The sequence below is a fragment of the Ammodytes marinus genome, assembly GCF_949987685.1.
Source record: "Ammodytes marinus genome assembly, chromosome: 11".
Classification (NCBI taxonomy): domain Eukaryota; kingdom Metazoa; phylum Chordata; class Actinopteri; order Uranoscopiformes; family Ammodytidae; genus Ammodytes; species Ammodytes marinus.
Window position 1 is genome coordinate 26,495,274 of NC_137215.1, and position 72,089 is coordinate 26,567,362.

At 41.2% G+C, this 72,089-nt stretch overlaps 2 protein-coding genes across 2 annotated transcripts; both read right to left on the reverse strand.

Moving 5' to 3' along the window:
• Positions 1 to 23,560: 23,560 nt before the first annotated feature.
• Positions 23,561 to 25,074, reverse strand: LOC307257115 (uncharacterized protein). The gene is made up of 4 exons (XM_080036252.1): positions 24,779 to 25,074; positions 24,458 to 24,617; positions 24,180 to 24,307; positions 23,561 to 24,072 (listed from the first exon to the last, which is right to left on the reverse strand). Exons 1-4 carry the CDS (start codon positions 24,878 to 24,880, stop codon positions 23,749 to 23,751), a joined length of 714 nt encoding a protein of 237 aa, XP_079892378.1. The 5' UTR covers positions 24,881 to 25,074; the 3' UTR covers positions 23,561 to 23,748.
• LOC307257911 (uncharacterized protein) lies at positions 25,063 to 27,581 on the reverse strand (the record flags this gene model as incomplete). Its single annotated transcript, XM_080037272.1, has 7 exons — positions 27,576 to 27,581; positions 27,117 to 27,219; positions 26,568 to 26,708; positions 26,236 to 26,390; positions 25,991 to 26,127; positions 25,224 to 25,325; positions 25,063 to 25,114 (listed from the first exon to the last, which is right to left on the reverse strand). The coding sequence occupies exons 2-7, from the start codon at positions 27,211 to 27,213 to the stop codon at positions 25,063 to 25,065; spliced, it is 684 nt and encodes a 227-aa protein (XP_079893398.1). The 5' UTR covers positions 27,214 to 27,219; positions 27,576 to 27,581.
• Positions 27,582 to 72,089: the final 44,508 nt, after the last annotated feature.

The window sequence follows — 72,089 nt, forward strand, 5'->3', positions numbered from 1 at the left end:
AATATTCCCAGCAATCATTCGGTGCCGCGCTGTGTGTGTGTGTGTGTGTGTGTGTGTGTGTGTGTGTGTGTGTTGTAGATGTATTTACATGACTTCTAAACATGGGGCCTATCTCTTTGAGTGTCCCATGAAGAGATCCTGCAGTGAGCCTTTAAATGAAGGATCAGAGCATACCCTTTTCTATGGGCAAACAAACACACAAGACCCACAGGCACAGACACGTGCCATATCCCCCCTCACCACCCCTCTCTCCCAATAATCCCTCTCACTTGTAATGCTCGCCATTTGCCATTCATTAAAATCAAAATGCTGCTTTGTGCCAGGACAAATTGCAAAAGCTATTCCATTCACAGCTTGAGGGAAGGCCCTGAGACTCTGCTGGGTTTCTTTGGGGGGCTTGCTGGAGCGCCAAGCAGGGCTAGCTAATGTGGCTAACAGGCTCTAAATTGGCTGGTATGGTAAAGTGGATAGGAAGGGAAAGCAGGGCTGAAGCAAGCAGGAGAATTTGAAACATTTCCCGGGTGTTTTTTTTTAAGTAACGGAATTTCATTTGACACTTTTTTTGATATTCCTTCACGATAAAATGATGGCTATTGTATGCATGTTTTCAAAGAGAAAATATCTGTGTGTATTGTGTGTAATTGTGTGTGAACAAAGTTGATAACGTTACGTGGCATAGGAGGCACTTCTTTAAAAGCATGTTAGGCTGTTGAACTTTATTACATTCACTTTCAAAACTTGATTCCAGTTCAAATGATTCAATGCAACCATCACGCACACCTTTGACTCCAAAGTCATTTTCCATCATTATTTTCATTATCATTATCATCATCATCATGGCTTAACAATTTACTGAGAATTTGCTGACTCCAGATTTCTATGGGGATATTTTGGAACTTGGAAGTTATGCAGTTCAGTTGTTGCTCAGAAAAAAAAATTCCAGTGACAGTTGCCTCAGGGTTTTCTATTGAGGTCTCGGCCTAGTATGTTTCTCTGTTGCACCTGACAATGTACCATCACCTGCTGTACACTGCTCTCTTGTTTTATACCTCCATGACTGTCATAGACGTTTTTTTTTAGTGCCTGACATCATGTAGCCTAAACCATTCACTCTTTATCCCCCCCCCAAATACAGCAATACCTCCCTGTCTGGAAGCTGGCCAATTACAATTTTCTGTTTATACCACTATTATAAGCTACTAACATATTTGTCATGTTTTTGACTAGGGATTTTTCGGACAGCAGGACTTGTGTTACATATTTTTTGCGACTGACACAGTGGCCCTCAAACGGAACCCAAAAGGAAACTGGCTGCGTTCCAATTCCCATACTCTTTCTTTTTTCTATCCTACGCACTACAGCTGATTATAAAAAAAAGTGTTGAGAAAAATTGAATGGAATTAACAACTCAATAGATCCTGCCATTGCACCAGGTGACAGGTAATTCAGTGTATATCAAAACCGAGCATCAAGTTAAAGACCTACTTCACTGGTGGAAATATGAAGCCGTATTGAACTCCGAGATCCTATCTCATCTATCTATACATGTGCAAACATTTTAGAAATCGGTTCATCCTAGCCTGAGAAAAGGCAGAAAGAGTGTTTTATGGTCTCACTGTCTAACCCTACATTTTCCCATGTGTGACATCACACATCGTAAAATGTAGGGTTAGGATTAAAAGGACAGCTTGGCCAAGGGAAGACTGAGGGAAGACTGACGGAATAAAAACCTCTTTCATTATTTTATAATAGCGATTTTATAATGATAGAACGCCAATTCCGTATGGGTGAAGTATTCCTTTAATATACAGAGATGTGGAGTTGAACCTGATTCGAGTCACTGTTTTTAGAACGTGCTACTTGACTTGACTAGACATAAATGCCTCATGCCAGTAACAGCACTGTGGGCCAGTCGATCAAGGTACATTCCAATCGCTTTTCACCTGCAGCAGCTTTCCTTTATGTTCACACATTTCCATGGTTTCTGTATGTTTGTTTTTAACCATGTGATTGTGACACTACAACTATGACAGTACTCATGTGCACTCTGAGCCCGTGTGTGTCCATGGTCTACGTGTGTGTGTGTGTGTGTGTGTGTGTGTGTGTGAGTGTGGTGCAGGTGTGGGAGAATGGGGGTGGTAATTAACAATGACATCTCCTGAGCCAGGTCTAATCAGTGCTCTCTTCTCCCTTGTATGCTATATTTATCTCTCCTCTCCATCCCTCTATCATAGTTATTATCACTTCATCTCTGTCTTTATTTACCTCCTCCACCCTCTCTCTCTCTTACAGACTCCCTTCATTTCTTCCCCACTTATTCTCTGGAAAAGACATGATTAGAAAAGGGACAATGGATCAACAGAGGCTACAGATGTTTCCACTTATGATAGCTTGTACAGACATATAGTGGCTCTCTCTCCTCTTTATTCCTTACAGAGGGGGAGATGAATGAGATTCATGGTTCAATTAGGTTGGAGAAGGCTTTGTTAAATTGGAAAATGATGTAAACACAGGTTGACAGGTGTATATTTGACTATATATGGTTATAGGTGTGAGTGTGCAGGGTTAATTAGCATTTTCCTCACACTTTTTGCAAAAGTGTGACAATTTCATCAGGTCTGCTCTGCATGTCATGGATAGTTCCCTGATGAAAACTGAAACGTGTAAAAGCATTTGATGAGGCTAAACAAATTTTTTTTTTTTTTATTATTATTGCTTGTTAACGTTAAAATGTATTAGTGTATCATTTAGTGTTCTTCACATTTACTTTAGATTTAAATCTTATTGAATAATTCTACCATTGTGAATTGGTAACACAAAATTATTTTCGAGGCTCCCGCAACCAAACGTTAGACTAGAATATGTTTGTAAACTAAACTGTGGGCTCCTGCAGCTGTAAACGACAAAAGTGAAACAGTAACGTTAAAGGTAGCTTTTTTTTTTTAAACTTCAAACAGTGTTCCAGGGATCCAATTTTTTCCTGCAAGGAAGGTTTGTTTATTCAGTTATGATAATACAAAATTGCACACTTCTCTTGAGACACACAAAGTGACATGGTGCACCTTTAAAGGATCTACTACACTAATCATTTGAAGTGTAAGATGTTTAAGACTAGGAGACAGTTTTACTTTTGCAATGACTTGGTAACAACACTGTGGATCTTTACACACCAATCAATACACAGAATGATGACGTCATTTGCAATAGTTGTCGGTATTAGGTTATATCATTAGCTTACAGATTTCCTGATACATAGCGAGTCTGAAGTGCAGTGGAAAAGTGCCCAGTTTAATCCCGCTTAATGATCAAATATGCACCTTTCTTTATGCTTACTTGTATACATTACCATCATTGCTCTTCCTTTATACTTCTATCATCAGGTGCTATCCTCTTTTCCTAACCACTCTTTACATTAAGATTACTTACACACTTATACTTTATTCAATAATATCTCACTATAATGAATAGGAATACTATGGGTAAAAATGTCATAACCCAAAGTAAACATTTTCAACCACACTGTCAATTTTTTTTTTACCGACTACGTTGTATGGCCCGACATTTTGAACGCCCCCTTCAATCTAATGCAACGGCTGAAAAAAGTGACAGCATACTAATACTGTAACTACTAATCAATCATGGTAAAGTCAATCATTAAAGTATAGTTAGCGTGCATGAGTGTGACACGGATGGTACCATGAAAAGAAAGATGGCCATGTCATGATATTGCATCCATTTTGGTTTTCATATGAAACCATGATGAGATGATAATAACAGCATTTAAAGTGAACTTGAGCTCTCCATCCTGAAGTTTTTCTCTGCTGTGTGCGTGTGTGTGTGTGTGTGTGTGTGTGTGTGTGTTTATGTTTGACCTCAAGTTCTGCTTACTGGCCAGCAGAAGGCAGGGTTGTAACATCCTTTCTATTTAACCCCCACTCCCCCAAACACACACACACACACACACACACCCTCCAACCCATAAGGCCTCTAAATGTGTGTGTGTGTGTGTGTGTGTGTGTGTGTGTGTGTGTGTGTGTGTGTGTGTGTGTAAGAGGAAGGCAGAGGGAAGGCAGAATTAAATGATATGTGTGCATATGCACAAGTGTGTGCACCTCTTTCTCTCTACGAGCGCACGTGTGTGTGTGTGTGTGTGTGTGTGTGTGTGTGTGTGTGTGTGTGTGTGTGTGTGTGTGTGTATGTCTGGTCTGGCAATGATGGAGGAACATGATAACCTTGTCTTGGTGCAGGTCTAGGGGGTTTAGCAGAGTAGAGCATGAAGTTTCAGCCCTGCCAAATCTTGCTTTTTAACTGGCCTCGGAAACACACACACACACACACACACACACACACACACACACACACACACACACACACATAAACACAGGCCCTAGACACTGAGAAGCATGCAGCCAGGTCCAAATGTGTGTATGGGCATCGGGCCAATGTGTGTTTCTGCATGTGTGTGCCTTGATGGAAAGCCAAAGAGGCATAGGTATAGAGGTTACAGAGGTACAAAGGGAAGAGTACTTGGCGTTTCTTGAGTGGGTCACTTTTTAAATTTAGGAAAAAAATTCCACAAAAGAGGTCGATCGAGGCTAAGCTAAAACCAAACAGAGACAACAGTGACGAGGAGGGAGAGAAGAAAAAGTAAGCAAAGAGGATGAGATCTGTGTGTGTGTGTGTGTGTGTGTGTGTGTGTGTGGGTGGGTGTGTGTGTGTGTGTGTGTGTGTGTGCGTCGGCGTGTGTGTGAGCGGGCCTGAGCCAGAAAGTAAGGAAGATGGAGAGTGTGATTGTGACATGAAAGGATATAGAAGGAAGAATATGTGTGCGCAAGTGAAAATGTGAGACCTGGGTTGATGGTGGTGGTGTGTGTGTGTGTGTGCGTGTGTGTGTGTTCGTATGTGTGTGTGTGGGTGTGCGTAAGCCCAGGAAAGCGCCCACCTGTCTAGCTGTAATGGGAGCCAAATGTTAAAAAAGCCTGGAAGTTACATCTCTGGCTTCCAGCAGTCAGGAGAGTCCGAGCGAGGGGGATCCTGGACTCTTAAATAACTCCTGCACTCCCACTCACTCACTCCCACAGGCTCTGCTAATACTTCTTCTTCGTCTTGCATTGTCTCTGTGTAGAAGAGTTGGCCTTTTTCCCACACAACCATCCCCCTTTCTATTTTTTACTTATTGTTCCACAACTTGTCTAAACACAGCCTGACACCTAATGACTGTAATCCAGTTAACATCATTCAATGGAAATCCTAGTAGGGTGCTACTGCATGGTTTTCTACAGCAATCCTCGAACTTTTTGCGACTCTGGAAAATGCCCTGTCCACATAAAGGTACTGGTGTGTGTGTGTGTGTGTGTGTGTGTGTGTGTGTGTGTGTGTGTGTGTGTGTGTGTGTGTGTGTGTGTGTGTGTGTGTGAGACAAGGGCAAAGATCGCCTTCCACACTGGAAGATTCGCTTGGGTTGTCTGCATTAGGGGGATCATCTGATTGAAGCAATTTGGTTGAAAATAGCAGATTGTAGTGTGAAATGTTCACACTTTAAATTCATTTACACTATACAGAAGTGCTTTTTTTTTTAAAGTTACTACGTTGTTTCTACAGTGGAACCTCTCAGCGAACAACCAGAACAGGGATAATACAACACGCCTCGATCCTTACCCCAATCACCTGAAGTCTATTACTTTATAAAATACACTGAAAAAGTGTTTTCATTCAACCACTTAGGTTAATGGTTCACATCAATATCTTATAGCTTGAGGCAATGGACAATAAATAACTTGCCTCAAACAATATTTCCTATGTCCATTAAAACTATTTTATAAAACTTCATTTAAAAAATACTTTTATACTATTCAAAAAAGTATATTTTCTTGTTGAAAGAAGTCAATTCATTGTACTTATGTTTAATCCAAAACAAACTTATGTTGATTTAATCAAACAATTGCTTAAAATGAATACATTTTTACTTTTTTTAAAATATAACAAATTATTTTTAATCTGAATTGAATGACAAATATAACTTGGACGAAGAACCGCTTGAAAAACTTTTTTCAGTGTATTCCGCCCGCACAGTTTTCACGAAAGAGTCTGTTGGGAATTCATATGGGGTAGATTTGGTCAAAGTCAAGAATATTATTAATTTCAAGGAAATTATAATATTAAGAAAAATTGTTAATTAATGATCAATTTAATTAGTCCAGCTAATACAATTACTTATTAATACCTACTGAGCACCACCGTTTGAAAAAGGGAACTTTGAATCAAATCAGAAAAACAGTCTCATTATGTTAAAGGGATGTATCTTGAAAATGTCAAAGTTGGTTACAATGTACATTTAAGATAATGAAGGAGTGAATTTTCAAGCATAGACCTTATTTACCAGCCATTAGTGAAATACAAGACACAAATATCACAGACACTGCTTCTTAAAATCCAAATGTAAGGGTTTATTTACTTAGGCAAGTTGATTAAAACGATACACATAGGTCAATAACCATGAACTAATCTAATTTAAGAAAGCAGACATAGCACAAGCAATAATAAGAACAGTTTGAAATCAAACCCATGTATTTCTATTTATGTGCGGGTGTGTGCACATGTGTAGTGTGTGCGTGTGCGTGTGCGTGTGTGTGTGGGTGTGTGTGTGACAGAGGAACGTCACTTTAGAATTTAGATGAATTTAGATGGCAGACGCGAGAGTTTGACGTCACGCGAGAGTTTGAGGTGGCTTTTAATCCACGGGTAGATCAATTGCTAAAAGCAATGTTGTGGACAACTTCTGAAAGTTGAATATTCTACCTTTCATCAGTTGGGGAAGTAGCATGCAAAGCATGTATGTAACCTACTGCTTCAATCAAACACATAAGAATTATAAAGGATGATGCTGGGAGACTTTGGGTTTGTCTTCACGCGATCTTAACTTTAAAATTACAGAAACTCAACACTCATGTATTCATGAAGAATACTTGAGGGGGAAATCACGAGTGTCAGTGTGTGTGTGTGTGTGTGTGTGTGATGTGCGTAGTTAGAAATCAGAAGGAGAGAAAACAAAAGACAGTAGCCGCAGCTCCAGCACGTAGTGAACTGTTTCCTCCAATCACACAGTGACCGCAAATGCGCATTTGGGGTACACAGAGTTGAATTGATAAAGAGGAAAGAACTCACTGGCTTTAAGAGTGACAGCAACAAAAACACATCAATGCATTCCCGGTTAACGGGAGAAAACCACTGTGAGCGAAAAACACTTATGTAAAACACAAGTGAGTCAGAATTACTTTAAATCAGGAAATAGTGAAATAGTGAGCTCGTCAGCTCTTACGTTTACTTCAAATTAATGAACAACATAAAATAACTATCTTAGCCCAGACAATAGCCTCACGTGAATCGCTTGGTCCAGCGATGATTTGTGGAAGGCAGCTGGAGAAGATGAAGAAAAAGGCCGCTTGCCGGGCCTTGTGCGCTGATGGAGCGCGTCTTGTGGAAGACAGTGGTGTGGAAACAGCTCAGCTGATAAGGACAGCGTGCCTCACCATGCCAAGGGAAGGAAAGCAGGGGATCAGCAGCTCTTCTTGGCAATAGCGGGCTGTCTGCGTCCGATGGGCAGCGTAGGCAAGGAGGAGAAGAGGAAGCGGAGAACTCCCTCTGCGTCGGGCCTTGCTCTCTGCTGGCGCTGCGTCTGGGGCAGTGTAGGAACGGCCCAGATGATAAGTGATAGGCGGCTTCACTTCTCGGCGGGTCCACTGGCTGGCTCCGGTCCGTGGAACGGGCAGTGCAGGCGTCTTGATGAAGGGATCCTGCGTCTTTGCTCACGCTTTGCGCGTGTGGGAGTTCTGTTTTGAGGAGAGGTTGAGGTGTGCTTCAGCTCTGGTGAAGGGGTTGCTAGGAAACTCTCTCTCGAATCCGGGAAAACAGAAGAAGATGTTCCAAGCAGTCCATCAACTCATCCAGCGAGTATAAAGACTGGGACTTGGAGATGCTTATTCCTAGGCCTCAGGTTTAAGCATTTCGTACCTTCTATCACGGCTGGAAGCCGAAGGCGAATGGCAAAGATGAGAGTATTGCATCCTGTATTAAAACAGTCCAAATGCATCCTCATCCAATCATAAGTTAGTTGTCTTATCAGCAAGCAGTGTTTACATTCAAACCAGCCAATACAATGCTCTTCCTTCCTTAGGAAAAGAAAGCTTTGAAGCTTTCACAGAGATGTGATAAGGTAAACACATCAGGGTGCCTGGTTTCAACTTACAGTGGCTTCAAACAGAGTTTCATCCTGCCCCAAAGGTCTGGTTGGATTAACCAACCTCTTAGAATGGACTATCCCATCTTAAATTAGTTTATGACCTCCACAGGGGTCTGGGATAGTTGACTCTCCAGAGAAACTTATGTAAACATGCGTTAGTCTTTGTCTCTTGGAATGCACTATGGCATCAGCATTAACCCATTACAACATTTCAAATGAGACACTCTGTGTCGGCACAACAAGTCGAAGGATGATACCTAGGAATCAAGTTGGTCTCTTTTTAAGATAATGTTACCGTACTTTTCGGACTACAAGCCGCAACTTTTTCCCCGTTTTTCGACCCTGTTATTACACAGCACAGTATATATTCTGTAGCTACTAGGGATGGGCGTTAGTAATCGAGTACTCGAGTACTCCTCGTTTCAAATTATCTCGATTGGTGGATGAGGAAAATGTTTTTTTGTTTTTTTTAGTGTTCGTAGCCTTTAGGCCGGCCGGCGGGCCGCCCCTATTTTAAAATGTTATATACGTGTACAAAACGGCACAAAACGGATATAAAGTTTAACAAAATTAAATATTTTGATCCAAGTTAAATAAACTAAGCGTTGTGTCAAACAGCAACCGCAAATAACTGCCACCTCCGTGCAGCGCAGCCAGTGTGTGGTCTCCACAGCACCGCGGAGCTGAATGCGGTGCTGGAAAACTTGGAAAGACACGTAAAGAAGCCAGGCTGACTTCGGGCACATTCGAGCAAACGACAGTTAAGAAGCCTTTATTATGGAATATAGGATTGAGATTCAAAAGCCGACCGGTGTAACGTTCCGTTAACGAGGAATTAGTCGCGGTAATTAGTCACGGACAGGAGTGAGCATTACGCGGTTGGATATACTACTTCTACTGCTTTGGTGAGTTATTTAGCCTATCTATGTGTTTAAATTGTAGGACAATAATTTTATTGTATTTGCTGCCCTTCTTATTTTAAATTGTGTCTATTTTGATTGTTAACCAACTACAGCCCATGCTTTTTTTCTCTCTCTTTTTTTTCTCTCCACCGCAGACCTACTCGATCGGTTTAAATTGTGGCCCGTTTAATTACTTTCAGTTAGGAAAATGTGTTTTAAACTTGTGGAAAACAAATCCTTACAATCATATGGTAACTGTGACTGTTTGACAATAAGCATTGAGCGCTTTATTGCGACGAACCGTTGTTCTGCAGACAGATGCGCTGCGTTCTAAAAATTGAAAAAAGTTTAACGAGGAATCGATTGATCCTCGAGGAATGCAAGCGATCACACGAGTAGCGAAAACACTCGTGCCCATCCCTAGTAGCTATTGCACTAAATGGTAACACTTGAATACGTTATGCAAATATGCAACTTGTTTGTTGAAATGTTAATAAATGGGAGCTTCCTCAAGCAGCCATCTCTTTCCCGACAATCCCCTCTGTGCACGAATTCTTACATATGGTAATTAAACATTATAACACCTGTGGCTTATAGTCCAGTGCGGCTTATAGTACGGAAAGTACGGTAGTTAAAATCGAGTCAACCTTATTGTCAATTTCTGCAATATATGCCAGACATACAGAGGAATGGAAAATGCGTTTCTCTCTGACCTGAGGGTAAAATAAGTACAAGAGGATAAAATAAGATGAGTAATACAGTATATACAATAGATACATTCTACTTATTGCAAAAGCTAATAGGAAAAACCAAGCGCTGTAGATGAGAAAAATACTGTCGATTGAAATGTGCAATATGAAGAACATGATTTACAATAGTGTGCAATAAACAGTAAACTGACAAAATTGATAATGTACAAATATGAGCATACCAATGTGCAGACTGAGTATAAATAGATACATTTTAAAAAGAAAGGCCTGTTTTAAGTGGAAAGTGTCCCTGAGAGTCTCTAGGTAACTCTTAATATATATTTTTAGCTGGGAAGTTCTGTACCTTGCCTCAACTCGAACCAGTAAAACATCACGTCTGCTGTGAACTTTGTGAGACTGTCCTCATAATTATTATTATTATTTTTTAGTATTAAAGTGTTACTTCTCTGTCCCTGTAACCTTCCCTACTTTAAAAACCCCACTGTCGTTTGATCGCGCCGCGCGTTAGACACTGAAATGATCAGACAATCCTAGGAGTAATTGAGTATTCAAAGCTTAGAGGAAAAAAAACACAGTCATAAAACCTAGATATGATATTTATTTGATATGGAAATGTTTATACATATGCATCCGCGAGCTTATTAATTATTCATATTGTCTTGTTTTTTTTCTCGTCTCTGATATACATTATGTATGCTCTTCTTCTGACGCAAAGACTTTGAAATGGCAAGAAGAAAGAGGTAGAGAGGGAAAAAAAGAGGAAGGATTTCACTTTGACTATACACAAAAGAGTGAAAGAGGGAAAAACTTCATTATACGGGGCGAGTGACAGAAAATGTGAAACGCGACGACAGAGAGACACTCACAATGAGGACCTTTTTTTTTGTGTGTGTGCCCACCTACGTTTCATGTCTGTGTCACTGTAAAACAAAGAAGCTATCTCATGCACACTAGCACACGCACACGCACACACACACACACACACACACACACACACACACACACACACACACACTGTGACCTCCATACCTCATAAACAATGCCACCAACCATCAACTGTCATTTTTATTCAGTGTCTTACTCGCTCCATAATCACCATCACAGACAGACAGTGCACTACCCCATGCTGCTACAGTGCCTTAAGCACAGATAGAGGAAGTTCATGTCTTCCTTGTGCCATTGTTCTCTTAGTATTTTAACATGTAAGCCCAGAATTTAAACAATGCCCTCCCCATATGTAAGAATAATTCAACAATTTCTGTCACATTTATTTAAGTCACAAGCATTCTTTGTTGACCACGGATTTCCCCATGAGAATGACAACTTAAAGGAATAGTTTAACATTATTCATTTCAATCCTTTTGCATTACTCTCCGGCTCAAGAACAGGCGACAGCAACCGTTCCTGTAACTGTGGGAAAAGCTAAGGGGGCGCCCTTAGCTCAGTTGGTAGAGCGTCCCCCCCCCCCCCCCCTCCATGGGCCTCGGCCAGCAGCGGACCCGGGTTCGATTCCAGCCCGCGGTCGTTCTCTGCATGTCACTCCCCTCTCTGCCCCATTTCAACTCTGTCTCTACACTGTCAATAAAGCATAAAAATGCCAAAAATTATCTTTAAAAAAAAATATATCTCGCTCAGGCACTGGTTTATTTTCATAATCTATTGAATTCTAAAATGACATTAAGCGTATAAATATAGAGCAAAACATAACGTGATAGATAAACAAGTCCAACCAGCATACAGGAGCCTTTAGTGATGTTGTAAAGCAGGGGTGTCAAAGTCAAATGGACGGAGGGCCAAATAAAAAATTTAGCTACAAGCCGAGGGCCGGACTGTTCGAATGTTCATTGAAAAATTTTTAAATGACGCATATAGTCTAGTGAACCTAATTGAACCTACTGAAAACCTAACAAATATATTCCAATATGATCAGATAAATAAAGCAATATTTTCTTATGGCTCTGTCAGTAATCTTTAATTTTCAACAGACACAAAAGACAAATTTCCTTTATATAAAAATCCCCATAACATGAACATTAAATGAAAGAAACCGGTATTCAAGGCATCATCAGTAGCCTATATTTTCTATTTTAGCAAAAGTGGGCTAAATTTACTTCAAAGAAAAAAACAATAATAGCAATTTTCTATCATCCACTCAACTGAAATATTTTTAAAATATAATTGGATTGAAATACAATAAAATAAAGTGCAAAAATATATTAATCAAAAACAACACTTTGTTTAAGGAGAAGTAACATGCAGTGAAAACAAATATTAAACTTTAACTTTTAAACTTGAACTGAGTAAAAACTCTAAATATGTGATTGCACAGTAATGTTCACTTGTTTGAGGTTGAGGGTGATACTTGGTGGTGTCCCATCTTTTCCACAAGTTCATCAATGTTCGGGGTAAGGCTCTGAGCTGAGGAAATCCTCAGAATTGAGTGGAGGTGTTCAGCAGTAAGTCGACTTCTGTGTGATGTTTTGTTCAGGTTCATCAAAGAAAACAGTTGTTCACACAGGTATGTGCTGCCAAACATAGACAACGTTTGAGCAGCCTGGATGCGCAGCTGGGGCATTGTGTCGGGGAGGAAACGGGCGAACTCCGCAGCACCCACTGCCGCATATTTTGCCCTCAGTGCATCATTGCATTGGAGGTCAATCAACTCCATTTGGAGGTTTGGTGGTGAGCTTTCCACGTCAACAGCAAATGGGTTACCGAGCAGTTCCAACCTGCTTTTTTGTGCTTCAAAGTCAGCAAATCGGCGTCGAAAGTCAGCGGCAAGCATACCTATTTTATCAGCCAACTGTGCGCTCGGGAACGCACTGGTAGAGAGCTTCTCTTTCATGGTCTGGCAGCTGGGAAAGTGGCTCAAATTTTCTTTCCGCATCTGCGTCTCCCACAGAGTCAGTTTAATTTTACTGTGATGCTGACGACTGCTGTGCCAATAAATATTGAAATGAAGCAGCCTACTGCTCGGTGCGTCACCGTTGCATTGTGGGAAATGTAGTATTGGTGCGTGTAAAAGATCTGCGGGCTGCCGGCTTGCTGCGGTCTGCGGGCCGGTTCTAATAATAAATCAAGATCATCCCAGGGGCCGTAAAAAACCTTCTCGCGGGCCGGATGTGGCCCGCGGGCCTTGACTCTGACATATCTGTTGTAAAGTCTATATTTTGACCTGCTCCCCTTGACTACCAGTGTTTGAAGCTAAGCTAACCTGAATGAGCGACCATTGCCCATTTTTTATATCAAAAAATACACGCACAGTTACAGGAACGGTTTATGTGGCCTGTTCTTGAGCCGGGCAGTGAGGCAAAAAAGCTACACAATTGTAAATGTTGACCTATTCCTTTAATGCTCTTCTAAAACATATACCCAGGATATCCACGACCAATGCGTTTAGAATGTCAAATGTTATCATACTTTTTAATGTCCCGTCAGTACAATCACGGCCATATCACATGATGACGCCTAGAAGCAACTGACAGCTATAGATCCTGCCTGGTTTCTCATCATTTAAAGAAAGGTGAGGTACTGTACTTTGTATCAGTTTTATTTGGAAAAATCAAGTGTACTAATCTCAAGAACAGTACATACAGTATATACAGTTCAAAGGTGACATGTAATGCTATATTTCAGGTTTGAATATGTATTTGGGTGTCTAGAAGAAACAGTTTTCATGGTTTAGTTAAAAAAAAAAACTCTTTTTTGACCATTTTGTATTTTTATTTTATTTTTTTATTCTGTCACCGAGAGCAAAGATCAAACTAAATCTTGAGAAACATTCTTTCTCGATTTCTAAAATAGTAACTGGCGTCATTCATCAGCTGTCTTTAGACAAATCTAACAGACAAATGTTTTTAAAAACCTGGATGACCAGACATGTAGAGTGTGAGAGCCACTGTAGCAGCATCACCCCCCCCCCCCTCCCCCTGGTCTTACCTGCTATCAGCCACAGCGTTCATCTTTTTATTTTGCATCCACAAACAAGGATCGATAGCCTTCAAATCAGTTTTTCCCACATGACTGCATTCTATTGTCAGTTAAGGCAGATTTCATTCATGCACCTTGTATGAGGGATCTCTGGCTGTGGTTTACTAGTTTGAGTCAGTTGTGTGTGTGTGTGTGTGTGTGTGTGTGTAGTTGTGGGGTTGTTTTCACTAGCCACTGTCTCTTGTGTTTTTTCTTTATTTTTCCTGCGTGTTTGATGGTACAGTATTCTGCCATGTTGGTGTTATCAAATCCCATTGGGAAATGTTTTCACTCACTGAGTGTGTGTGTGTGTGTGTGTGTGTGTCACTGTGTAGTTGCTTATTTCTGTTTCTGTATGCGGGAATATATGTGTGTGATTGTGTGTGTGTGTCTGTGTGTGTGTGTGCGTACCGACAGCGCAGTAAACTGTAGGCGGGTCATCATTCTTAATGCAGCCTGTGTCATCAGTTCCCGTGACAACAGGGGGAATGATGCGGCCGATACATATGAAACAGGGTGCCATGCATAAACATGGAGGGGGAGGAGGGACAGGGCAGCACGGGGGGGAGGTTATATGGTTTGTGTGTATCTGTGTGTGCTTGTGTGTGTGTGTGTGTGTGTGTGTGCGTGCGTGTGTGTGCGTGCGTGAGCTACCCTACCTGGACCTCTTTCTATTCCTGTTTATTATTCATGAGCCCCCCTCAGTGTGCTGTCACTAGCCCCTCCCCCTGACGTGTGGATTGTATATGTGTGTGTGTGTGTGTGCGTGTGTGTGTGTGTGTGTGTGTGTGTGTGTGATGGATGGTGACAGCGTCAACGGATGGTAGATCAGGATTAAGATCAAACACAGCTCAACGTCACACTCCGTCAGGTTCACTGGACTTGTTCGGCCACACACACACACACACACACACACACACACACACACACACACACACACACACACACACACACACGAACACACACACACACACAGACACTGTGCAACACACACGGTAGTGAAACCAATTACTCAATTACATGGCTGCATGCATTCAAAAGTACAGGAATAACAAACTAAAGGTTCGTATTTCATATAGAGTTCTATATAATTATGTATCTATAGTTTTGTTATTTTATTATCATTACTGATGAATTAATCTATAACGCATATTTTCAAAGTTTTCTTAGTTACTCCTACTACTCTACATACTGTTGGGTGTATTAAATCTCATACGTCATGTTTTTAAGATGATACTATGTTTTCTATATAGAATTGTAACCTGCAAAACCTGAGCTTTAAAAAAAAATGAATGGAGTGTATTGTATTACAAATGTTTATGTAATATAACAGAATAATAAATAGTCCCAAAATATACTCTAAATACTAAGGCCAGTACCACAACATTGTTTTTAAGGTGAGACACTGCATGTAAGTCATTGTCATTTTTAACTTTAGATATCATTATGAAACTTTGACAGCCATTAAAAATAAGATTGTTCACATAGAATTATTATGCATGATACATTTCATCATAAAGTGCACCCTCTCTCAGACCAAACCTGCAGCCCTGCTTTGTTTGTGAACATTGCATATATGGGAACAGTTGTAGTAATTTGTGCGCAGTATTTACAGGTAGGTTGCAGTAGGGGGAAACTGGGTCTTTATTTGTTCGGGTAGAGCACACACACACACGCACACACACACACACACACACACACACACACACACACACACACACACACACACACACACACACACACACAGCTATGGCCTCCTCTCTCCACACACAGCATTCCAAAGGGAGATGTTTTCAATTCATTCATTATAGAGGGGTCATATCAGGTCAAGTTCAATGCCAGAAAAAAAAGAATGGCTACGCTGAGGGGAGAGCCACCCACACACACACACAGACAGACAAACACACACACATACACACACACACATGTACAGACAAACACACACACAAACACACACACACACACACAGACAAACTCACACACACACAACACACACACACACACACACACACACACACACACACACACACACACACACACACACACACACACACACACACACACTCGTGCAGCGAGCACAGCACAAGTAGAATTACTGCCAGCAGAGCTTCAGATTTTGGGGTAAATAGACCCAAAAATGTGCCTTATTGTGTAGTGTGCGTTTCGGCAAGTGTAAAAAAAAGGGGGGGATAAGAAAGAAGAGAGATGGTTGCCATAAAAGGATCAAAACACATGGATGGATGGCAGGGGTCGGGTTGGGGTGTTGGTTTGGTGGGCGAGGGGAAACAAGCTGGTCAGTAAACATGTTAGGGGGAGTGAGTCATTAGTATGCAACATGGCCTGTGTCTTACACACACCCATACACACACACACACACACACACACACACACACACACACACGCACACACACACACACATACGCGCACACACACACACACACACCCATCACTTTAATTTTCTGTCTCCTTCCAATCGTCTAGTTGTGGACTTCATTGAGAGACAGAGACTCAGCAGTGTGTGGGCGCGTGTGTGTGTGTGTGTTGTGGCCTCGGAAGTGGAGCAGGATTTTGGAGAGAATGCACATGGAACCAAATGGAACATGACTGTTGTGTCCGGTGTGAGTGATGTGGAGTGAGAGGGGGGGTGGTGGGGGGAGAGAAATGGATAGAGTGAGAGAGATGGGAGAGAGAGCGGAGGTAGGTAGTCTAGTAAAAAAATAAAATAAAATAGTGTGCGATGTGTTTGTCTACTTGTCTGTTAGCGATGCTCAAAAAGTATTATTGGATAGAGAGAAAGTGAGAGAGCAGGGGTGACAGAAGGTATAAATTAAATTGGTCACGGCCTGTCAGTGCACTATTAATGAGGGAGTCGCATTTCAGCTCTCGCAAAGAGTAAACGTATGAGGATATAAGGGCACTATATAAAGCAGTATGATATTAAAGGGACAGTTCAGAATTTTTGAAGTTGGGTTGTACTATGAGGTACTTATGCATAGAGCAGTGTTACCTTATGGAGGTGGCGATCAGTGCAGTCATTTTAAGGATATTGGGGGAGATGTCGCTCTAGCAAAGTCTTGGTTGTACTGTTGCAGAGGGGTACCAACTGAAATTAGTTTTTCTCCACAAATAGAAATGCTTACCTAAGAAATAAATATCCGTTCAAGTGTATGCTATATTTAGGAGTTTTTTTCACGGCTGATTTACGGAATGATAAGGTTCTGTGCACCGGCAGACAGCTGTTTATTTTGTTGCACTGTTTTCGAGTGTAGTTTGGCCATGTACTACACCAACTCACGCCGGTGCAGTGTGCATGTTATTCTGCAAATCAGCAGTGAAAAAAACCTTCATTTAGCGTACAATTGAACAGATATTTATTTTCTTAGGTTATCTTTTATAAATATATATAAAAATTAGAGGTGGGCATAGATTAATTTTTTTAATCTAGATTAATCTAGATTAATTTTGAAATTAATCTAGATTAATCTAGATTAAAATGGCTCATTTGAATTCATTCATAATATGTGTGTGCTCCCTAAATAATGACTCAAAGTAAGTCTTTGAGAACGTGTTTCTCAAGCCAGGTGGCGCATCAGACCAGGGGCTCATCTCCTGTTTCCAACATGCATCACAAACTGCTTGAGGAAGCTGTTCTACTATGATAATTGGTGATGAAAATAAATAATGTTCAACAAGATGTACTTGTGTTTACAAACTGTTTATTCAGTTAAACATGAACTTTGAACTGTAGGCCATAAGAGGTAACGATGAATTGTTTAGGGCTGCAACTAACGATTATTTCAATAATCGATTAATCGGTCGATTATTTTTTCGATTAATCGATGAATCGGATAAAAAAAATAAACATTTGTAAATGCTGCATCTTTATTCAAAAACTGAACATTACTTCAAATTCACAGTGCAGACTGAAGTGTCAAAACACCAGGTTATTGCTCCAACGTCCCGGAACTATTAAAAGTAATATTAAATGATAAAAAATTAATAATAAACTTAACTGGGATAACACAAAAAAAAACATACAATGTATGATATACATTTATACAGTATAAGGGATGTCCATGGTAAACCAGTCAACCGATAATATTTTTAACCGGTAAATACTAACGGTTAAAAAAATTAAATCATCTTAATTTCTCTCAGATGACAGGAGAGTTAATTTGTATTGATATTGATACCATTTTCAAGACTCCTTAACGATCCAAGTCTTTATTGATATCAAAATTGATAATTTTCTATTATTTTGTTGAAATAGAACTTGTATTATTGCTTTAATTGCTGATATGATCATAGCTCTAGATAGGACATTAAACAGGTCATAATTCCATTCCATCTTTACTATCTATTTTATCTTGCTGGGAAAACAAGTTTCGCCAAAATCTCAAATTTCTTTTTTTTTGTGTTGCATTTGAACACATCAATCATATTACTGAGCCGGCCTGAACACATCACAGTTGACATGTTTGCTACTTTTTTTAAGCTAACTAGCTTTATATCCTTCCGATTTTAACATGGATTTAAAATCTGGATCACTATTTTTAACTGACGGGACTTTCTACACCGTTCGGTTGTATGATTACTGCCGCTGCATTGAATGACTGTTGATGCGCCGATGCCGATTCTCCGAGCACGTCTGCACACCGTCTGCAGCAGCAGCTGACAGAGTTTTTTTGGACTAGACGGATACTGAGTTGATGGAGTTTTTTTTAACCCAAAGAAAGCAAAGGTACAACACTTTTATATAGGCCTGCAGTCCAGTGTTAGATATGACCAAAATACAAGCTGTGGCCGCTCACACTATAGCTTTCCCGCACGTGAAGCGAGCCTTCACGTGCGGAAGGGGGTTCACCCCGACGGCGAACAGCATCTCCCCTGAGCCGAACAGGAGGTGGAATTAAGAGATTAACGGCGATATTTTTTTTATCGCCCGATAAGAGTTTGGCGTTAACGCAGCCGTTAACGCCGTTATCGGCCCACCACTAATAAAAATAAATAAAAAATCTGCTGGCCCTGCCCTATTTGTCATGATCCCGCTTGGGCCCCTTGGCCTTGTGTGTGTTTTCCCTTTCACCCTTGTCTTTGTGCTGAGCTAATTGTAGGGTTGGAGTCAGGTGTGCTGGAGTCAATTACCAACATTCACAGCTGTCATCAATCATCATCAACTGCTCTTCATATACCCGGGCCTACCTTCCAGACACTGCCAGATTGTAGCCTCTGTTTTCATACAGTCAGTTCTCTCTCTTGCTCACCTGTTTACAGCTCCGCTTTTTTTGCATTTTTTCCTGGTTAACCCCTGTTTCTCTGCCACAGTTCTCCCGGCCTGACTCCAGCCACCAGCTCCAGCCCTAGCTCTCCAGCACTACTCCTCGGACCCCTCCTGCCTGCCTGCTCTAGCCTGCTTCCACTCAGCCCCCTGGACTTGCCCCGTTGCTCTCTCCCTGGACCCCCATGCCAGCCAGTTTCCCTCCCCGGATCACGGTCCTAACACCCTGCTGGTTACTCCTGAAATAAATCATCTTTTACTTATACTGTCTCTGCGCCTGTGTCCTCCAGACCCAACCGTTACACTATTACTTGAAACAAATACACTTAAAATATGTCAAAAGTGGCCCATGTAACACAATTTTCCCATACTACTACATGCAGTGACATTATTTAAACGGCTACAGCTGGAGGCCACTCAGTCGTTCTGCTGTTGGCTGAATCAAACAGTATCATTGTTTTTCTTTGGGGTCTGGAACGCTGTCTGGTCAAGCGTTCTGGTTTCTCTGTTTGCTCCGGTAATAACAGGTCCGCTGCCCTTCTGCACACACCACAACCACAGACGGTCAACTCCAACAGCCCACTTGTTGGTCAAAAGAGCAGCCAGCACACAGCCTCGCCAGCAGCCCTCTTGCTCTCTGGTTCTCTCTGTATTGGTTTTGAGACCTTGTCATGGTGAAAAAGTCAACCACACATTCATGGGAACGCTCTTTTGAACGACCAATATATAGCAAAAAAAAAAAAGGGATTTCTTGTTCTCTTTGACAGCTGTTAGGAATGTCTTGACCACAGCTGCTTTCAAACACTGGCTGACAGAAGGTTATTGGTTCTCTATATTGTGGCGTTTTTTCATAAATGCAAAGAAAGCAGGTTTTTATTTAACAGGATTACCAAATAGAGGTGAACAACTATTGTTAGGCTTTCCAAAAGTTCCTTAAGACTAATGTTGGAAGGATAAGGAGGGAGTCAAAATGTGCTTTACTCAGCCTCTGTCTGCTTTTTTCTTGATAGTTAATGGTCCTTTTTAACGCTCGCTCGCTCCCTGCTGCAGCACCATCTTCATCAGAGACCAAAAATATATAAAAAAAGCAGGAGTAATTAAAATGTCTGAACTTGTAGCTTAATTACGAGCCATGCAGCCACGGAATCTCCTTGTCATAGCAACGTCTTTTTTACACTTGGTTCGCCCCGTTTGCATAAAACAATAAAAAACCTCTGTTCATTTTTTTTGTAATTTGTTAAGATTAGATCCGGCTTCCTTTCTTTTTTCTTTTGCTCGTCTAAAAAAATTGTTTTACTTACGCCACCCTCCTCCCCTCCGTTCGGATTCCACCTGCACTGTAGCTATGGAAATGGAGAGACTTTTGGAGGAGATGAAAGGAAACCATAATTTTTGTGGTGTGGGATTAATTTGGAGACATGAGCGATGCCAAATGAAATCCCTGTCAAAACCCCGTCTGCTGATTCTTTTCATCGCCCGCAGATTTCCCTGTGAAAATCTGCCCCCCCCCTCTCCCCCCCACGGCGTTTATGATTTGACAGTCCAGTAGTTTTGGACTTAGTTCCCCCCTGATACCTCTGACATGTTGACATTAAGTGGTTTCCGAAGACAGGCGAGCAAACCCGTGTTTCAATCACCATTAAGCAGGAGGATATTTGGCCTTATAGTTTGAATGGATGGATGGATGGATGTGGGGGGGGGGGGGGGGGGAGCACAGGTGACAAACAGACATTCACAGATACACAACAGCAGGCTAACAACTGTAATTACATTACAGGGCGAGTGGTGCCAGCCATTTATTCCTGGGAGTGCGGCAAAGGTAAATATAGTCCACATCTGACCCTAAGATATGTCGAGAAACATTCACAAAGGATTTGTTTGCGGGTGTCCTTGTCGAATGTCCTTTTCGTCACATCTGCGCTGTCAGTTGAAATAACTTTTTCATACTTTCTAACCACGTTTAACTTTTGACGTAACCTTAAAGCATGAAAGAAAAATATGAATATGTCAACTATACACTTATGCTACACTGGTACGATGAAAGCTGAGTCCCTTTTCAATTTGGTTAATTGCTGAAGTCAAGTACAGAGGTTTATTGCTGTTGCTTGTTTCAAGGATCATTCTCTACAAAGCGATTCGTATGAAATGAAACGCAAGATATTTTGAATTTTTTCACCATGTACCGGGTTTTTTGAAAATGGATACTAAATTAAGGTCAAATGAGAGCATAAAAGGTATGAGACCAAAATGAAAATATCTAATCAGGGAATTTAATTAGAATTTGTTCACATTTAAATCATAAAGCTTGACAAAACAACTAAAACAAATAAAAAATAAACTTTATAAAATGTTTCATTACATACAGAATAGCAGCCTGAAGCCTAAGGATGTCACTGAGAGGACTTGCACATAAATATTCAAATTGTAAATATTTACAATACGATTTTCACGTTAGTCCATGCATATTTTCATTGAATGCATCATGTTTGTTAGAATGTGTGATGCAGAAATATTCATGTAAATATAAAGTAAGATCTTGTGATGTTTGTCAAGGTAACAAAAATGAAAGGTCTTAAGAAAAAATGCCTCAATATCTGACAATTCTATCTTTATTTCTGTTATTCAAATGGCACATTTTCTGATTTTGACAGATTGTTGGGCGAGACATTTCAAGATGTCACATTAGGATAATATGAGCGAAAGTATCGCCTCTTTTTGCAATTGTACAATTCCCTATTGACTTAAAGTTTAGACAATCACAAAGATGTGATTACAATTAAGATGCATTAATTGTTGATGGTAATAACTGTTATTGGCATATCCTACACAGCAAAATCGGCAGTGTTAATTCAACACCTATAGAGTTAAATTCAACACTTTGAAAGTGTGTATATAGGTCCACACCAGATCGAGTAAAAATAACACTTTTAAAAGTGTTAAATACTTTACACTGTGATTGAGTTGAATCAACTCTCTCGATAGTTGAAATTTAACACTGGTCAACACTCGCCAGGGTTAAATTTACACAACACTAGTGTGCAGTGTTAAAATGTAACACCCATCAGTGTATTATTTTTTAACACTGAATAGAGTTGCTCCCATTTAACACCACATCAGATTTAAAATTTAACTCGATATCTAACCCTCTAAAGAGTTGATTTATATATTTTAAAAAACACTGTGGGGAGTTATAATCCCTAATGCTATACATGGTCAAATATTTAGCTTATATTATTACTTCTAAATCATATTCCTACAGTACGGTATTATTATAAGGAAGAAAAAGACAATGCAAAAAGTTTGTATTTCAAAATAAATTGTATTTTCAAGTACACCATTTAACACAGCATTGGCTTTAACATGTTTCACAGCTGCCAGCCTCAATAGCACAGGTCACAATATGGCAATATGTACATTTTTTCATCCATCTCATTAGAGTACTGTTTCTCACAGGGTCACACAATATGGCAATGTGGCACAATGTATACTTTTTCATCCATCCCATTAGAAAACTGTTTATCATAGGGTCTATAATAAATTAACTTATCAACAGAAATAACAGAAAATTAATCATTCCTCTCCTGGATACAGTAGGCATTAAGGTGCTCATCACAATAAAGAGTATCAACTGTGCCAGTCAAAATGAAAGCTTGATCGTCATTTATAATGATACGGTTGATCTTTCCAAAAACAGGCATTTCTATATTTGTTGAAATACAAACAAACATACTAGTTTGATACTCAGTTCCATAGTTCTTCACCCACTTGGTAGTTGACACATCAGAGTATGCATTCAAGTTTAACATTGCAAGTAAAGTCTCACCACCTTCCAAATTATCAATTGTTTCCTTCCTTACTGGACCAAACTCAAACCTCTGAAAATTAAAATTCACCCAGTGATAAGCTAACTGTCTCTGGTGTTGTTTTACCAATGCTTTTGTGATATTTTTGAAATTCTTGACAGATCTTTTAAAGAAGTTATGTTTGGCTTCAAACCTCATACACCATACATGAAGGAGTGGGCCTATTTTACGAATACACCTGGGGTAATGTATCATAAAATGATGCTTCGGAATAAGTCTTCTCTCAGGAAACAAAGATTTTAACAGCTTGTGATGATCATTAATTAAATGCTTCAGATAATATGTCATACCGTTAGTAACAACTGGTGAAAACACTATATTCACAATTTGAATCAAGAGGAGGAGCAAGTTCCAAAAACTGTTATTTCTTTGACCCTACCATTGCTTGGACAGTGCTCTCAGCAACACCCGATGATTGCAACTGTGCTACAACAGAACCACACGTTTAACAAATGATGCTCATCAACAGAGACCTGGGTGGCCACTGGAGTTACTGTACAGACTGAATGAGAAGTTGAAGGCACATCATCTTCTATGTGCATGTCCACATTGTCAGTAGTATTTGTTGAAACAGTGTCCCGGTGCAAAGGAATAAGGTGTTTCTTGAACCCTGAATAAGTGCAAAATAATGAAGAACACCCCGGCTGTCCACATTTCAAACGTAACGTCTTTCCTGGATATAATCCATGGTGAAATCTCAAATGCTGACAAAGCAATACAGAACTTCTGTGGTGTACCTTACAGATAAAACAAATCAACATATTTGCACCCAAGGATGTGTATCACCTCAAATCTGTGTATTCAGCAGTCTTGCTCTGAGCTCCTTCACACGGGGAGTTTCCTTGGTACTTCCCACATCAATGTTGAACACAGTGGTTTGGATGAAGGTATAGAAGCTGTTGAGGGATTCATGGTAGTTCACGCTGAAGATGAAGTGTGCCTTGAAGAGTTCATCGAAAGCTGCCAGGGATGTCTGCGCCTTGCATGGGATGGCCTTGTGGTCAACAATGACATAGAATCTTTGGATGTTGTTCTTCTGTTCACCGACACACAGGAGGAAAGGCTGTCCTGGTTCCAAACTCCCAAGGAAGGTCTCAACACTGACTCCAATCTGCAAAAACAAAGAGGAACAAGGAAACATTTTAATGACCTGCTACACTGCTAAAAACATATGCAGCCCATGCACAAGTGGCACAGAAGAACTTAAACATTGCTTACCGTCAGATATCTCACAAGATGTTCGACAGCTTGATATGAGCTTATTCTAGGACCCTTCTTGTGTCCTTTTGCAGTGGGGGGAAGTAGGTGAAGCAGCAGTAGTATGCTTGACAGGTCACTGTCCCAGTCTAGGGGGAAAGCAGAAGAAAGTAGAAGATTGTCAGAAAGATTTAAATCTGAAAACAACCTTAAATAAAACCAGATTATGCAAAATACATAATTTGGAGCATTCAGGTAAGTAATTAAATGTTTTAAAAGAGATAATGAACCATGCTTACCAGACCCATCGGAGCTTTGATTTCCAGACAAGAGGTCTTTGACGAACTCTTTAGAATTCTTGGAGTCTGCCAGGATCCTAGGTTTGAAGTAGGTGGGCCATTTCGCCAAAAATCTGCCAGAAGCATCCTCTCCAAACATCATGGTGAAGTCTTTGTCAATCTACAGAAGAAACACTTTAAGTCCTTGCAACCTCTCATAGACATAGGAAACCATCCACAAACTAAATGTCAGTATTTTTACGCTTGTTTAAATAAAAGTGTAATCCTCCAGTTATCATTGTTCACTTTAAAATGAATTAAACAATGGTATGTCTTTCCTACCAAGCCAGGGCTATCGAGGAAACGTGGGAAAACATCCAGGACTGTGGAGGAGTTTTGATGGTCTCGAACCAGTTTCTGGCGGTATTGAAAGGTTGCCCTCATCTTCTCTTTGACAATTGTTGCATCAGTCGTGTGCTTCAATAAAGAAATCGCCTCGCGGCATTCCTCGCCAAACAGTTGCTTGTCAGTTAGTAGAAAATCCCTCTTGCTCTTTGGACCATCTTGATATGTAGCGGTGGTTGAGCATCTCCGGGACTGGACTGCAGAGCTGCGTTGGACTGTCTTTATCCTCCATGCCAAATAGCCAGACCCGCAGTCTGCATCATAGTAGTGCTCCTGTAAAATCCCAAAAGAACAAAGATAAACATAACTGATGTATCACAGCATTACAGGGCAAATTCAGAATAACCTCCCTATATCAATTTATCATACGCCATTGATTTACAAACTTACATATCCATTTTTTGAGTAAGGATCCTTGAGGTACGGAAAAAGAGTAATGATGCCAAGAGCATATTTAGTTCGCACATAGGTTGGTGGGAGCCTCCTTTAAAAGAAGAAAATATATAATTTTTCAAGCTTTAAATTAGTAGTAAAGTATTGAATCAGTGTTAGTGTCATTATAATTAATCAAAATATCTTAAATGTCAAACTAAAATAAGAATATGAGAGAACAAAGCACATTAAAGCAGAGGTTAAACTCAAAAGTAGACTTTCAATACAAACAAATGATGTGTGTAATCATGTCAACTGTTAGTCCTGTGCTTATTTCTTTTTTGATACTATGTCCTTTTGTTTACAGCTCCCTTTTGTTACTATCTCACTGATCATATTTACGCCCGTCAGTCCTGCGATTGAACTACCAGCTATTAACAACCTCTAACATGCAGTTTTAGTTGTTCAGGGATGTGTTCCCATTGAATACGTTTTGCTGTAGAGATTACTTTTTGTAATATTTTGCTTCAGTTTTATTTTCTATCACAATGTTTTTGTTTGTTTGATTATTCTGACACAAATTTGTTTTGTATAGAAAAGCCAACTTTATTATATTACTGAAATAGGAGACCACAATAATTAAATACCTTTTAACTATGGAACAAGGTTATTTGAGGAAAACATCCCTTATTGTTTCTAAAATGTACACCTACATCCTCTATACATATATTATTTGTAGAGACATGATGAGCACTAGAGAGAACATGACATGCTTACCCATGAACTTCAACCATGTCAGCCACCAGTAGGTTTACCATCTGTCGCCGTGTACCTTCCGTCAATGTCTTTGTTTTGTTATATTCATGCAACACCTTTTCTCCCCCTGGCTTGGACTGAAGTATATCTCTCACCATCTAAAGACAAAGAAACAAATACATTTTAATTTTAACCTCCCCTGCAACAAGACCACAGTACAATGTCTATGATTAGTTAATACATTAAAAAAAAATTAATTTATATACCGCCTCTGCTGATTCCCGATCGGCGTGGGTCCTTTTCACTCCACTATCTTTCTCAAGAATGATTGTTGCATCAGATGAATCTGAAGGCACAGAGGATGAGGTGTCTGACACAAGCGACTCCGATGAAACATCTAATTGATCTTGATGAAGCACAACTGCAAGACAGTTAAAAGAAATACACACAACTGAATAAAAATATTGTTTGAGGCCCCTTAACAAATGCTTTGGCTTTTCAGGTTAGCTGACTGAAACAAACATACCTTCACAATACATACTATTACAGTACATCTGGTTAATGATCCTTATTTCTCCCTAACAAGACTAAATCTTACCTGTAGACTTTTCTGTAGAAACAATGATTGTAAGGTCCCCTGCTTGTAAAAGGTCCTCAAATACATCTGCATCCACCTCTGTCCCTGATTCATCTGTCAAGTATAACTCAGTCTGCAGAGGAAGACCTAACTTTCCTATTACTGAGAGAATATCAGATTTAGAAAAATGGTCCTTTGTATGCTTCTTTTATTGACACTTTTTTATCATGAATTATTAATCAATAATTAAATGGCTTTTAACTATGGAACAAGGGTCTATGACATGTACACAACTTATTCCTTGTTGTTTCTAAAATGGACACCAACAGTCTCAAAATATATTAGTAGAGAAATTAGTTTTTTCTTATTCTACATTTTAGATATATTACCAATTGCATTTTAACTTGTCCATAATACATGATTACAATTGGTCAGCATAATAAACAACAATTGATGGATGGGGCAATGTAACCGTATTAAAATCAAATCACATTATAGCATGAACTAACATTTTAGCAAAGTATTAGTTTACACCAACAATCAGGGCTGTGTGAAAAAAGTAGTACCAACCTTTCTGAAGAAACGAGCTGAAGTCTGCATAGCCTTCTTCAGTCTCTGCCACCTTAACGTACTTCTGACTGCCACCAAATCTCACCTTGACCAACATTATGTCCTTAAAAACAAAATACATTCATGAATAGTCCACACCTGTTTCAGTAAAATTGTCTTCTTTGTTGCCTTTATTATGCCACTGGGTAGCAACAGTCAATGCCGTTTTTCTAGCTTAGCCAGTAAACAGACTTGACTGTGCACACGCTAGCTTGTATGGCCACATGGCGGCCCTGCTAACAGTCCTCGATGCACGTATTCTCTAATTAGCATATTTATACATGGAAATTGATTAAATCACTAACCCAGTACATAACAATGTCAATAAACTCACTGTACATGTGTTTTTAAATACCTTGACTTCATAGTTTGAACAGAAAACAACTAAAGTGCAGAGAGCAGAGTGGAAACGTAGCTTACCGCGAGGAGTCCCGACCCAAAGAGGAAGTAAAGCTCACGGAAGCGCAACAAGTGCGGTAAAATAAAAGGCGCTCGATACTTAAGCGATAACCCCCATCATTTTCCTGTATGTAAAAGTATCTAACCTTTACATGAACCCCAATATACTCAATTAAACAATTTAATACAAACGTTCGGTCGACATATCAGCAAAAATAAGAAGAATATGGAGGAAATATGATAGCGGAAATCCTAACCAGCCACCTTCAAAATAAAGGTCTGAGCTACCAGAGTACATAATCCTTCCAAAATGTAGGTTACATGCCGGTTCGTAAACTAAATAATACAATAAATAAAGCGCAACGAGTCACAACATCACATTACTGTACTAAACTTATTGTTGAGGATAGTTTAAGTGGTCAGTGATACCAATCCAATACCATGGAGCCAAATAGGCATACAGCATGAAGTGGCAAACAAGCATCTAACTTGCTCTAAAACCAAATTGACTGTTGTGCGCATTGTTATTAAGCTTGGGTTGCCATGCCGAATCAGTGTGTTGCTTATACTTTTCTTAATAAGAAAAGGGGCCGTGTCCACCTAACGCCTTTCTCCGAGCACACAAGCCTTTTTTCAATAGATTCCCAATGAGACGCGGCTGCCTCACTGTATAATGTTACTGCCTTGTTAGCTAAGCATGGTTTGCTGATGCTAGCTAAACAATACTGATGGTTAACCTTAGCTTCTTGTAAAAAATAGTAATACACATGATTGGCTATACATTTGAATTAAATATACATATTTGCTTAGACATACTTACACATGGATGTTCCTAGCCACAGTTTGAGGGATGTCTGATCATTTTCCAGTCCAAAGAAAAGAGTGTCTGGCTAGACTCCCGCCTCTTTCAAACAACCACCAACGGTTTGACTTCTGAGTATATTTGAAATCAACACTGTAGAGTGTTTTGCAGAATATGAAATTTGACTCCCTGTATTAACACCAACTCTTTTAGAAGAATAACTCTCATGTAGTTAAATTACACTAAACCAGTGTTGAAACAACTCTATATGTTTTACACTCCACTCCAACACTGAATATCTAACACTTTGGATTTTGCTGTGTATATGCTATTGGATGCATCTTTTGGGATATTTATATAACAAAAAGATACCGTCAACAAACTTACGTATACCATAGATTTTGTATGATAAAATGATGGATATACTATTATTTGTGTGTGGAAACGATCACAAAGTTCAGGGCCTTAGATTTTCAAAGGAATCATTGTTATCTTGAGGTCCATCTTGGACTCAATAGAAATGTGCAGTGTTACTAAAAGTGTAGTAAAACGATTAAATAAATGCCTATTTTTCCCCCAACAGCGCAGTTTCCATTCCACCTCCCTCCTCTTCCCCTTCCCAAGCCCTTGACGCCCACAAATCGCACCTTGCGTGAACATGTCCACCTTCTGATATGTGTACGAGAATGAATTAGCATGATTCTCCCTGCTCCCCTCCATTCAAATTCAACCTGTATTTGTAAGCACACACACACACACACACACACACACACACACACACACACACACACACACACACACACACACACACACACACACACACACACACACACACACACACACACACACACACACACACACACACACACACACACACACAGAAAAACCCAGATACAGCAACCACCCACAACTGGGACTTTATGAATCTCATATCTTCCGGATATAACTGCGGTACTACCTGGCTTACTGCCTATCCACCTGAAATCCAACCAAACAAAGAAATATATTCCCCTAAGTAGAACCCTCCCTTACCGGAGGCTTTGCATCCACCAGCTGAGCTCCATTCAAGCTAAAAGGCTTCCAATGTAGTAGGAGCCTGCATTCATTTTTGAGAACTTTTGGAACCAGGATCTTACAACTATTGTTTGTGAGGAAGCCATCACTGCTGTAAGAGCTGTATGTGGTGGTTTTAATGGGAAGGGCTGAGTGTGTGGATTCTGTTGTGAGTCTTATTTTTTTTTTTTCCTAGGTCTCTATACTGTATTGTCCAGCTGTGCTTTGCTGTCAGTGGGAGGGGGGGGGGGGACTTTTGTTTCTCCTGCTGAGTAGGGGAGAAAGTTATGTGTGGAAAACTTCTTTGAGGAGTCAAGAGAGGTTCCTCCATTTGGGTAAGAGAAGGGTGAGGACTATGGAAGAGGGGCATAGAGTAAGGTCAGTCCACTGCTCAACCAACTCCTGCAATGTCTGGCACGTTGCCTTGCTTTCAGCAAGATCAGAGCAGCATTGTGTCTATTTCTGGAAACGCTATCTCCTTTACCATCCCCTAAACTGACATCCGCACACCCTCCCCCCTGAACACACAGTGAAGAGTTTTGCCTGTCAAGGGGTTCCCTGCTTCCGCCAGACAAGCCAACAAAACTTCCCTCTGATTTAACTTTCATAACCGTTTTTTACCAACCGTGCTTCCCATACATTATGGATGATGTGGAAGGTCAGGACAAGATCACACTGGCCCCCAAAACGCATGTCACTTCCCCCCACAACCAAAACACATTTCGTACAGGTAGCGGAAGGTCCATGTCTTTCGATCCAAGACAGGAGTTTTTGAACTGGACTTTTTTTTTTGTCGTCCATTGGTATAGAGTTGGAAAGGGTGAAGGGGCTTGTCCCTTTGAAATGATAAGTAGAGTCTTCCTACACTGAGGGATTGTCATTGAAGTCTTTGTTTGCCCACTGGTGGCTCACAAGCGTCTGTGAACTTGAGGGTCGGTGCGGAATAGAAATGACCATGTAGCCTACTTTTTCAGGTCACCTAATGAGGGGGGAAATGTATTCACATATTTTCCTGGTTGTATTACGCTTGCACGATACACGTTTCCCTTTGAAGCCCCAAGGTTGCAGGTTCAGTTTTGAAGTGGTTTTTCAATCATCCCTCAGCATTGAAGTTTTCTTTTGTGCTTTCGGGATCTGGGCTTCACAGGGGCTACCTGGGTCCTGTTCATCCTCAGAATAGCTACATAATGTATGGTCCACAGCACGCAAGATTAGTTTAATGGTGATGTTGTTGAGTTTTGAGATGATGAATAACCCAGACATACTAGAGACCACGTAAAAAAAAAGAAAGTCCCACAAAATTAAAATGAAGTGAATATTTAGGACTGGATGCATCTGTGCAAGTTTCTGCCAGATCGTCCATCCCTCGGGCGACTGCATTTGGTCCAGACCTGCATGCAGCAGCACAGGCGCCTCCAAGCAATTTTTCTCCTCCATCATCACCTGTATTAAACACTCTCACACAACCCTCCCCCCCAAATCCCCCACCCCTGCGGCTAGCTCACCACATCCCCAACCCATTTCCCCGCATTTTCAGGGCTCTTTGTAGCTGTACCCCCTGGTCAGATTCACAGCGGGGACCCCTCCAGCCCATCAGAGAAGTAATTCACACTCTGCCTCATTTGAGTTATTTACTCTATTACCACCCTGGCTGGGCCCATTCCTCGTAAAGCTGCCCACTGAGACCTGCAGCTCAGGCTGGGTACCCGGGCTTTCCAGCACGACTGGCAATGCCCCCTCTCCCCCCCAGTACATCCCCCACCACCCACACACACACACCCACACACACACACACCCACACACTGCATTATGACGGGGGGTGCTGCCACCCCAATCTGCAGCTGGCACAGTATGGGGGGGTGCCGGTTAGTGGCCGAGATGAGTGTGGAGATTGCTCAGCTAGCTTGGAGTAGAGAGGTGTAGATGGTACATTGGAGTGTGTTTATGTGCTTGCGTGTGTGTGTGTGTGTGTGTGTGTGTGTGTGTGTGTGTGTGTGTCGGGCACATCTTCTCCCCATTGGTAGTCGTCTTTTGTAAGTCATTATCACACCCAAAGCCTGGCGCTTCTCTCCGATGACTGGCTAGATTTACATGACTTTGTCTGGGGACCCGTGAAACAGACAGGGTCCAGTGGAGAGATGAGCAAGAGGACAACACCACCATCCTCTCCAAAAAAAATGTGAAGGACAGCACAGTCACACCTTGATGAAAAAAAAGCCCCTTTTTTTCGGGAGGGGTACATGGCACTCCTCATACTTTACACAATAGGGTGACAGTCTCCATCTCGCCCATTGTAGAATTGAAATAGCCCCCTTCTCATGAAAAATTCCCTCGAGCTCATCTGGCAGGTTTAACAACTCTTCTTCATCTGCCATCTTTCTTCACGTCATTTCAATTTCAAATCATGTCACTTTTCTTTCACATATCACCATGTCGTTTTACACCAGCTCTTTCTGGAGTCGACTGACTGTATTACATCGTCTTCAGTATTGGACAGAAACTCCCAGAGAAAGGCACATTGGTCAATTTGGTGAGACTATTTGTGCTGCTATTATAGTTCTGTGGAGATAGCAGGGGAGCTTGGGCTGGGCATTTTTTTTTTTAGTGACAGTAAGCTTTTCACATTTCTGGGAAGTAATTTACAGTCTATACCTTTTGACCTGTGTCCGACTGAAAGCACATGACACCCCTAATTTGTGTTGCGATCAATACAACTTTCAGATATGAATGCATCTGTAGTAGTGATTTATAATTGTAAAGATCAAACTTACTACATAACACAGAGACATAGAACGAAGACAAATGCGATGTTACCTATATTAGCTTAGCACTAACTAACTTTATAACTTAAGCAGTAAACGGCTCCTGTGCTAGGATACTCAACCTTAAAGGCAACCTTTTCTGAGGCTCAGGACTTCTGAATTTCTGAGAAAAATACTCATCATGTGGAGCGCCTTTAGCTCAGTTTGTAAGGTGTCCCCCCCCATGGGCCTCGGCCAGCAGCGGACCCGGGTTCGATTCCAGCCCGCGGTCGTTCTCTGCATGTCACTCCCCTCTCTGCCCCATTTCAACTCTGTCTCTACACTGTCAATAAAGCATAAACATTCCAAAAAACATATATATAAAACAAAAAAATACTCATTAGGGTGTGTATATGTCAGCATAACATTTTGAACAGAAAGTCTGCATTACAACCTCGGCATGAAAATAACTGATCCTCCATGATGCAGGGCCACTTCTAATGAAATCACCTATTGCATTGCATTATGGATAATGTACGATCCATTGTTTATGGATCGTTGTAGTGAATACAAGTCAGAAAACCCTTTTTCATTTCGACTTTAAATTTTACTTTTGACCAGTCTTCGAGAAGTCGGTCTCTTGTGAATCGCCGATCTAAAGGGACACTTACCTCTATTCGTAATGCACTTCTATGAAGAGAAAAAAACATGTTATGTGTTCAGGTCCAAGCTGAGATCATCCTGGTGACACCCTCGGGATTTGATCTGTGTGATCTCTTTTTCAGAAATATTCATGTTCATCAGCTGAAACAGAAAAAAATATTTTGTCATGGTATTTGTGCGTGTGTGTGTGTGTGTGTGTGTGTGTGTATCTGTGTGTGATTGCATTTGTGTGTGTGTGTGTGTGTGTGTGTGTGTGTGTTTGCATTTGTGTGTGTGTGTGTGTGTGTGTGTGTGTGTACCTGTATGTGCAGGGCTGTGTCAGAACAGAGCTCCAGAGTGTTACAATTGGTGTTTGCCCTCTTGCCTCTCCCAACTGTCCCTGGTGGAGTTGTGACAGCTGGACAGGTGTTTGATGCCGCCCCTATTCAAAGTGTGGCTCACACCATTTAAAAAGTGAGGACACACTTTGCTGTTTTGCATACGCTCAGGTTCCAGGGTCTCTGGAAGTCAATCTGATGTGTCAATGATGGAGTCTCACCCAAATGGACACAAGTGCACCAGCAGTTTCCTTTGCTCTTTTTCTTTATGTTTTGTATGTATAAAATGATCTATTTGATATATTATTTTATTATAAGACATCTTCATATGTAAAGATTAGTAAAGCATTTTAAATACATTTGACAAACAGAGAAGTTCTGCATTTAGGGGAAAAAAATACACCATCACAGATGTGTTGGTCTCCTATCAAACTGTTGTTGGGTTCCTACAGTTCTTTGCATGATATTTATGAATAATCATATACAAGTAGAGACAGCTGGTAGAAACTTGGGAATTACATACAGCAAGAAGTTCTTCAGTCACAACACAGCTCTGCAAAGTGTTTGCAAACAAAGATTTTGAGCAAGTTTTTTGTATCCAGTGGCCCATTGTCTCATTATCACATGATTTGTAGTAGTGCAATATTATGAGAGGAACTGTACTATCTACTATTAAACCTGCAGTGTGTAGAATTGTGGGTTTAGCAGATTTTGTAGAAAGTAATTATAATATCCATAAGTAGGGGAGAACGGGGTAATCTTAGCCACTTTTTACATGTGCTTCCCTCTAAGCGAGCTAAAGTGATTTATCACTCACATTTACACATTTCCCATTAATTCAGGATGTTTCCTAGAAATGGGCATTAGCAGAATTTTTTCAAGACAAAGGGCAGTGAAAATATGATTGTTTTAAAAAAAGTTGTCATGTGGCTCACTTTACCCCACCTGTGGGGTAAAGTGAGTCAGACCAGAAAAATCTACGGGGTAAAGTGAACCACTTACTTTTTCCACTCTGAAACTACCATAACAACACATATTGTAGCAGTTAGAATCCTGAAAGCTATCCACACATTCCAGAACTAATGTCGGACTAGTAAAAGAATGATGGGGTTTGGTCAATTAAGCAAAGCAAATTTTCTAAACACTTGAAAGTAACTCTGAACAAATCAAATACAACATATTATAATTCAAAAGGTTTTAATAAGATTCAAATTAAAGATAGAACCAGTTAGATTAGAACACAGCCTGGGACTCAGAACACACGTCCCTTAGAGCCAGCTTGTGTCTGGGGGTCAAATCATAGGAAAATCAGAACCAGCGAGAACAGCCTGGGACTCAGAACACAGGAGAAGACCCAACTGGATTATAACATCAGCCTGTCATACTCTACAACTAGGCCTACTCTACATTCCAGCCCTGAAGGTTACAGGGAAAGATGAGAAGGTGCTCTTTCCGTGTGGTTGCCCCAGGTCGTCTTCCTGGTGTATTTCCTTGGCATGATGGCTTTTCTACAATGTGTATGACATTAAAATAAAACATATGTTATGTAATATTACATTACAATATGTTAAAGACTAAACTTAACTTGTGCTTCATGGTGGGGAAAGTGAGACTTTGGCCGTTTCTCAATTTGCGTTCTTTTCTGTACTTGTGTGCTTGCGTTCTCGTAAAACGTCATCAACCGTAGCCCAAGTACTGTTCCAATTCAAAGTTCGCATCAAGTCAAGTACCCGGAAGTGTTCCTGATGTGTTCTTCAACTGGCCATTCTATCGAGGATGCATCGGTGGTGACTTGTGCGGACTTGGGGCCGTTAGATATCCCAGAATGCATTTCGCAGCGTAGTAGCAGAGCAAGGAGGCAGAGTCGGCAGAGGCGGACAAGGCGGAGAAACCCACAACTGTAAGCATAATTATTACTATTTTATAAATACTACTTTTGTTTCAGAATACCGGTATGTTGTTTTGAAGTTTTTATTAGATGATAATTTAATTCTCCAACCTGTCAAATCCTACGTAGCTCCGTAAACGTCCGACTGCTAGCTTGCCCAGCTGTCCCACGGGGATTTCTAGCTTCCCCCACGGGGATTTCTAGCTTCCCCCACGGGGATTTCTAGCTTCCCCCGCGGGACAGCGAGCTTGCCCCGGGGGATTTCTAGCTTCCCCCCTGGGACAGGGACAGCTAGTCCCGTTTGGGGGTGCAACGTTGTGGTTCATAACCGTATGGTGAATTGCCCTAATGTGGGACACTGCTTAACCTGGGATACCTAAGGTCCATCGCATTTATCTCCTATTTCTGACACATGTTAATAGATAATATTGTTGTCAAATCAAAGCAGGGGTTCCCTGTGATTGAAATCACATGAATTCACAAATCAATGCTAAGGCTCTACATTTGAATGGTATCATGTATTGGTCAAATGTATTGGCTTGATATGTTAATATATTACATAAGTTGTAATTGCAAATACTGTCCTCACCCTATGTTTTTTATGTATACTTTATTATACTAGCTATGTTTTTTGAGCAAATTGTTTTGATATCAACAGTGTTTTTTATATTTTACATTCACATGTATACTGGCAAATTCAGTTACAAATGGACTTCAGGAGGCAAGAGTTTCAAGAAGAAAATCGCTACTTTATTTAGCATAAAAAACAGAAGATGTCTGCTGAAAGTTGACTCATTCAGCATCAAGTCTTTTATAGACTTCAAACATGGTTAAACTCAACATGGCAAGCAAGTTAAAATCAGCTAATTTAAATATTAAAAACTGTACACAGAGGAGAATAAAACATGTCATTACAAATATGTACATTTATTTACAAAGCTAGGAATATTTACAAACCATGTTCTTATTATTATCTCCAGAGACCTAAGGAAGATGGCCCACCAGCGTGTTCTGATGATCCCAAACGACCTCTCCACAATGTTGCGCCCTCTGGCCTTTTGTACCGGGCTTCAATATGACCTGGTAATCAAAATTCACATGGATGGGTGGCGGTAGAGCCTAATGATGGCCACGGGACGCTGCAGGCAGGAGTACCCTCCATCACCCAGCAAGAAGTAGGTGGGTACAGGGCCTAATTATAGAACGGGGAACGCCGGAGCACGAGAGCATCATGCACCGACCCCGGGTTCCCGATGTAAATGTCTATACATTTGCTCTTAGCATCACAGATACCCTGCAGGATGATGGAAGTGAAGAGCTTCCTGTTAAAGTAGCTTTTCTTCTGTTCTGCAGGTGGCAGGACTCTGACATGGCACCCATCAATGCCCCGGCAGCAGATCTGAAGGCCGAGCAAAGCCTGCCCCCACCTCCTCCATCTCCTCTGGCTTGGGGAAATGGATGACCCGATGGAGGATGGCCTCCACCACGCCATGGACCGTCACCCTGCACAACGCACCACAGGCCAGCTTGAATTTGGGACGCTGCTGGCCTTGCTGCCCCGGCCGGAAGAAAGCCCATGGATGGAGCCATGAGGTCGAGGTGCTGATGGGGGTAGCCTGTCGAAACTATCCCTGGAGAGCCTGAAGGCTGGCTTCAGGTCCCCCTCCAGAAAAGAAGACAGCCAGGATAGGCACAGGGGTGTTGAGCTTTGTGTACAGCTGTGAGCTGCTTCTAAAAATAATAATAAATATATTTTTAACATCGTTGATTCAGTTATTTACTATTTATATTATTTATGTTTATTGTGTGTGTGTGTGTGTGTGTGTGTATATATAGCCCTGGAAAAAAATTAAGACACCACTCCAAATGTTCAGTGTCTCTTGTTTTATTTTTAAGAGGCATATGTTTGGCTTAAAATGAACATTTTGATTTTATACTATAAAGTACTGACAACATTTCTTCCAAATTCACAATTAAAGTATTGTCATTCAGACCATTTTCAATAAGTAATTTAGAGATAAGAAATTTTAAGAAAAATACGGACTGGTCTCTTAATTTTGTCCGGCGCTATATATATTTACTATTGATAGATATATATACCAGTATATGCCATGCTTATTTGTTTATTTTAAGTACAATCAATTGCAATTATGTATTTAATATGTATTGTCTGCTAAGAAGTGTTAAAGTCTATCAGAATTAAAAAATCCATTAAACATTTTACTTGTTTGATCAGTAAAGGGCCTATGAATTATTACATGCCTAGGTTTTTTTTAATACATTTTAGCCTGTTATATATGTTGTGTGTAGCTTTAAGGGGCTTCAACTTTCCACCCTGTGGTAAAATGATAATTCACTCATTACAGTCAAGTGTATTTATCAATATTAAACGATAAATTGAAAGGTTAAAAACAAGCCATAACAATAAAACACATACGACGTGAGATAGACAACTGAGGAGGGCTCGTCTCCACCGCATCCCAGCTCTGTAGCACAGTTAACGAGCCGAGGTGATGACGCCATCGAGTCCGCTGCCGTTCCAATTGCAGGTGCGTCCTCCCGTTCTCGGAAGTTTGTACTTAGAAGTCCGGACTTAGCAAGTTCGAACTTCCAAGTCCGCAAGTCCGTACTCTGTGTACTTGGAATTGAGAAACGGCCAGTGTCTCACTTTCCCCCACAGCATTTGGCTCACTTTCCCCCACCACCACAATTTGAGAAAAAAACTACCTCTCTTAGCATTTCAGGTTAATCTTTAGCTAATATCATCACATGGTTTTTATATGTTGGTAGTTCATCAACACGTATGATAAAAGTTTTTCTACGTGAATACATTTGCTTTGGCACAACAGTTGATTAAGTTGACAGCAAGAACATGTACTTTTACATGCAAAATACCTATTTTGGTGAAAAAAACATGCTTACCACAGCACCATGAGGTCCTCTCTTTCAGGGCCATGGGGAAATGAGTGGGGCTTGAAAACATATATCTCACATGACCACAAATGTTTTCCGTTGCCTAGATACAGGGGGTGGCTCACATTACCCGATGCCTCAGATTCCCCCGTTCTCCCCTACATTTAATTTAGTGCATAATAGCTGAACATTTTTTTTTATTATTTTTTTTTCCTTAGAAAGGGTCTCATATGTCCATATTTCTGCATATTTTGGACCAAGGCCTAGTGCCGCCATCTTGAAAGTGTCATAGTTGGAATGTCATCAGGAGCATTGTTTAAAATTCAGAATTGTTCTTGTCCTTGAAGGCCACTGTAGCTTCTGTTATTATTCGAAATCACACGTTTGTAAAACAGTGCTTATAATACAGACACAAAGCAAAGAAAAAAAGTTAGATTTTTTTAAGTTTGGCTGTTTATTTGGATCCCGTTTAGAAATGAATTCATATTGGCACGGCGAAATAAATCAACAAATAACAAAAAAACAACGGTTCAAAGTAGTTTCCAGGGGCAGCCCTTTTGGCGCAGATTAAGGGAAGCCAGCTGCAGTGTAGTCTTCTCCCTTTTCCATCTCCTGTCATCTCCAAACTGCAAATCCCCCCGAAAGGCAGACAATGCACACGTAATAATACACAACAAACAGAAATAGTCATACAAATAAAACAAAGTGATCAAACGTGTTAAAAATAAAAACATAAGAGCGGGAAAACTTTTTCAAAACTGTAAAGATTTTGAGGCGGACATTTTTTTTTATTGGAACATTTTTATTGGATATTTCACATTGAATCATGAAAACTGTTCCTAATGATTTCAAAGAGCCAGAGTTCATAAGTTTTTTTTTTTTCAAATGAATTAACCTTTTCACCTTTTAAACAAAAGCGATACATTCAAAATGGTACCTAAAACTAACAGTACAAAAGTATCACATTCTATCTATCTATCTATCTATCTATCTATCTATCTATCTATCTATCTATCTATCTATCTATCTATCTATCTATCTATCTATCTATCTATCTATCTATCTATCTATCTATCTATCTATCTATCTATCTATCTCTTAGCTGCAAATTGAATGTACCTTGGATGTAAGTGTGTTTAGCTCTCTCCCAGTTACACACCCTTATCTCTCTCTCTCTCTCCCCCTCCTTGTTGGAACAGGTTGAAGACATTGAATCTCTCCCTATCTCTCCTCTGAAGCTCATATGGGACCAGCAGCTCTCATCCTTCCCTTCATTGTCCATTCTTTCCACTCCTCTTTTTTTCAGCTCCTAATCATCTCTCCCCCTCCCTCCCTCCGTCGGTCTGTCTGGCACCTTTCAGCGCTGCTAAGCCTTCAACCAGTGTCAGAACGTACAGAGCTGGAACAGTGGCTCTGCTGTGTTTAGGTGGTGGCATTCACACTCGCACACACACACACACACACACACACACACACACACACACACACACACACACACACACACACACACACACACACACACACACACACACACACCGTTCACTCCACAAATACACACTTGTTTAAACACACACATGAATACACACATGCACACAGAAGTTCAGGCCTGTACGAGTGTGATCTGTCACACACACTGTATGTGGATAATAAACAGCAGAGCAGCAGAACATCGCAACACATGTGTTTGCATTATGGCAGGGAGACAGATATGACACAAACCATCCCCTAACCAACAACAACACAGACACACACACAAACACACAAACACACATACACACGCACACGCACACACACACACACACACACACACACACACACACACACACTCATATGGTGATATTGTGAGTTATTGAGTCAGACAAGTCAAAGCCTTCCAAAGTTGGTGTGTGTGTGTGTGTGTGTGTGTGTGTGTGTGTGTGTGTGTGTGTGTGTGTGTGTGCGCGCGCTCGTATGTGCACGTGTCTGTAATAATCCATTGGTTCTGTTCTGTGCTGATTCCGGGCGCTAAGCCCTGCCACAATTATTCAAATCCAGGCTTTTAGTTGCAGCACACCTCTCTCCATGGGCCTATGAGCCGGTAATCTTGCCTTTGGCCCTGCATTTCAAATGGCCTTAACTCCCATAAGGAATGCATATGAAGAGGAGCCACTAGTGGCTTAATCCGCCCTGTTTAAGTTGCTGAAACGTACACCTGTCACGGCGACTCGCGCCGGAGCTTGTGGCTACTGATAGCCGGGCTGTAAAATCCAAAGGCATGTAGCTTTTTAGTCCTTCTTTAAAGAGAAATATTATCATGCTGGGGGGGGGGGGGGTATGAGGGGGGCCGTCTGGGCTGTAGACCCCCTCCTGCCTTTACACCATTTCATTTTTACTGTTGATTTCTTTGCACTTTTCGCTATGCAATATGAATGTATGTCTGATTACCTTCAGTTCTAACACTCTCTTTAACACTTGCTTGTACAGTTATCTCTCTGTGTTGATTGTATTTATATGTAATAGTCTGTTAACACTTACTTATAGATAAATAAGTGACATGGTTTGTGGCAGCAAAAAGACTCCTCTCTACCATAGTGCCTATTACAGCTAAACAGGAGCAGAAGAAACACTGCCCCACCCCCCCACACACACACACTCACACACACACACACACACACACACACACAGCAACTCACTCCATGTAACTGTGGTAGGGACAACAATCAGCTCTGGACAGCTGCACAGAAGCCTCAGGTAAGACAGACACTACCATCCTCTTACACAGGGGACCGGCATGTACTCGACATCTGTCGACTCTAACGCACGCACGCACGCACGCACGCACGCACACACACACACACACACACACTTTGAACTTATTTTTTCTTGGCTAACAACATGCTTTTGTTCGAGCCGGCCACAATATGCTCCAGGTATAAGCAACTTTGCAACTTGATACAAATCTCTCCCAAACTCTCACAAGTGCTGATCAGAGCATGTGGTGCCCAGAGAGAGAGAGAGAGAGAGAGAGAGAGAGAGAGAGAGAGAGAGAGAGAGAGAGAGACATACACACACACACACACACACATTCAGCCCTCCCAGTGCTCATGCTCTGGCACGGATAAGGGCCCAGCGGCTGCTTGCTGCCAGGCTGTCTGGGCCTGGACTTTTACCCAGAAGAGGGGCACTGCCAGCGGGCTGATGGTCTACCCATGAACCGGGTCTGAAATAAGGCCTTCAGAGGTTTAGTCCCACTGCTGTGTGTGTATGTGTGTGTGTGTGTGTGTGTGTGTGTGTGTTTAAACTGCTGTATATGTTGGCAGTGGTGCATTGGCCATCTGGTTATCCGGCCCCTCTAGGACCACACATAGCATTACAGTGGCATTACAGCTGCCACAGCTATTTACAGGCCCACACATACACAGGGACACAGGCACACACATACAGTGCGACCACAGCAGCCACCCATATACAGTAGGTACACACACACACACACACACACACACACACACACACACACACACACACACACACACACACACACGGAGGGGACAAAACAAGAGACACACCCATACACAGGCAGAGGCCAACTTTAACACACCACTAAACACTGCGACATATGGCATGGAAACACACACAAATGCACACACGCTCAGGAAGATAGAGGTTTTGTAAGTCGACTTCCACACACACACACACACACACACACACACACACACGCGCGGATGTAGAGGAACTGTAACACTCTCACCCTCTAACTCATCTGCCCTACATTCTGTTTTGCTCTATTGTCCATAGTTTTTATGTAATTTATGAGAATGCGCTGTGCTGTTTGTGCTGCTTATATGATCCATGGCTAACCTAATGTTCTGCGCCACCTGCTCGCTTGTTTGGAGTCGGGGTCTTAAAGCGGCGGCAGCGTGGGCGAACGCCGGACACACTGAGAGCAGAACAGCCAGTGACTCATCTAGGGCTTCAAAATAAAAGCCAAATCCAGGGGAAATAATTGTAAATAAGAGGGCTTTATGTAAGGTCAATGTGGTCTAATGAGCAAGTGGGCATGTGAAATGTCTTTCATTGGAATGTGCATGATTTATTTTGTTGTACCACTGCATTGCTTTCTGCTACTGTGTGTCTGTTGATTGATTTTAAGTAACAAAGTTATATACATATTATATATATATATATATATTTACTTTTCTTTGTAAAATACTGTTGACAGCGAATGCAGCATTTAGTGTAATGTAATGCCGGCCTCACACCAAACGACTTCTCATGCGATTTGAAAGTCGCAGACAAATTTTACAATGTCGGACTGACATCATGATAGTCCCGCTGGAGTTGTGGCGCGCGCATGTTATCTCAGTCGTGAGATGACCAACAATATAGTAGAGAATCAGAGTAGTATGCAACCATGGATACAATGATACACAATGCCACACAATGCCAGGTTATAACCAAAAGCATTTTATCACTCACTTAACCCTAACCTTAACCCTGACAACAGCAACCCAGTCTTTACGAGCAGCCGATTGATTTAACATAGTTGTCATGGAACTGTAAATGTTGAGACGTTCCACTATTTTGAGCTTATTTTCTTGCCATGTCGGCTTAGAAATTGAACATGACAGTTAATTCCTGACCTTGGAAATATAGCGGGTGACCAAAAACAGTCCCACACCCACTCACTTGTTATGGAGTATTTGTGAGTGTAGCACAGTAGTATTCAACTGCAGATGAAGTTTGTTGGTTGTACAAGTGGAGCTATTCATTTTTGAACATGCAAGTAAAGTGGAGTTTGAATGTGTGTGTGTGGGGGGGGAGTTGATTTGTCTACCGCTGTTTCCAAGGTCAAGGATACGCTGTCAGGCTCATAGAGTGGGTTCTCTTTTAACTTGTGTCTTTTTCCTCCATGAATGGCGTTGGGGTTTGGTCACATTTAGCTGTCCTTGTCAGTGCCTTAATTGTTGTCCTTTCTTCCTTGAATGTCAAAATCTACCCAACTGATTCTTTCTCGGAGTTTGAGCCACTTGAATGCTCTTTAGTTGCATTTTGACCAGGTTAGGTTTTTCTATTTACTTCTTTGTATGCCTTCAATGTATTGACCCTCTGTGGTCTCGTGATTTCCTATCTATTCATGTCTGTGTGAATTGACCCCCTTGAACTACCAGCACCACATCCTCCATATACTCCACCTGTGATTCACTGTGAAGATTGTGGCCTATGAGGATCCTTAACACTTTCTTATAGTTACTTTTACTGTGGCCATTCAAATGTCTTGCTCTCGATCGATTCCTCATTGGACAGTTTGAAGTGCTAAATCAGTCAATCCCTGCTTTCCAATCCCCATACTTCCCTACTATTTAGTATGCCAATACATTCAAGTCAATTGTAGTATGCTGAAAATACATAAATGTCCCACTAACTCCATTTTGGAGTATTTGTCTTTATTCTTGACATTTCTTGACATAATGAAAACAAATCTTCCTTATCTGAGTTTTTTTTCTCTCCTGTGGCCCTAAAAATCTTCTGTACTTTAGTATGTAGTGTAGTAAAAAGAGTATGTGATTTGGAACGTAGGGACAGTTTTGATCCATCCAGGGCTGGGACAAAGGCAATGGGAGCAGTTTTGTAATTTTATTATCATCTTTATATACGCAACGTCTCTATTTTGTGAATTAGCAATTTTAAAGTCAGGTGACACCTGTGAATACCTTTCGCAAGGCCCCTTCCTTTGCGGGCAAAATTCTAAGATGATATTGGCAAAGGGCACATGTGTGACCTATTATACTGTATGTTGCAATGTCCACCATGCACAATGTATTCCCCACGCAGACACAAGGCAAGCCAAATCACTTTGAAGTGAAAGTGGAGATAGCGGATCGCCACATGTAGAACTGGATTTTTTCTTTTTTTTTTCTTTTGTCGTGTTCAGTTACAATCATCTGCCTTTAATAATAATAGCCCCATAAAAATTAACAATATGATTGAGCTATCACATAATGACTGGATAGTCCCTCTTCCCAGGAATGAACATCCATTTGATTAGAGGAGTGGAGGGGAGGGGGGGAGTGTAATAGCCCGACTAAAGGAATCAGGGCACAAAATGGAACGTCTCACGCTCCTCTTGACACACACACACACACACACTGGAAGCGAATGGTGTAAAGCCAAGGGCATATCGATTTTCAGCGGTATCATATCCCTACTTTTCCCCCGTATTATCCTTGCTCCATAGCTGTGAAATGTCTTCCAGTTCCATATAAACCGGACACTGGAAACATGCCAGATATAAAAGAGATAGAGGGAGAAAAACACAAGGGGCCTTATTGTCAAAATTCATGAATCTCAAAGGTTTCAGAGGGAAAATGGTAGCAGGGTGGCCTTGTGGTTATAGAGAAACCATCCTGTTAAATGTCATATTATTCCACATTCAATGTCTAAGGTAAAGTAGTTTACTTTAAACAAGGGTAAAAGTATGAAGGTCCACTTTCAGCCTTTAGAAAAGTGTTTGACAGTAGCAACAAAATACAAACAATACTCAATGTGCATTGGGAGCAGTGTTGCCACAGTTACTTTGAAAAAGTAATCCGATTACTGATTACTAGTTACTCCTTAAAATAGTAACTTAGTTACTTTACTGATTACTTGATGTTAAAAGTAACTAAATTAGATTACAAGTTACTTTAAACGTTACTTTACAGGTTTTGAAACCCATATATCTCAGTTTAAAACATGCACATATTAAGAATCATTGAAAATATATCAAATAAAGCTTGTAGGCTAGTAGCCTATAGGCATACTGTTTTCAAAATAATAAAAATGATGGTTTGAAAAATGTAATAAAAAAAAAAACCTTTTTCCCCCCATGAAAATAAATGCATTCCTCCAAAGTGCAAAGACAGTAGCAGTGTCTTTAAACTTAACGTGATTGGCCCTTCACTCTCATGCATTAATTTGACTTTTCTCTGCGATGTCTCATGTGTTGATAGACTGGGTTTGTGCGGCCACCGGTCGCCACGTGACTATACGTTTCCAAGTTTTAAACACTTCTATCTCTTCAACGTGACCGTACCCGAATCCTAAATATCCCCATAGCAGACGCCAGACGCTATATTTCATGGGTGAGGGGGGTAAATGGACTTGTATAGCGCTATATCTCCGTTTGTCACAGACTCAAAGCGCTTTACATTGTTTTTGTACACATTCACCCAGTCACACACACATTCATACACCGATAGCAGCAGCTACCACGCAGGGTAGGCTTAGCACTAGGGTGCTAAGCTAACTAAGCTAACTATCGGGAGCAATTCGGGGTTCAGTGTCTTGCCCAGGGACACTTCGACATGTGGCGGGGAGACGGGGGATCGAACCTCCGACCCTGCACACCAGAGGCGAACTCCCTACCCACTTCGCCACTGCCGCCCCCGGGGGGGGGGGAACGTTTGTTTTGCGCCACAGTTCAGCTTAGACTCGGCCGTAATGCTGCTGCACACACACACACAGACACCACACACACGCTGCATGTCAGAGACGAGGGGCGCTACCAAAAAGACGAGAGGAGCAGTTGGAGCGTTTAGAGACACATGCGTGCACATTTATTTACATTAAATCGCAATCGCAGTCATTTGTGTAAAATGTTTCACTAAGAAAATGACAGAAAAAGTAACGCACAGTGACTTTGACTAGTAACTTTAATCTGATTACTGGTTTGGAGATAGTAACGCGTTAGATTACTCGTTACTGAAAAAAGATGTCCGATGCCGGTAACGCGTTACTAAGTAACGCGTTACCGGCATCACTGATTGGGAGTATAACGTTCATGTTCGTCCTGGGCTGTGATTGGAAAGCCATACTAATGTCCTACTCATACTCATTTAAACGTCAATTTGAGTATGTGACGGTTGTGTATGGGAGTTTGGGTAGGCGAGAAATTCCCCGGATGAGTACTAACTTCCGGGAAGATTTTGGGTATGGATCGATTGGATACTTTTCCTACTCAACCGCCCCACCATGCGTTGCGTTTTTTCAAACGACAAGGAAGGTTTTTTTTTAATTCTTTATTTACAATTCTGCATTTCCTGTACAACACAGGACTGTATGTAAAAGTTCTATATCTAACCTGTTGAGGGCAGTAATACACTAAACAGCGTCTAAACGGCCGGAATCTTATAAGAAGAAGAAGAAATTCTTTATTTCTTGAGTATACTTCAGTGTGAATGTTTCGACGCACCTCGCATACACAATCGATCTTTAGGTAAATAATATGTAGTATATAGATGTTGAGTACGTAGGAAGGAGGACGTTAGTATGGCTTTTTCGAACACAGCCATGGTATCCTTGCAGCCTTGCTAACATGACAATACAGTCACACAATGTATTCAAGACGTAATGTCTCAAGGATGTTATGTGGCAACAAGTGTGAAGATTGTTCTGAGGGGTGTGCTAAAAATAAGGTCAAAGTGTCAAAAGTGAGAATGTTTTATTTGGAAAAAAAAAAGGTTATTTTCAATTGAATGCATCCTGCCTTCAAACACTTTTGCAGTGGTCACATGTTTCTTTCAGGACAAGAGGCAGGGCCATATCTATTGAAGACAGGAAGGTAATGTCCTTGTTAAATTGTATAAGTATGAATTGAACGATTGAACAATGGCATTATAAAGGCATATCATACGTACATATACGGCAAATCAAAAAATAATTAAGTAACTGAAAAACCTTGTGTTTGCGGTCAAAATGTCTAAAAAAAATGGAGAGTTAAATATGGCGCTGGGATTTTTTTGATTTCTGGGAAGTGTTGGCTACAGCCCTGGCTAGTGGGAAGTTCATGTTGCAGCATGGAACCAGTTCATTCTGTTGGGATTCATGATTGTGCTAAATTAAAGTTATGGCGATCCGGTCATGAGACTTTTTCCCCATACAGAAATAACAATAATCTTGTTTACCGGCCATTTTGCCCATTGTGTACGCCCACCCCCCTATATTGTAAGCAAACAGAGTGAGTTATTGCAGTTGTTAACTGACTCAACATTAGCCTAACATGTATTTCTTGCAATTTTTCCCCGTGCATCCCCTTGATGTATATCATCCTCGTAGTATAGATTTTAGAGCCATATGAGAAACATAGCACATGCGTCTCAGCCCCATTCCATGTAAAGTAATGGGTATGGCCAAATTACTCAAAATTAGCAAATACTGTAGTTCCATTTTTTTCGTGTGTGTGTGTGACAAATTATGACCACCTTCTGCTTTCCACAATTGAAGAACCAGTAGGATTTGTGCATATTACTCCTCCCCCCACAGCCATCCTTACACACACACACACACACACACACACACACACACACACACACACACACACACACACACACACACACCACCACACTTCTATGTCCATACTATTATCCATTTTTCACGTCCAATTGCTCTGTTATGGTAATCGTCGGAGGCTTGCCATGGGCTGATTACTCACAGCTGACTTCAGAAGCGTCTCTCCCCTTCTCCTTCTCTCTCCCGCCGTCCTCCTGCTGGCTCTTAATGCACTATTAACCCATTCCTGCTTATTAATTCCTTCCCCCAGTCATTGTGAGGCGTCCACTCCATGATATCTGTCATCATTCCATGCCTATTAGCTTCCCCGACCAACAGTTATTCCTAGCGTGCTGCCGCCGCCACACTCCTCCGTCCAGCCCTGCTCCCCCCTCCCTCTCCTAACAGTCTGTTTAAGGATGTGTAATTGCTGCTAAGGGGGTGGGGGGGGGAGCTCAGTATGTAGGAATTTAAGATACTGCCACTGTGAGGCTTGTGTGATTCTAGTGCTCACAATCCTTCATTGTTTCTTCTGCTTTTGTATTGTGGTCGGCAACAGTTAAGTTTTTTTTTTGCAATTAGGCCACAGCTGTGATGATTTTTTTATTGTTGTCTTTCCCCTATTTTGTGGACAAAGCGAATGTGGTGGTTTTAAAAAACTCATCCAAATGAGACTTAAATGGTGAGTATATATCAAAAGCATGGCATTACGATGGATTCATAACCTGATCCACTGAGCAGAATACTAGAGTGGCAGAATTTTTCGAGACATTTTTCTTTCCTGACTGTTTTTGCTAAACACACCGTTGGTAACCAATGTTTCGAAAAAGTTTTCAAGTCCAGTGCTTTTTGCTTTGGTGGGACTGTACTGCTGTCATAAGTCTGTCTGGTTTTGGGGCCCTGGACAGGCACACTCTATCGGAGTACTTTATGTTCCCCTGCTATAAATCCTAATGGAGCGCTCTTGGATAAAAAACAGGGAATATTCCTTCACAGTGGATGTTGGCAGCCGCCTCTGGAACCGCTGCCTGTGTCAGGGCCCTGTGGTTTTGGAGCGTCGTGGAGACATATGGAGGAATGCTGGAATCACACAAAGCCCTTCAGCTCTGCCCGGGCTCCACCGCACGGCCGTCTCAGGTTTCCTTAAGACCACATTAAAGTGGAGCAGTAGCGCTAAGTGTGGTCTTTTTTGATGGAACTTTTTTTACTGATTTTTATACAGGCTGGTCACACATGACTCCGCAGCCGTCAATCAATCAAAAAAAGTAGTGTTTGTTCTGCATTTTTTTCACACACGACGTCGGTCCCAAAGCAAACTTGACCACAAGTGAGCCCCCGAAAAGTGCCAAAGCAATGAAGAAGTAAATTATAAAGACAGCTGTTACTGCAAATGATCTAAGACAATAACTACAGACTGGGGTATAGCAACCGAGGCCTAACCGTCATGTTGATATTATGGGATCGTGCAGTCTACACAATCCAATTGTGGCTAAAACCAAGAAAAACTCTATGAGACTACGATATATCTCAGATCAGGCTCTCATCATGGGCAAATGGGCCTGTGTCTTGATGAAACCTAAAGCTATGGTGTGAATTATAAAATCTTCCAATGTCAACTTTTTTTCGGAGATAGCTGTAATGTCTGGTACATTTGTTGGGGGGGAGGGGTGGGGGGGTAACATGGCTGAATTTACCCGTTTAGTGGACCCAGGGGAAAAAAATATGCTGGTCGCTCTCCACCTGCTACTTTCTGTGATTTTTTTGTAAGTATCCTTTTGCCACCAATTACTGCAAAGTACATTGCACATACGTAGCAGCCTATACATGACAGTTTCATCATATACCTAAGAGACCCAATACTCTATGTAGTACATTGTTTCTATATTTGAAATTCACTTTTATATATATTTTGTATAACTATTTCTACACTCAACAAAAATATAAACGCAACACTTTTGTTTTTGCTCCCATTTTTCATGAGATGGACTTAAAGATCTAAAATTCCTTCCAGATACACAATATTACCATTTCTCTCAAACATTGTTCACAAATCTGTCTAAATGTGTGATAGTGAGCACTTCTGCTTTGCTGAGATAATCCATCTCACCTCACAGGTGTGCCACATCAAGATGCTGATCTGACATCATGATTAGTGCACAGGTGTGCCTTAGACTGTCCACAATAAAAGGCCACCCTGAAATGTGCATTTTTTTGCTTTATTGGGGGTCTGGGGACTCAGAACCAGTCAGTATCTGGTGTGACCACCATTTGCCTCATGCAGTGCAACACATCTTCTTCGCATAGAGTTTATCAGATTGTCAATTGTGGCCTGTGGAATGTTGGTCCACTCCTCTTCAATGGCTGTGCGAAGTTGCTGGATATTAGTGGGAAGTGGTGCATGCTGTCGTATACGCCGGTCAAGCACATCCCAAACATGCTCAATGGGTGACATGTCCGGTGAGTATGCTGGCCATGCAAGAACTGGGACATTTTCAGCTTCCAAGAATTGTGTACAGATCCTTGCAACATGGGGCCGTGCATTATCTTGCTGAAACGTGAGGTGATGTTCATGGATGTATGGCACAACAATGGGCCTCAGGATCTCATCACGGTATCTCTGTGCATTCAAAATGCCATCAATAAAATGCACCTGTGTTCTTCGTCCATAACAGATGCCTGCCCATACCATAACCCCACCACCACCATGGGCCACTCGATCCACAACATTGACATCAGCAAAGCGCTCACCCACACGACGCCACACACGCTGTCTGCCATCTGCCCTGAACAATGTAAACCGAGATTCATCCGTGAAGAGAACATCTCTCCAACGTGCCAGACGCCATCGAATGTGAGCATTTGCCCACTCAAGTCTGTTACGGCGACGAGCTGGAGTCAGGTCAAGACCCCGATGAGGACGACGAGCATGCAGTTGAGCTTCCCTGAGACGGTTTCTGACAGTTTGTGCAGAAATTGTTTGGTTATGCAAACCAATTGTTTCAGCAGCTGTCTCAGTGGCTGGTCTCAGACGATCTTGGAGGTGAACCTGCTGGATGTGGAGGTCCTGGGCTGGTGTGGTTACACGTGGTCTGCGGTTGTGAGGCCGGTTGGATGTACTGCCATATTCTCTGAAACGCCTTTGGAGACGGCTTATGGTGGAGAAATGAACATTCAATGCACGAGCAACAGATCTGGTTGACATTCCTGCTGTCAGCATGCCAATTGCACGCTCCCTCAATGCTTGTGGCATCTGTGGCATTTTGCTGTGAGACAAAACTGCACATTTCAGGGTGGCCTTTTATTGTGGACAGTCTAAGGCACACCTGTGCACTAATCATGATGTCAGATCAGCATCTTGATGTGGCACACCTGTGATGTGGGATGGATTATCTCAGCAAAGCAGAAGTGCTCACTATCACACATTTAGACAGATTTGTGAACAATGTTTGAGAGAAATGGTAATATTGTGTATCTGGAATGAATTTTAGATCTTTGAGTCCATCTCATGAAAAATGGGAGCAAAAACAAAAGTGTTGCGTTTATATTTTTGTTGAGTGTATGTTAGTGATAGTTAAGTATATACTCTATTGAGTACCTTGGAGATTTCTGCCAACTTTTATTGTACACTGTGCAATGATAATACAATGGATTTCTGATTCTGATTGTATGCTATACATTTTTAACTGGTTTACATACACCAATGAGTATGCGGTAACTTGAAGAAAGTCAACTTGATTTCAGAGTGACTACACTAAAATCAAATAAAAAACTGTTCCGCTAAAAAAAGACCCATCTGGCAGTTGTTATGGAGCTCTCAATCATTTTTTACATTATTTTCATTAGCAGGTCAGCACTCTCTGAACACTATTTGGACTTCTTACTTGTGTTGGCATAAAAGATGAGTTTTCAAAGTTAATTTGTCATGTTTGGAAAGAGCACCAACCATGGCTCACCACAAGGTCCACTTTCTAGCTTTTCAGGAGCTTTGGACTATATCTAAAGAACTCATGCTCTGACTTTGAACCTTTGCTTTTAAGCCAAACATAGAGAAAAAGTCTTCAGTGCTCAGGAAAAATGGAAAGTTTAATATAGACAATCTCTTGACTACTGGGCAAAGTTAATTCAATGATTTTAGATCATCGTACTGAATATGATTGAAAGCTCCACAACAGCTAACTAAATCTAAAGCTATCTCGTTTTCTCAAAGCTCCTCATACTCTTTTTTTTCATTGATACATTCGTTTTCAATTGTCCGCCTAAGGCCATTCTGGAAGTTGTTCCTGAGGGCAAGATCATTCATGTTCAATGGTGACGCATGACCCGTCTTGTGGCCAGAAGATAAGACAATGAATGCAGGGCCTGGCCTAGGACATATTGTACTTTAGTGGTGCAGATAATTCAAAATCGCTCAAATTGTATTTAGGAATTAATCAAATAACATTTGATTAGTCCATCCTCTATGCTTCCTGGAATGAATACGCACATATTTTAAGGCCTTCATTGTGAATGACTATGAACCCTGGTCTAACGCAGCACTAAATAGTTTTTTTAAAAGTAGATCTGTACTGTAATTGCTGACTGTATTTAAGCCCAATTACACTGAGACCAGGTCTGCTTTGCCACAGCTGAACACCATACATTGTCTCATCCCTCTCTCTCCCTCCCTCCTCCCTGTTTCCCCCTTTTTAACTTTCCATCTCATTCAATACTAACCTTGACAATTTGGCATTCACACCAATTTGCCATTCACAACTCGGCTAATAACTCCGGACCTTTTATTACATTAGCGATTCCACCGCTCAGGCTGTGTGTGTGGAAGTCATAGCCTTGGTAGTTCCCGCGCGCGCTAACGTGCTAGCCCCTCTTTGATTTTCCAGTCGCATATATCAACCTGCAATTACAGGACCTGGTCTGGAAACTGTCAAGCGTGACTGCGGAGGTATTGGAGTTATTGCAATTACACTCAGGTAATTGAGCTGCCATGCGTGGCGATGTTAAACGCATGTGTCTATAGTGGGGACTCCGTGTTACCACTGTCTCATTCCATTTATTTCACTCCTTTCTTTTCAGAAGAACACACTTTGTAAAATGCCACTCCCCCCCCCCCCCCACCAAAAAGAAAACAGAGATACTTGACTGCCAGACAGGGTGTGATTTATTTCTGAAATCACTCACTGTTAGATACATTTGAACATTGCGATGCCTTTAAAAAAAGCTGCTTGGTTTTGTAATTAAAGGCCTACTTCACCGGTGGGAATATGAACAGTAACACTTACTGTGACATCACAGTAAGAAAAATGTAGGGTTAGACAGTGAGACCATAAAACACTCTTTCTGCCTTTTCTCAGGCTAGGATGAACCAATTAAATTTTTTTTTGCACATTTATACTACATAGGATCTCAGAATTCAATACACCTTCATATTCCCACCGGTGAAGTAGGCCTTTAACTTTGACAATAGACAGTTAGATCATCTATCTATCTATCTATCTATCTATCTATCTATCTATCTATCTATCTATCTATCTATCTATCTATCTATCTATCTATCTATCTATCTATCTATCTATCTACTGAGAGATTATTATTATAATTTTTTTTTTACAATAAACTGAAATGAAGACATTGTTATGTGCTGTCAGAAATGGCTAAAGGCGCTGCTCTTTGAAATGTTGATCCCTAGACGTAGGCTAAAACATTTACACTGATATAAAGGTTTACGTCATTCACTTGAAATATGCAGTCACACCTTTAGACTAAGAGACTGTCTGCAGATGGATATGCCATTGTTTTAAATACATTGTATTCAAATTCAAACTCTCTCTCTTGTTACATTCAAATACATGTGAAGAAATGAAGAAACGTTTGATGTGAATTGTTGTGGTAATATTAAGGGTGCTTTTTATAAATGCATGTAATTCAAATGTGCATGTGTCATACTTCAAAATTAAGTTGTCTTTGTGTATGTGTGTGTCTGTCTTGTCCTTACAATACAGTCATTCTGCAACCATTCACAGGCATATCAATAAAGGTCTATCAAAAGTCATGTGCTGGCTCTAGTATACCACAAATAGAGGTTATGGGTAAGAATGTTGAGGGTGTTAAATATACTATCTGATACATAACAGTAACTCAATAAAGTGAAACATGTGAATGTATTGGCAGCAATTATGGATAGTGTGTGATGTTACACCGGAAATCAGAATCATTTAAGATGTGTTCCTGTGTGTATACTTCTTGTTATGATATTAACCTTTGTGATTTCACGGGGGTCAAATGTCAACAGTCTTTTACAAAAACCATCAAAAGCACCAGTGTTTACAGGCTGTAGTGAATTGTACTCTATAAATTACCATTCTTCAGGAGAGTGGGACCCGGCCAAATCTGATGGACACATGTTGCATGGATCTTGAGGAGGGTTAAAAAATATATATATTTAAGATTTATCAGGAAGAGCATCAGTGTGGCTCATTGATGTGTTGTGAATAGTTTTTTTGGAGAGCAATTGATTATAATTGTTTGAGTGGGATGAATTAATTGTTCCACTAGATATGTGGACAATGGGAAAAATATAGAAGAATTCTAACTGACTTATCCTTTAAAGTATTGGCAACCACAGGACTGCAATTTATATTTAACTTCCGTACAGAAGATATCGGGCACCATCATTGGTGTGTATGTTAATGACATGGTGGTTTCAGCATTTCTCGATACGTTCTCACATTGAACAATTATTTTCTGTGCACTGGAAAAATAATTCATTATAAAAACCTGTGCACATTCAGACAAAGAAGAAAAAAACAATAACTACGCATTGTTTGAAGCATTTATTCCTTGAAACTGTATGCATAGTACCACACGACAAATTCTATCACAACGAAACAATAAAAGACACAAGGCTCAAAGGAATAAATACAGTGGGCGGACAAGGTTAATAAATGTAGTGACCTGTTAAAAGCATTAACACACATTTAGCAGGAATACCACATCTGTTTTCGAGCGTCCTCTCATGAACCCCTTCTTCCAACTCTACAGTGCTGATCCACAAACCTCCCATCACTTGAGCCACGGAGTGAGAGAGAGGAGAAAAGTTGCTTAGCTCAGTACTTTTGCCTGGGTATAGCCTATACCACTGCTGTATGGATAGTCCTTCTCCTATCAGCTGGCTTCTGTCACCTTCTATCTCTCTCCATTTCTCACCCACCCTTTTTTTCCCACTCTCTCTCTCTCTCCCTTTCACTCCCTGCATGAACCCGGATTTGCCATCTGTTTATCTCTCTCTCTCTCTCTCTCCCTCCCTCTATGTCCTCCTACAGTATATGTGTGTGTGTGTGCCTCTGTCGTTCAGTCTGTCTGTGTACACACTGACCCTGTCCTCATTACCATCACGACACTGCAGCAGTAGTCGGGAGTCACTCGCTCAGCCATTGTGCATTCCTCTCTCGTTCGCCACTATCACCCTCTTAACGAAGTGAGGTGGAGAAAGAGAGAGAGAGAGAGATAGATGGAGGAAACAGGTGGGACGGAGAGGGCAGGAGAGAATGAGAGAGGGCAGGTGACAAGAGTGGTGAGGAGGCACAGGGAAGAAAAAGTGAAGTTCATAGAAAAATATGGGGAGGTTATTTTTTTTAAAGTTTTGCTTACAGTGTTGGTTTTATCTTTGACACGTTCATATGAATTCATCTTTATGACATCTTTACAGACACAAACATTTATCAATTTAAAGGTGAGGTAAGCGATTCATGTATGTTAATATAAGTGTTAAATCGCTCTTTATTCATACAGTGATCACTTATATAGTGTGTGCGTTTCATAACTCCAATCTCTCAGGTCACCCGCCCTGCATGACATCGGCAAATAAACTTTTCGGGGATCCCACTACTGATATCCAATCAGAACAGAGAACGCTACAAACCGGCACCTGTCTCACTGCCGGTGCACATGCAGAGTGACAGATAGGTGAATGTGTATGCGCCTACAAGGGAGGAGCAGGTAAAAATCCTTCCCAATGTCTGTTTTGATGGTTTGTATCATGTTTAATCACACTTATGGATCTGAGATGATGCTAGATAACTCGCTGCTTGAAGACCGCAGTGCATAAATGTGGTGACGTAGGGACGAGGGAGGGGACCGCTAACTGCAGTCTGTGACAGTAAGTTAGCTAAACTGACCATTCCGCTTACTGAACCTTTAACCTATAGTAAGGTTTTCTACTTACCACCTACTGAAACTCCCAACTTGGTCACCACCAGATTACATATAAGGAAACAGATGTTACCGAATAGCGCCATCACTAGTTTATTGACAAGCGAGCTTTGTTTTTAAAAAAAACAGCCCAGCAGCAGTGTATGTGTCACATTCCAAGATTAGAAAATGCTTCAGAATTTTATAGACCATCCAGAGTTGAGATGCAAATATTAAAATACTGTTTGTCCAATGGTTCTTTCTAGCACCTTTGCTGTTAAATGGATGTATTATGCATGTCACTATTACACATTGGTGCAGCATTGCTGTGTGCTGAATGTTTGTATGTATGTATTTCAGAGCAAACCTTTTGACATTCAAATATGGCAGTTCGCCACACGAATGATCCTGTAGTTGGCTTCACAAATAATCAATGTAAAAAACATCTTATTCATAATGATGATGTCATAGTGATGTCATGGAGGTCATCTCAGTTCAGGTATGGAGACTACAGCTTGAATACATAACGTTGTATACATAACGACATAGGTCTTACAGTAAGTGTGCTACTTTATGGAGATGGCGATTAGTGCAGTACAAAATCTGACTTTAGCGTACAACGGAAAGGATATTTAGTTATTTAGTTTTCTTCTGGCCCCCTCTTTAACAGTACAAGGCTGACTGCTACAGCGACGTCTCCCCTAAACTCCTTATAGTAACTGCACTGACCGCATGCATGTACTGTAAGAGCACCATTACACTATATACCAAAGACTTTACTAAAGGTTGTTGGTGTTAGCCACAACATCTCATGTAAAACATTTACTGACATAGGCATATGATGTTGAAACAGCCTGGTTCCTGATCAGCTCTACACTGTCTCACTCCTATGGGAAATGATGTAACTATGTAAGTTTACATGTGTCAGAGAAGTGAACATTTTTACAGGTATTCTCATAACTGAATAAAAAAACTTTACTCACAGGAAAATCAGATCCCTGGAACACTGTTTGAAGTTAGAGAGCTTCCTGAAAAGTTACTACAGTATATAAGTTGTTTACAGCAGCAGGGCTCGCAGTTTGGTTTACAACCATAATCTAGTCTTGTGATGGTTCCAAGTGCCTGAGTCATGATGATAGAATCTTTCAATACTAAGAATTACATGTGGAGAAATGATATGTTATATATATAGTGTGTACTATCTGCAGGCTCTGCAAATGTAAACAAATCCCCCTCCTTAGAAACATGCATTGCACACCTTTAAGGGGTTTGGATCGTACTTGTTACAAATACATGAATGACTATATACACCTGGCAACATTGCTTTAGGTGCTCGGTATGGCCTCACTAATAAGGCTTTGTGTTATGGCGCTGAAGCCAGGTCCAAAAGCTTACAGAGCCATCTTTGGTAGAATCACCTTTATTAAGAGTGTGTAGGCACGGGGCGGGGCAGCGGAAGAACAATGTAGATAGGAAAAAGATAGAGAGCAGAGGAGATAGATTAGGTAAGGCTCTGCAGCGAAGGAGGGCAAGTTTGTATGTTCCTGTGTGTGTGTATGTGTCAGAGAAAGAGAGAGAGAGAGAGAGGGAGGGTGGGGTGCGGGGTTGAGCTTAGCCAATCCTGTTGCGTGCCACTCTCTCATCTGAATTAAGCTGTGCAAAACAGGCCCCAGGGCTCGGTTGCTAAGCAGTGGCGATGGGGCTCGCCGATTTCCACGGAGACCCTCGGTGGCGAGAGAGAGAGCCTCTCTGATGGCCTGAACCAGACACCCCCCCCCCCCCCACACACTCCCCCACACCATAATAATGAGCAGCGCCACGGCAACAATACAGACCCCCAAATAACTGTGTGTGTGTGTGTGGGGGGGGCTGTAACAAGAGGGAATTATGCATGTTAACGCCGGATAATTCCATCGTGCTGCTTTACCCTGTGTTGCGATACCTACGGTGACCTCCCAAATATGCCATATGGACCGGGGGTTATCTCAGTCAGTCTTTAGGCCCTTCATTTTATTTCAGCCAAAGACATATCCAGTGAAATGATTCTTTATGTCAGATGCAGAGTTATCTATCATCAGCAAGGGATGCAAGTTCAGTTCCTTTTGTCCTCTTTTGTTTGGCTCTCTTAACTGAAGGGGTTGTTGTGTGTGTTGTGTGTGTGTGTGGAGGGTGGGGGGGGACACATTTCTGTCACTTGTAGCCATAGAGACATGTTGGTAAACTTGGTAACTGTGGCAGCAGGGGATTCTATTTTGTTTCTCGAGGTCCGCTTTCGTAAGGAGGGGGCATTTTCCTGAGGTCTTGTTTTTATGTTTTGGCGTAAGGAATCGTGGGGCTGACCTTTTGGGATTTTTGGAGAAAGCTAAACAAGCCAAAGTCTGTTAGTCTGTCAACAAACACTTTAAAGGTCTCGGGAGAAAGTCGGGAAGCCTCCGGGAGGGCCAGGGGGGTAGGGGGTAGGGGGACCGCTATTCATCTGGAGTGTGTAAGGCAAGGCAGGGCCAAGGATGCTTCCAACAGGGGCACGTAAACAAGGACAAAATGCCTAAGCCATTCTCTGTAATAATCCCGGTACCAATATGCAAGACGCTGGCTGGGGCCCACTGTATGGGCACTGCATGTGAAAGGTTAAGTGAAACATATGAATAATTATGTGCTGTCTCACTTGATTCCCTTGTTTGGAACGTTTGGCAAATGTTAGCAGCGGCATACAGTAAATGTAGATGCATTTGTAGATGCAACAGCAAAGTCATATGCTGTACCTTTTTGTGTGTGTGTGTGTGTGTGTGTGTGTGTGTGTGTATGTGTGTGTGCGCGTGTGTGCATGCATGCGTGAGAGATGGGGATGACTGACGGGGTTGCTGTGACATTTTTGGTGTGATTATAATATTTTTTTCTTCATCTGATTAATATAGATTTGGACATGGCTGGCCAGAGGCTACTTAGAATGTCATGACTGAATCATAACTGGTATTTGAGAATTACTACAGATCACATTTGGTTTCCTTGTTCATATCTTGGATGATACTTCATTATATTTTTATTCTACATATTTTCACATAAATTTCTCCTCATCTCTAGTTTGTCCTTTATAGATACTCACTTGTTTTTCCAGGCCTCTCGTGATGCCTATTATGTTGGAAGCTTTTATACCTCTAAAGGGAGACACACTTTTTTCAGGCACTGGTACATTTTGAGATTTTCATCTATTTTGCTTCCATAACATATGTCTTCTTTCATACGATTATGAATCAAAATCTCAATTTATAAATATCTCGCGTCAACTAAACTTTCCATTGTCATCCGTAGCACTATCCCGAAGGTTGTTACCAAAGGATTTGTTCATATGTTGTTAACTATTTGAGTCACGATACATTTTGTTCTGAAAAAAAACAAAACATCACTATTTCTGTTTTTAAGACCTGTACATGGTATTTTTTTTATGTATTATGATACCATTTTCTATTCAAAATCTGTTCTGTAAAAACTTTTGGTCACTCATATACTTTAAAAAGGAAATACATATGTTTTTAACTCTGGCTTTATCCAACTTCTAGATGTGTGTACCCTATTCACCTGCAGTGTCTACATAAACATGACCATCAATATAAAACTGTCCCTGCGTTCCAATCCCCATACTTCCCTACTATTTAGTATGGCAGAAAAAGATTTCGGATGTCCCAATACATGCACATCAATTGTAGTATGCTGCAAATACATAAACTAACTCCAATAGCATTTTGTAGTATTCGTCTTTATTCTTGACATTTCTCGACATAATGAAAAAAAAAACTCCCCTATCTGATTTATTTTTTCTCTCCTGTGGCCCTAAAACTCTTCTGTACATTAGTATGAAGTGTAGTAAAAAGAAAAAAGTATGTGATTTGGAATGCAGGGCGTGTGTGTAAAAACCTCCCGGGAGCAAAGTTGATGCTTTTCAAAGTAAAAGTTTGCCGACCTTCAACCTGCATTGGCGAGCACAGTTCCCCCTAAACTCTGTCACTATTTACAGTCCACATTTTTTACAGACACGTCAATTAACCAGATTATACTGATAAAAAAACAAAAAAAAAACAGAAGAAAAGCACATTTTAAATGACAGTGTTAGCGGTTGGCCCTGATGTGGACCAGGCAATTAGCTGCTGCCAGGGAAGGCGACTGTGGCGATTTTTCTTGCTTAACTCATTAGAGGGGTCTCCGGCAGTGTGCTCACTCATGTCAGACCCCCGCATAATTACTTTAAAACAAGAGAGGAGGGAGAGAAAAAAAGAAAAGAAAAATCAAAGTAGCCACTGTCTGGCATTGTTCGCTGGCCCCCTCATCTTGGAATTTAATTAGGCGTTCATTTTAATAAAAGCCCATTTGGGATGAAAAGCAGCGTTAATAGTATCCCCCCCCCCCCCCCCCCCCCCCCACACACACACCAAAGGCTGTCAACGTCTTCATTGGTGGCTTAGATGGACACTGACAGGTGACATCATTGTATTTTTTATTTTTTTTTTAGATATCAAAGTGCTTTGATAAGGGTGCAGGAGCAATAATGTAACAATCCAAATTGGTGAACTAAAATTCACTGGGGCATGCAATATTAAAAAGCCATGTTTAATCATTAAGGGACCGAAGTGGATCTAGTTGGTTGCAATCAATGGTAATGCTAATTTTTTTTCTACTTTACTGTTTAATTTTCTGGCCCTATAGCTGTTTTTGTACCATCTGCACGTCAGCACAATTTAGAAGACTTCTGCAAAAATATTCTCACAGAAAAGGAATTGTATTGGCCACAACAGCATTTTAAAAATGTATTCGACCATTTCTCACTCTTAGTACGGGTGGAGTAATATTGTTTTTCTGTAGTGTAATAATTCAACATTTTGCCACCGTTAGAGAGCACACTGACCACAGAAATGGGGTCTTCAGTGGGTCATTATTAAGCCCCTATACACTTGTGTACTTTCTAGGAGGTCCTCACACTTCCCACACGGGGGGCTCTCACTAACCAATCAGAGCCCTTTTTATTCACTGCCCCTTTGGAAGCTCTTGATCTAATTGGTCACTGGTGAGTTGCCCCCTCATCCCAAGGAATGCTGATGACCGTAAAATGGTTCTGGTGTCTGGTGCCAACCCTTTTTGCTGATCCGAGAGGAATTCAAAAAAACAACAATCCAATCTTAACTTCCCCAGCCCTAATACACACATAATGAATACACATTAGAGGAGACGGTTGACCCCATCCATTGTGACCCCCCCCACCCCCCACACACTACCTTTAGTTTTAGTTTTTCCTGAGGTAAACGGGGGGATGGGAGTTTAATTGGTGTGACAGGAGGCAGGTGAAGGGGTTGTGAGAGGCAGCAAACAAACACAATATTGTTGCGGACAGACCCCTCTTGAAGATGGAGGTACAAAGCAACGGAAAGCCAGTTAGAAAAAAAATGATTTGGTGATTTCCAGAATCAAAAGACCAACATTAAAGTGACAGAATATATCCATTTGAAAAGTTAAAAACTTATCAATATATATATATTTTTATATTATCAATGGGTCAAATGACTCTGTCACATACATATTGTATGACTAAGTGTATGTGTGTGTGTTTATAAGCATACACACACACACACACACACACACACACACACACACACACACACACACACACACAAGCAGACCAGGCCATTTTCTCCCCTCCCCAACCATTCCAATCAAGACTTGGCACTACGTCCAGTGGTGCAACAGGTATACATCTTACATAGGGCTTAATGTGTATTTTACATCCAGGCTATAGTCCTATGCCCGGGCATACATCCAGCTGGTGCAACCGGCCCTAGAATGGCTGACCACCTCCACCTCTAAGGTGTGGTGATCAACTGAGCCATTACAACACATTTGTTTCTTTCTTTGCTCTTGGTAGTCTTTTTGAAGGTCCTTTTTTCAACTTAAAAAAAAAACTATGCAGAAGTATGTTAAAGTAAAGTTGCATTTATTTTTTTAAATGATGAGTTCCTGTACTCCTTAAGATACACCCCTGAGTTACATTACCCCTCTGAACATTCTGCGAAAAAATGAAAGAAGACAAGATAAAAGCCAGCAAATACAAAACCACATAGAAGAAAATGTACAGGGCATGAACGTATGCACTTCCAAGTTAATGTGGCTCTGCTGCACACACTTTGCTAACTAGCATGTGTTCTAAATTATTCATTTTATTGTCACAAAGTTAATACCATGATGTGTCATTGTTTGTGTAAGGCATTCTAAAAGAGTGACTGAATGTGCAGACAGATGCAATGAGTCTTCAAATCAACCTGATCCAAAGTCAACAGCAAACAGAGAACACTCTAGTGCTTGAACCAGACCCACCGATTTGAATGATTTACTGATGTATTGAGCTGCCATTGGCCGCTGAGTAAAAAAAAAAAAAACAGGAAATGGAGCCGTTCTCTGCTGTCTGCCTTTTAAATGATATGCAATGGGTGCTTGAACTTTATAAAAAAAAAGTTGCCTCATGGAAAAAAGAGTGCATCTTCGGTGGTTACCTCATGTTGGTACTAGCGGGTGCCAAGTCAGTCCCAACTAATAAAAAACTTGCATATTATGAATAAGCCTTTCTTTCTTTCTTTCTTTCTTTCTTTCTTTCTTTCTTTCTTTCTTTCTTTCTTTCTTTCTTTCTTTCTTTCTTTCTTTCTTTCTTTCTTTCTTTCTTTTCTCGTCAAATGCATCTCTCTTTCTCCCTATCTCACAGACAATTCCTGTGAATCGCTGATGATTACACAATTGGAGTCCTATAATATGGGGGAGAGGCGGACTCTGCCAGTAACTATAGAAACTTCCCTATGAAGAGGCACTTAGGCAATGAATATGAGAGGCTAATATTGAGTGCCAATGCAGGAAGTAGTGTGCCCTATAGCCTATGTACAGTATGTTGTCTTATTCATATGTGTAATGTGATGGATAGACGTTACAGTTGAATTGGTATCTGCCCTTAAAGTCGTAATCCATAATATGTGACTGAACGTTGATTCTAACATCAGCATTGGCGGTAAGATGAAATTGTCTGAGCGTCCATTTGGACTTCATCTCCCAGAGTTCCTTTCCAAACTAAACAGTGTCGACTGCATGACTTCATTTATTACCTCTTTCTCTGTGTGTTGATACGCCATTGTGACTTATTGCGGCAGTGACAAGCTCAATGCTACGTTCAATTGTACTCGGAGATCGGGGACTTAAGACATGCGGGTGCACACAGTGATGATCAGCAAGCAAAAGTACCCTTTTCAAAAAAAAAAAAAATTGTCCTATCAAAATAAAATAAAAAATACTTCCTTTTAAATCAGTACAATTTAAACCAAAACTGATCATAATCTGTGTCATCGTCTCACATTCACACTCATTTATCCGTAATGAGTTAATTTTTTGTATTGGTCAATTCACACAAGGCTATATTGGAATTCGTCTTTTCTTGCCTTTTTCTCAGCCATACAGCGCCCCCCCCCCCCCCCCCCCCCCCCCCCCGGAGCAGTTTGGGGGTTAAGTGCTTTGCTTATAACCAGTCCAGTCTAGTCTATTGTTATAGCTTGGCTTACGACGGCAACTTTTATGTCGATTGAGTGTGCACGGGCAAAGTTTTCCACCGAAATTGGCTCAGAATTAGTGACAGGGTGGGAAAGAAAGGGGGAAGGCAGAGAGAGAGGGAGAGAGAGAGAGAGACAGAGACAGAGAGAGAGAGAGAGAGAGACAGAGAGAGAGAGAGAGAGAGAGAGAGAGAAGAGGATGGAAGCTGAGGAGGAGTGAAAAGCTAATTAAAAAGAGATAAGTGACCGGCAGTTCGCGGCCTGTCAGGGCAGCACAGCCCCTGCTGAAGTTAACCCTGCTTTGTGTGCGGGTGGCAGCGGTCCTGACAGGCTTCGACCGAGGGGCTTTGTATGGCCTCACCTGTGATGGAGGCGCTCTCTGTTCGCAGGTGAAGGGCCTACACACACTGAGCTGGCACTTAAACACACTAATGGAAGGACACACACACACTCACACTCACACACACACACAAAAACACTATCTCTCTCTCTCTCTCTCTCTCTTCCTCTTTCACACTGTCACGGTACATCTCTCAGATCCAGGCGGTGGGTGGTGGGCGCTGGCACATTGTTTCCTCCTTTCTCTCTCTCGCCATTCTCTCCCTCTTCCTAACACACACACACACACACACACACACACACACACACACACACACACACACACACACACACACACACACACATATGCACAGATCCACACCACCCACCCACACATGGGGTTATAATTAATACTTCTTCCATATCCATATTTCATACTGTTTGCTTAGAAAAAAAGCCAGAGAGCTGGGGTTGAGGGTGTGTGTGTGTGTGTGTGTGTGTGTGTGTGTGAGTTGGAGGGGTTGAGAGAGAGAGAGAGAGAGGCAGGGAGGATGCTAAAAAAGATCTCTAAGATTAATTAACGGCGTGGAGAGGGGAAGAAAAAAGGGATGTGTCCCGGGAAAAGCAGCAAGCTCTGCACAATGCGGGCGCACTTCATTTGAATAACAGAGCGGTGTGTTTTTCTTTCTGTGCATGTGTGCGTCTGTGTGTGTGTGTGTGTGTCACCACGACACCACTCTACCTGAAATGAAGGATAACTAGCCCACTGGATTAGAAAACGCTCCATCTATCCTCCCACCCACCCACTCCCCCCCCTTTCTCCCCATTATTTGTATTCAAGGTTTTTTCGAAATGACATTGCAATCTGATGATGCACCAGCCCATTATATTGTCTAGCAGGACAAATACCCCGGCGTTTTTCTGTGTAGAACTAACACAATTTCTCCATGTCAGGGTGTGTGGGTGCTTGTGTGCGTGTGTGTGTGTGTGTGTGTGTGTGTGTGTGTGTGTGTGTGTGAGCGCTAATGTTCCTAGCGGTCTGGGGTGGAGGCGAGGTACCCGGGAATGCTGTCATTAATCCTGCAGGAGGGCCGGCCGTCGCACACTCGGATTATTAGAGAAATAAATTTGCATGCTGCATATGAGCCAGGTGAAAAGCACTGAAGGCGCAAATTATATTTTTTTCCCCTGACAGGCTGACAAACTCACACACACACACACACACACACACACACACACACACACACACATACACACACACACACACACAGGCAATGACATTACTTCTGCCATATAGTCAGGACAGTTTATACATATGCACAGATACAGGGATTATACATGTGTATGTCTGTATTATGGAAACGTATATGCTGGGATGTACTTTGTTATACTATATGCATTTACTATTCAGAGAGGAATGCACACAGGCACGCACACACACACAGACAGACAGACCGACAGGCAGACAGACACGCACACAGACAGACAGACAGACAGACAGACAGACAGAAACACACATTGTCCTTTTTGTGGAACTATAGAATGCCAAGTGTGGACATACTGTACATTTCCATTTCTATCATGTGTGTAAACCTCCTTTGTTTTAAGTCTGTGTGTGTGTGTGTGTGTGTGTGTGTGTGTATTCCATGGGGTCCTCTGGCTCTGGGCTGTCCTCTCACCCTGCCTGTTAATGGTCCATGCAGGCCCCAGCCTAATGGGGTGGACACTGGTGTCAACTTCATTACTTTACATCTCCCGCCAAGATGAAAAGTATCTCTCTCTCTCTCTCCCCTCTCGCACTTTTTAACCATGCTTCGTTAGCGTCCTCGCCCCCTTTTTGCCTTTGTCTAACCCTTGAAGGGAACAGGGAAACAGTTCCAGAAACATATCAATGAAATAGTTTTGTTTAAGGGGATGAACGGAAGGGTGGAGAGTTGTAATAATCACCGCAAATGATGGTGTGGGATATAGGCCTGGCGGTTACTGAAGTCGCCCGTAATAGACTGTGTTCGTTCATACGCAATTTTTTTTTTTGTAGAATAATTCAATGGCTGCTTATGTGCCCACAGTGCCTTTTGAAGTCTTTGAAAAGGTTGCTCTTAAAGTCATTCAGCCTAATTCTATTGGGATTTGGAAAGGTTTAGAATCAAATAAAGTTCAAAGTTTACCATAACATGTCATTCCCTTTGTTTACAAACCAGTCTACAGAGCCTAGGCTGGTTATTAACACTTGATTTTGTTTTTAGCGCACACTATGGACAGGTAGAAGATTGTGAGGAGATATTGACTTATTTCGATAAAATGTGATTTGTCAACAAACATTTATCCAGAATAGCTTACCCCCACCTTCAAGTTTTGCCGTTGCTGGACAGTCACATCCGCCTAATTAATTTTTTTCCACAAGGAATACATTAGTTCCAACTGATCTGATAGTACATTCCTTTACATAATCAAATGCACTAACTCTGTTTAAAAAGCTGTATTTATTACTGAATAACAACAACAACAACAACAACAACAACAACAACAACAACAATAATAATAATAATAATAATAATAATAATAATAATAATAATAATAATAATAATAATAATAATAATAATAAAGCTCAAATTGGTCTCGACTGACAGATGTTAATAATACAAAGCTTGTGTTCCTTCTGTAAATGGAGACATAAAAAAAAAAAATCTTGAGACAGTGGAGAGTCTCTTTGAGATATTTGAGGGTTTCTTTTGTGGCGTTTATTTATTACCAGTGTAGCACACTTGTTAGTCTCTAAGGAGCCTCCCCAGAGGAGTCATACTGAAGGGAAATCAATGTCTTTAATGCACAAGCAGTTCGCTGAAATGTCCCTTTTTTGAGACGGTACAAGCAATACTGGATGTGCTTGAACATAATTGTAGACTAACTGTTAAAGGGAGAGTTCAGTATTATTGAAGTACCAATGCGTAGCTTTTCTGTTATCTTATGGAGATGGCTAGCAGAAGGCAGTGTTGTCCTGTTGCAGAGGGGGACCAGCAGGAAAAAACGGGTTCAAACCGAAATAAACTTGACAGGTCAAGACTGCGGCACAGTTGGAAAGATGATGCCCGATTTCGAACTTCCGGTATCAATAATTCACAAGTTAAACAGTATTAAAACACAAATGATGCATCTGGGCTATCGTCATAAGGCAGACAATAAGCTGCAACCTCATTCTATCTGAAACCTGACGTCCTCTTTATGCACAATAATTGCTCTCTATTTGCAGTGGGCTGTTAAACGAGAGCACATGACCGTCTAATAAGCGCAACACCCAAGCGGAAAATATTGAATTCCTTCACTCTGATACTGTCACTACTTCAGCCAGTATTCAGGTTGCGTTCCGAATCGCATACTCTTTCTTTTTTCTATTCTACATACTACATCCGACGATAAAAAGAATCTAGTTAGGATGCAGTAGGCATACTATTGGGACATACTTTACTCTCTTATTTCATCATAACATTGCGACTTGATCTTGCCTCTTGCTTTTATATCCGTCGCATCTCTGTTTGTTTTCACATGGAGGCTGACGTCACTTCACGTGCGCACTGGATTGTGGGTCAGAATCGCCCAAATAGGATGCATTTTTCAACACTAACAATCTTGGCCGCATGAAGTAGGTCATCCGGGTACTTCTAACCATCCTAAATCTGGCCACAAGAATCGGGACATGCTAAATCTTTTTTCTACATACTATATAGTAGAAAGTCTGCGATTCGGAACGCAACCTCAGTTTGTTTTCATATGTCTGTTTTCCTGGTTTCCTTTCTAACTCTCATGTCATTTCAGACCCGGCCACTCCCTCCTGCTCTGCACTCCCGGTTAATTACATTCACCTGGTCTGCCCCTCACTCACCTGCTCCTCTCAGTTCAGTTCCCTCAGTCAGTTGCCAGATTGTCAGATTGTCCTAGTGTGTTCACCCAGCTTTCCAAGCATTCGGATTTCATCCTGTGTTCCGATCCTGCTTGTCTGTTCGTGTTTCGACCTGTCTTTGGACTTTCCCTTTTGCCTGCCCCAACTGGACTTGTTTGCCGCGCTGTCTTACTACCTGGTTTGTCATCCACTTCATTAACATCTATTTTTGAATCTGAACCGTTTCCTGTGTCCTGCAATTGGGTTCTTGTCTGTCTTTCCGTGAAACCCTGACAGATACAGCGCAGGGCAGTTTTATTAGTGGCGCTTGGAGGACGTCTGGTTCAAGTAACAATGAGGTAGTTGCAACGATGCTTCGTTTGTGTTTTTTAATAACGTTTTGCTTATGAGTTATTGATCCCGGAAGTTTGAATCCGTCAATATCTTTCCAGAGTTTATTCTCAACATTGTATTTTGTCTTTTTTCTCAAAATGCATAATGAAAAGAAAACTTCCTCTGCCTAGTTTTTCTCTCCATTGTGTAACTTTGGTCACTTTTGGTTAAGCATACAATCAGATTTTTGGTTCACTTTAGTTTGCGGTCCCCCTTTAATGTTCTTCTACACCTAAAACACCATTATAATAGCAGTGATGTTATTGTCTTGCCTGGGAACTGCAGAGATAGACCAACATGGCTCCACATTACAGTATATGTGTCCACTGCAGCATCCTTGTTGCCAGTCATCTTTCATGTTTTTGGCCTTCGTCTATATAGGCAAGCGAATTGTGAGCAGCGGGCGGTGTGTAATTCTCTTTCTAAAGCCCCCCCCTAGTTAGGCATGCATATATTCCTATTATAGTCAGCGCTCGCCGGAACAAGACAACAGAGAGCAAACAGAATGACCTTGAAATATTTATCCCCAGCCCTCGCTTCGGAGAATTAAGTTTGGGTGTCGGGGGCAACTCGCAGCTATCCGCGAGCTCCACTTTGTGTGTGGGAGCATGCATGCCCACACACACACACACACACACACATGCACGTACACTCACGCACACACACATATGCGCGTCCTCCTTTAGCGGGGCCATGTAGACTGAGACAAACGGCTCATGTACCATCTTGCAGTGTTGAATATTAAAGGCGGTCAGGGAGGCAAGGCTTTGATTGGGACAATAAAGGGGGTGATGAACAGGATCTTAGAGCATGGGATAGGATGGTGTGCGTGGGTGTGTGTGTGTGTGTGTGTGTGTGTGTGTGTGTGTGTTTCAGTCACAGTGCAAGGGATACAGCCAAACCCCTGAAGTGGAAGCCAGGAACTGCCCCAGCCCAGAATACTCTCCGAGTGTGTGTTTGCATGTGTGTGTGTGTGTGTGTGTGTGTGTGTGTGTGTGTGTGTGTGTATGTAGGGAGGGTGAAGAAGGCTAAAAGTGACCCAGTCCAGAGGAAATGTGGGTCAAATTGATGATAGGAATGGCTAAATGAGTGTAAAGTTTACTTGCACTGTTCTAGAGTAAATAATAACTGCAAGTGCTGGTGGTCTAAACATTAGACAAGATAAATTAATAAAACATTTTTTGACTCTGAATGGTCATTTTTTTTAAAACAAAAAAGAAAGAATCGGAAGCCAATTTCAACTATTTGACCTTTTACCTGCTTAATGATCCGTTAGCTGCTAACACACGAGCAACACATTTCACATCACATTATTTAAAAAAAAAAACATATTGATTTGAACAGCTTTAACATACACAGCATGTCTAACTGAAATCTTTCTTCTCTGGTAGTAATTGTATTTTTTTAATGAACTCCAACATGTCCACTGAGCTGGCAAAACATAAATGTGCCAAATTCCACTTCCAGTAAAAGCATCAACTTTTTAACCAACTTAGTTTGAAGTTTCAATCAAATGCTATTGTTTTTTTTCCCCACTTCAGACGTGAATCAAAAAGAATGGCTAACAAAGTTACAAACTTTCAGGTTTTTTTTTCTCGGAGGTATTCTAATGATCTATCATAGAACCATCTGAAGGGATACGTCTAGTATGGGGAGACATGATTGAAGCCCCGCCAAAAAGCCTCTTTGTTGTACTTATGTAATTGTCATGTTCATTGGGAATTTTTTATTGAAACAATAACAAAGCACATGTCCACAAATTAGCTTCACTTTCAACACATTCAACTAACGCATTGTCTGCAATGCCTGTGAGGGCTTAGAATAATGGATGATTGGTTGGGAGAAAAAAGAGAAAAAGCAGCAGTGTGTGTGTGTGTGTGTGTGTGTGTGTGTTTGTGTGTGTAAAGGGGGAACGCGTGTTGGCAGTGTGGTAAAGAAAAAGCCTGCTGGATTGTTGGAGCACAGCAGAAGGATGCCTGCCAGTTTCTACGCCACCGGGACTCTCTGACCTGCGCTTGTGTGTGTGTCTGTCTCTATGTGTGTTTGTGTGTGCACATTTGTGATTGCTTGTGTTCCTGCTACTGAACTCAACAACATAATACATTTGCTGTTCAGCTGTGTGTGAAACTGCGCACGTGTGTGTGTGTGTTTATGCCCTGTACAACTGTAAATGTGCATTTAGATATTGTGTGTGTGTGTGCTTGGTGTGTGTGCTTGCTGTGTGTGTGGGAGGCAAAGCAGATGAAGACGGTGCTTGCCTCATATTCGATGTGATCTGCGGCCTCACCTCTGTCATTATATTTAGCATAGGCTCCGGCTGCACTGTTTCATTATTCATTTCCCATCTACTGCGCTGTGGTGTGAATCGTACATCTCAATTAGCCTCTCTGTTTCTGGACATACAATGCATTGTTTGTGGCAAGACAGAAATTGAAGCGCAAACTATATACTTGCGGCCAAAGTGCACATGAATGACACCATCTATATATATATACAGTATATATATATACATCATCTCTGCATATCTATCCTCATACAAAATGAAAGCAACAATACAGCAGCTATTATACTTTTTTGAGTGAATTGTTGTCTTATTATTTGATAAATGTACGCATGTGTATGTGTTGGATATATCCTTTAAATGTCTACATTCAATTCAACAAACCTTTAAACTATCCTGTTCAAACTCCTCCATCTATACGCTAAATAAGGAGAGGCTTGAGGAATTTGTCACTTTGATTTGTACAGTGTGTGAGTGTGAAGTGGGAGATACCGGCACACTTTACTATATATTTATACCAGTAAAAAATATCTTATGTTGCACCTACTCTACATTGTAGGCAAGACCATACCTCACCAGATACCTCACGCATAGGTTTTGAAAACAAAGGCCTTGAAAAGAGTGTTGCTCCATTCAGATTAAATAAATTATCAATTATTAAATTATAACGCCCAATTGCCTGTGATGATTTGAACGTTTGCATTGAGTTAAGTATCATACCCGTACCGGCATTGGTTTGAATGACAGCAGAACATTTTGGTTAAAGGTCACATTTTATGCTCATGTTCAGCTTCAAATTTTTAATTTGGGTTTCCACTAGAAACTGTTTTCATGGTGTAGTGTCCAAACAAACATTTATCTTTGGTACAGAGCCATTGCTGAATCTCCTCTTCTCAGCTTCTGTCTGAAATGCTCCGTTTTAGAACCTTTCTCTTTTAAGCCCCGCCTTCCAAAACGCCCAGTCTGCTCTGATTGGTCCTGCATCTTTAACCTGGGTATCTAGGGGTGCTCTTGTCACAGGTAGAGGTCTTGCGAAGTTAGGTTGGTTGCATGTTTTTCTTATACTTGTCTTTATGCTTTTTGTAACACTTTAGTTTGGTCGTCGCTGGGGGGGGGGGGGGGGGACATGGCACCTGATGCAAAACCACATTGGACGACCTTGTATAAATAAGGGAGTCAATAAATGGACTAATTCAATATCTTTACCAGATTCCGGAATTCTGGAATGTGACGAAACCAGGAATCCAACTCACTCGTGGACCATTTGTTGATCAGGAGACCCACATAAGGTAGACCTCTTAATTCAAACAAAAAAGAAAAATTATATTATATTGATTTATATATACCGTAGATATTCTGTTTTTGATTGTGTTTGAACCCAATTATATGCTGCTACTACGAAAAAGTGAGTAGAAGTAGTAGAGTGACACTGTGCAACACTTCTAGTTGATTAGAATGATTTTAATAGTCTATGCACAAACAAGACCGTTTAAGGGTCGGCTACAAAGACAATACTGTCAGCTGGTTTTATAGGGACTATTTCTTTTGTAGAAGGAAGTTCTAATTAAATGTGTTCACATTGAGGTATGGATTGCCTATGAGTTACGGGGACATTAGTTCTCAAAAAACAGATATTGTTGTGTGTGTGTGTGTGTGTGTGTGTCTGTGTGTGTGTGTGTGTGTGTGTGTGTGTGTGTTTGTGTGTGTGTGTTTAATGTTTTAAATATGTTTTTTCATAGCTGTCAATGCCCCCAATTCAATCCCATTTGCCTCCATTGTAATGAAGTGGATGCATGAATCTCAAAACCTGAACAAATAAAAATCAAAACTATCTGCATGACTTGATAAAGGGTGGTGGAAAAATGTGCTTTACGTCATTTGTAAACTGACCCACAGTCTGTTGAGGCAGTGAGCAGGCTCCAACGGAAAACGGCAGGGGATTGACATCTCACTCAAAGGCACCTTGGCAGTATAGTTGTTCAAAAACTTTCCTCAGTTTAACTCCCATCTTAACATGCTGCCCACACCATGTCAACATAATCCTGGATCCTTGCCCGGAGAGTTTTTACCTTAATCTCACATCATTACCATATCTGCTATACAGGGCCCATATGAACCTGTTAAATGAAAGTAGAATCCTAGCTTTAAACACAGACGCACGCACGCACGCACGCACGCACGCACGCACGCACGCACGCACGCACACGCACACGCACACGCACACGCACATATACATATACATATGCCCTGTC

Bases quoted from the DNA above. Each gene is read 5' to 3' on its own strand.
- LOC307257115 (XM_080036252.1), bottom strand. From the start codon at position 24,880: ATGAGGGCAACCTTTCAATACCGCCAGAAACTGGTTCGAGACCATCAA. The intron at 24,618-24,778 runs GTAGGAAAGACA...TTTCTTCTGTAG, and splicing joins TCCTCGATAGCCCTGGCTTG to ATTGACAAAGACTTCACCAT. The intron at 24,073-24,179 runs GTAAGCAATGTT...TTGTTTTTGCAG, and splicing joins ATCTTGTGAGATATCTGACG to ATTGGAGTCAGTGTTGAGAC.